This window comes from Triticum aestivum, chromosome 7B (genome assembly GCF_018294505.1).
Source record: "Triticum aestivum cultivar Chinese Spring chromosome 7B, IWGSC CS RefSeq v2.1, whole genome shotgun sequence".
Classification (NCBI taxonomy): Eukaryota; Viridiplantae; Streptophyta; class Magnoliopsida; order Poales; family Poaceae; genus Triticum; species Triticum aestivum.
The window spans coordinates 584,300,596-584,372,684 of NC_057813.1; the positions used below are offsets into that span (position 1 = coordinate 584,300,596).

Below are 72,089 nucleotides of genomic sequence, written 5' to 3' on the forward strand. Positions count from 1 at the left end.
TATGGGAAACACTCTCCTTCAACTGGCAGATCGCGTACGTACCATCCGTCGTCTCCATATCCGTCAGATGGACTCTTGATCAGATGGTTAAGAGCAATCCCCTGTGTGTCCATGCTTTCTGCAACTGGTTCTCTGTTTCAGAATATGTGTCTGCAACTATCCTTTTGTTACAAACAGAACATGGGCTAGATCCCGCAGCACACAGACCGGGGAGACGGCTGCCGGGATTAGGGATGGCGTCGGCAAGCAAGTGCTCCGCTGCCCGTGTCCCTGCTACTCTCTATGTATCTCCCCCCCCCCCCCCCCCCCCCCCCCCCGCATAGATTAATTGGTGTTGGCCTCTAGATCGAGCAGCACCATCCTACCTCTCCGCACATATTCAATTAATGTTGGCTTGTAGATCTAGCAGCACTGTCACATCGTCGCCTGCCTCCATGAGGCACGCCATCATTGGAGCCTCGTCCGCCATCACCCATCATTCCACGTCATCGCCGCCCAGAGTAGCACCGGCGTCCATGGATGTCGCCTCCTCGAGCTTCAGCCGCAGCCGCTGGTGCCATCACAACAGCAGTTCTGCAACATTATCTTTGTTACATAAATTTTTTGCAACTCAATCTCTGTTGCAAAAAAACATGTAAGTGTTTCTGCAACATGATCTTTGCTGCAAAAATTCTGCAATACAACCTCTGTTGCAAATGTTTATGGAATAGGATCTCTGTTGCAAAGATTCTGCAACAAGACCTCTGTTGCTGAAGTAGAGGACAATGCTCGGCCACTTGATTGAGATAGATTTAACGGCTCGCAAGGTGGCAGGTCTTTTTATAAGATTCGCCACACGACGCTTAGCACCCCCCACCAATAATAGTATATTAACGATCTAATTTATGGTCATAGTTGGACTTTGAAAAACGTGAGCACCTTATTCATTGGAATGGAGGGAGTAATAAAAAGTGTTCCCCCCTAATTAGGGATCCACTTAAGCAAAACAGAAGATATCACTATTTTAGATGTAGTCTGCCAGTGGAACACTGGGCTATCCTAATCAAACTAGCTCGCATGAAACGAGTTTTTGACTTGCCTTTCGTCAGATTTTGACCACCTATAATATTTTACATATTCCAGAGTGAAACTCTACAAATAATATGTCAAGTTATTTATAACCAAATAAAAATCATATGCTAGGTTTGTCTCACAATGTCTAAAATGTCACTTTGTTCAAGAATAGGGAAGAAAAGGAGTAATAACATATAAAAACCCTCGGGAGTAGCTCATTATTTATGAATCGCCATATCCTACTTCCCCTTCATCATTTAGTTCACTGTCACCCACCACAACGTCTATTAAAGGAGCAACGTGCAATGGTAGAGGAAGAGAGAATATAATGTACCAAACAAAGGCGGCATATACACTCTTTGCAGAAAACAATGAGAATGGAAGGCGTTGGGAAAGAAGTTAGCACAATAATTATCATTGGATTTTGATTGACTACCTCATGCAGAGATGCAAGCTTCGGTGTGCATCGTTTTTGAGTTCTTGGAAGTCCTACCACCGCAACTATACATGGCATTGTGATTGATTTTCCCTACCTGTATGAGGTGGATCGATAGGACAACAAAGGCCTCATGCGAAACTTGGAACGTCCTACAAGAGCCGACCAAGGAACAAATCAAGCATATAGTTTGTATGTGTAGTTAGTGGGTTCTTTATTTGCAACTCAACACACATAAGTAAAGTGTGGAGTCTAGCCAATTGGTATTTTTATTTCACATTTATATTACTGAGATGAATTATTCAAGACCCGGTCCATCAAGCAAGTCGCCTAGCCTTTGTAAAAATGCCATATTACGGTACGGGCTTTTCATGCATGTGTATGTGTTATGATAGGCTCGTAAATTTGAAGTTCGTACTTCAAGCTTCTTGATATGTAATCTGTACAATCTCACAATTATCTGAATGTGATTAATAGTGTGATTCAAATATTGGGGTGCCACCCAATTAGCCTTTCCACATGTTGTTGATTTGTGTGTTGAATTAGTCAAACCTCAATACATCTATAAGTACAAAATTAGATGGGGCAGACTTTCTGGCGGTTGGTAACGAGCACTAGTTTCATTGCTTATAATATAAGGGCACATCAAGGATCCAAACTATGTACTATTAGGTGGGCACATAGAGTTAGGGTGTAAAAGAAAAAACTGATCTGCATGTGCCCATAAAGTTCAAGCATCTTGAACTATAAGGAGAAAAGCTCAAGTATCTTCAGTGCAAAGTGCAATTTATGAAAGCATATCAACTTGGACCATTTAACATATAAGGTACACCACATTGATGCAAAATAAATTTTAGGCCAACTTTCATGATTCTTTGTTGGCAGATGTAAAAATATCAGACATGGATTCTTAGTTTCTTAGAGCAATTCTTGATTCCCTAAATGTCAACTTGCCCAAAACCACAAATATAGGTTATAAATCATACTCTACCAAATTCTCTACAGCACGCCCTATTCATATATATCTTTTAGAGTTGAGCCTAAGATCAACCTACAACAATATTTGGGAAAAACTATTCCTTGGCCCTAAAAGTTTTCACCATGGGGGAGGGGGACCCTCCCAAGCAACCACCGTTGTTAGCCAACACGTGTCGCCTTTGTGACCTCGCTTCCAACACCATGGACTCCGCGAGCCACCTCGCGCCCCCTCCTCATGATGGCACATCACCACTTGTGTGCCTCTCAATTTGGTAGCGTCGTCGCACTGTCGACAAGAAATTATGGTGTTTCGCTCCGCACAACGTTAGCCATGACGATGTCGCCGTGCAGCACCGCCTCTAGGCCATTGTGCGTCCTTCCACCTAACTCATGCCTCCCCATGTCTACATCCTGCTTCACAGGCGCACGCATGCTCTCGACACAGCCACTAAGGCACTGCAGATGGGGCGATGGAGTGAACGATTAAGATAGTGGTGGAGCAATCGGCCTAGTCCTACCACTGTCGCACCCGTCCCCCTCCAAGCCTCTTGCGGCACATGTCTTTCTATGTCTCTTAGGTGTTTGGCACATCGCCAACAAGGCGAGGACATTTTTATCTTTTTATTTTCAATTCCTTTTTTTTCAATTGTAGTTATAGCTTCACTAATTGATTGTTTATTCTCGTATAGTGCTAGTGATCAAAGAATGGTGTGTATCAATTGTTTATTTATTTTTTGAACAGAAGTTTCTTGTAGGGCCATGATGCCTCACTACAACACAAAGCACATCCAAGGAATCCAAGAAAAAGAAAATCTCAGCTAAGTACCTGACTTCAGCAGGAAGAACCCGATACTAGAAATTAAAATTACAATTGGGTCCAAAACAACTCCTATCCAGATCAAGCCTCGCCATCATCGGGAACGAATCACTTGGGACAACGAGGCCTTTGCAGGAACAAGTACTCACAGTGAACTCCAAACAGAGATGTAATTGCCCCTTGTTTGGCAAACAGGCCAGGAGGAACCAGGTGGATGTCCTTCGACCAGAAAAGGCAACAACACGGCAGTGAAGACCGGCAACTTGATGGCACCCTAGCTCCTCCAATACAATGGTTGGTGATCATCTTCAAACCCATATGCAAGATCATGATTTCCTCCCTTCACCATATCTCTGTCCACCTGTATGCTAGCCTCAAGCTCGAAGAGAAGAGTATGAGGCCTTCTCCGGACCAGGGCTCTACTGGAGCTTATTGGGGGGAATGCCAACGAAGATCCATCCGACAAGAGCAGGAACCACTTGAGCATTTTTCTCAAGCCCTCTCCCACGCTGGAAGTGGTGATGTTTACTACTGCTCTAAGGACCTTAGAGCATCTCCAACCGAGACCATCAAATCATCTCCATATATCCGGACAGCCAGCCTGAATGGTGTCCGAACATGAGAAAGAGAGAAACACTCTTCAACCGAAGCCAACAAATCTGGATGTTTGAAAACCCTCAAATCCGGCTCATATGTGAGGAGGAAATGGGTTGTCTGAAAACCAACCCATCCTACACCAGTTTTTCTTTATTTTCTCTCTATCTCTTCACCTCCTCCAATCATATGCCCAGACAATTCAAAAGATCACGATTGCGTGCATAAAATCCGGGTTTGAAATGGATCGAACATTTTGGTGGCCAGATAGGGACCAAATTAGCCGAGTCTGATTGAAGATGTTTCTGGTCTCTTTTTTCACTACTTTAGTTATCTAAACGTTATTATATTTCTTTACGAAGGTATCAAACAAGCTTTTCCTCGTGCATTTCCGTTGAAATGGTAAAAGCTAGCCACGAATCAACAATTTTTTTTTTATTTTGACTCTTTAGCCACGAATCAACCTTGCCGCGAGAAGTTCGTCACGGCACCAAGCACAGAAATACCGACGTGTGCACGGACCGGTCAGGGCAGTACTCCTGGTACCATTAGTGGGCGCTCTAACGTGTACCGCACCGCAAGCGCACACGTGTCACCCATCCAGAGGCGCACGCTTTCATCTCGCCATGCCACGTGCATGCGAGCGCCTTCGTGTCCAGGAACTAATCCACGAGCGCCACCGCCCCGATTCGATTCGCCGACGCCCGGCCGATCGAGCCGAGTCATGGAGCAGCAGCGGGGATGAGAAGCACGAAACCAAAACCAACACGAAGAGGCGCGCGGTGAGAGCCGACGGTGTCCATGATGATGGGATGGGGGCGAGAGATCCAAGAAAAGCCGTCGACTGCAAGCACGCACGGGCTCTCCCGACGCGTCCACGGCATTGACCCCGCCCCCTTTCCCTTTCCCGCGCCGCCACGTGCCCCCGCACGGCACCGCCCATCGACTTCCTCTCCCCGCCACCCTTTTAGGCGCACAAGCTGCTCGAGTTTCTGCCTCCTCCGCCATCTCCGATTTCTCCTCTTCGTTCCTTATTTACGAGCGCCGAGGCCTCCTGGGACCATTGGTTCTTCTTCTTCCCTCGTCGCCGCCTGCCATCACGGGCCGTGTTGCGCTTGCGCGTTGAAGAGGAATCCGGCAGGCCGTCGTCCTCCTCCATCAATGGGGCACCGCGGGGACACCAAGCCTGTCAGTGGCGGCGGGTTCAGGTATGTCGTGCACTCCTGCGTTTCTTTTTCTTTTCTTTTTTTTTTTTGGGTGAACCGTGGTGTGGAGGTGGTGGATCGCCGCCGTCGCTGTCTCTGCCCGCCGTAGCGGATCATCATGCATGCTGGAAATGGCGAAGAAATCTTAGCATGTCTAGCAAATTTGCTTTGTTCATGTTATGTCATGTTATAACGTTCTAATGACGATGTATCTAAAGGATTTTTAGCTCGCATCGTTATTCTGTGTGAGTAGCATTAATTTGTTTTTCATCGTGGCAGTGAGAACGGCAAGTTTAGCTATGGTTATGCGAGCAGTCTAGGGAAAAGATCTTCCATGGAGGACTTCCACGAGACGAGAATCGATGGCGTCGATGGAGAGACCGTCGGATTGTTCGGTGTTTTCGACGGTAAGAAGATGTGGTCTTGTTCAAGCTTATCATGTTTCTAGAAATAAGCATTTTAGGTTCAGAGTTACCACCAAAATGCCTTATGCAGTAGGGATGGCTAATTACTGATCTGTGATCGCAGGCCATGGTGGAGCTCGAGCCGCGGAGTTTGTCAAGCAGAACCTTTTCAGCAACTTAATCAAGCACCCAAAGTTCTTCACCGATACCAAGTCTGCCATTGGTACTGTTAAACATTTCACTGAATTAGACATCATTCTCTTGACCAGAAGTTCAGAACACATTGCCGAACATATTGTTGCTTAATTGGGCACTGATGTTTCAGTCACTGAAATATTCGTTCCTCTGCAGCTGAAACTTTCACCCATACGGATTCAGAGCTTCTGAAGGCCGATACCACCCACAACCGAGATGCAGGGTCGACGGCCTCCACGGCCATTCTCGTTGGCGATCGCCTGGTCGTGGCAAACGTTGGGGACTCTAGGGCGGTCATTTGTAGAGGCGGTGATGGTAAGCTCCAAGCGACATCATTTTGGGATCATCTTTCCCAGCTCCGCTCCGGTTCCAGTTGTGCATATCTCTGTTGTTGGCCTGAATCGTGACCCTCAGTCTTTTCAACTGTTCAGCTATAGCCGTGTCAAGGGACCATAAGCCTGATCAGACAGATGAGAGGCAGAGGATAGAGGATGCCGGAGGTTTCGTCATGTGGGCAGGTCAGTGTCTTAGACTACTGGTTGCCAGATCGGTCCTGGATCTTGGACTCATTGTTCAGTGGTAATGTAATCTGCAGGTACATGGCGTGTAGGCGGCGTGCTTGCTGTTTCTCGGGCATTTGGTGACAAACTGTTGAAGCAGTACGTGGTTGCCGATCCAGAGATCAAGGTTCGTGAGAAAGATACCACACTAGTGGCTTCTAGCCACTGAAACTACCTTCCAACCTTGTCACAAGACAGAAACATTGTTCCCTGACATGAGATTTGAAACACAACAGGAGGAGGTGGTCGACAGCTCCCTGGAGTTCCTCATCCTGGCGAGCGACGGGCTGTGGGACGTCGTGAGCAACGAGGTAAACACACCACTCATCCTTGTACCAGCTTACCTCGCAGCAACCGAGATGCAGAATTCTGAAGATTTTATCCGTCTGCAGGAAGCCGTGGCCATGGTGAAGCCGATCGTGGACTCGCAGGAGGCGGCCAAGAAGCTCCTCGTGGAGGCGACCCGGAGGGGAAGCGCCGACAACATCACCTGCGTCGTCGTCCGTTTCCTGGACCAGAAGCCCCCGGCGGCGGCCACCAACGGATCCCCAGCCCCTGTCGCACCGGGCAAGTGAACATTCCTCCTCGAAGCGCGTAGGTGTTCACAGGGCAATGTGTTGTGTAAGCAGCGTGTCTGATGATGTAGCCCTTCGCATACGTGTTCGTTTGCTTCACTCCAGTCTACCAATGCCTGTATTGATCATGTATGTTCTCAGCTGTTCTCATTTCAAATTTCAGATCTTGTAAATGTGCTTCTCCGATCTGTTTGCGCGGCGCATGCTAATTCAGCCGAGAAAACCGTCGATAGAAATGAAAATATGAGAAGGATGCTAACGCCAAAAAAATCATATAAACATGTTACCCGAAAAAATATGATATGAGAAGAAAAAATCACAGTGGGGATGAAAGAACTGCTCAGGTTTCTGTTAGAAGTCTGTAGGTTCACAGGGCACTTGACCAGACCACTTGCTCTGTCTTCTAACTCTGATTTCTCTCTAGTGCTATGATACTCTGATTTTGATGAGAGTTCAGGTTGAGGAATTGGATCACTTGAAATTGTTGATGGATGCTTTTGCCTTGGCCTCTGGCCTTAAGTCAACCATAGCAAGTCAAATGTCTGCTCCATCAACCCCGAATCTTGATGATGGCATGAGCATCCTTGCTCATGCTTGTAAAAAAGGTGCAATGACATTCAGGTATCTGGGGATTCCTCTCTGCCTTGCCAAGCTCAAGATAGTTCATGCATATAAACAGTTCAAAGAAGATTAAACGGGGACAGAATGTTTCATGCATATTATTCAAACAGTTCAAAGAAGATTAAACGGGAATGCTCATTTTCTTGGAACAGTTCAAAGAATTCATATTATCAAACAGTTCAAAGAAGAGTGCAATATGCTATGTTGTATTACCTTCACTGCCCACCTTTCTTATGAGTTGCATCAAACTTCAAAAGGAGCAAGTTTGGTAAATACAGGAACTACTGGAAGGCTGCAATCTGTTATGTTGTACTATCTTCACTGCCCACCTTTCTTTATAAGTTCCATCAAACTTCAAAAGGAGTAATCAAAGAGTTTGACAAATATAGAAGGCACTGTCTTTGGGTTGAGAAGGGCATGAGCAAATGCACTAAATCCCTTTGTGGCTGGGACCTTGTTTGTAGACCCAAAGATGAAGGAGGTTTGGGGATCTTGAATTTGGAAATCCTTAATAACTCCTTACTTCTGAAGAACATTCGCAAATTCATTAATAAACAGGATATCCCCTGCGTTAATTTAGTTTGGCAAGTGTACTATCAGAATGGTCCTCCCTCTGCTCAAAAACAACAATTGTTCCTTTTGATGGAGGTACTGCTTGAAATTATTAAACACCTACAAAGATATTGTCAATCAATCTTTGGGTCTGGGCGATACAAATTTCTTCTGGACTGATAGAGCTTTTGGTTTTGCAATCTTGCATTATGAATGACGAAATCACCAGGTTATGTAAAATGTGCTAATGTTACACCATCAGCTGTCAATAACAATTCCCTTATTAGCACAGTAAGAGAAACCAGGTCCTGTGTAGAGACTTTCTACACTTTTTTGGTCAGCTGGTCATGCCAATGGCACCTGCCAAAAAAATCGTGGTGTTGAGCCATTTTGTAGAAATGGAAAAATATTTGAATATAGGGACTTTCTTTCTAATTGTAACACTTTGTTCAACAAATGGGGTTGATCGTAGTATTTAGTACACACTGCTGCAGAACCTGAAAGTTGTCCTTTGGCATAGTTACATTGCAAATTGCTTTGCTCAATATATGGATGAGATGTATTTCCTTCCCAGGGTCATGGATGCATCTAAACAAAATAGCTATTCATAAGGAGATACAAACATGTGTTTGTTCCACTCTTTAACAAATATATGCTTAAACAAAAAAATTCTTGGGAGTTCGGACTCCTACTGAAGATTCAGTCTTCTGTCCTAATTCTTCTAGTATATCTTTAACTTGCGCTTTTATGTTTGCACTCTGGCTTATTTCAGCAAGTGTTCATGTCATGCTTGACTAGGCAAGTGGGACTGGGAACTTACTATTTCTCCGCGTCTTCCAACAACAAAGGCTTGGACTTTAAAATACCGATGAAACAGCAGTACAGCACATCGGAGTTCATTCGAGAAACAAGATAACTGAGCACCATAAGTGGACGGATTATGCAGTTCTCCAAGACGAATGGCACCATCTGCACTCTTTTGCAATCAACAATCTAGTATCTGCTAGACATATCCTAATTGCCAAAGATCTGAAAGATTGCTCGGTCTAAAGAGGCCTATGAGCAGTAACAGCTGTTACGAGAAAAGAGAGTGAATTGGCATGGCAGTAATCGAAAGGACTACTGGGCAGTTAATGGCATCAGTTGGACAATTTTCTCCACCGCTGACTACCAAATGGTTATGGTCCTCATGCTGTCAGCCTAAACATAAAAGTGTTCTTCTAGATGCTTATGAATAACAGACTAAATACTAGAGAATTCCTTCAAAGAAAGAACTTCTTCATTGAGGACTACATGTGTCATGTGTGCAGTGTCCTTAGACCAGAGACCATCTATAATTCTGCTACCATTTGTTCGAAATACATCTGTCTCCGATCAAGTCCTCCTCTCAGAGTTGGTCGGTTTCACAATGTCATTGTTCATTTCAGAATGGACCCTTCTTCCACAAGGAAAGAGATGGCATCAACTTGAAGCCTTGGTGGCTTTCATTAGGTTTTGGGTCCTTCTCTCCTAGGCTGTACATTATCCTTTGTTTTGCTCACTCATTTGAAAATCAATAATCCCTACATTTTTATATACAAGGCCACTATGAAAAACACATCTATCTTGGTGTATTTCTTCTCTATCAACCGTACGGCGTCATAGAGGATGGAGGTTAATTTGTACAATTAGCCTTTCCACATTCATGAGTATGTGATTTACGATTATGTCATGTGCACGTGACTTGAAATGTGGAATGAAAATTTCATGTTTCCAACCAATTAACCTTTGCACATTTATTATTTACTTTTCTTTTCCAACACATACATATTTTTTATAAGACCTAGCAAGTGTCTGTGTACCCTCCCATGTGCCCATGTAATTTGTGAATGCACTTTGCATAATAACTGCAGAGACATGCATCATCGACTTAGAGCATGTTACTCTAGCTCCTGGCTCCACCGACACGACGGGCGAAGCCAGGCCGAATGCTCTAACTCCACTAAGATGAGATCGAGAAAGCTCGGCCTCACTTCTCACACCGGCGCGACCAAGTCATCCAATCAAATTTGTTTAAATAAGTATTGTCTCTAAGACATGTATTTTCATTAGCAAGGCCTCCTAATTCCCCAATCAAATATTAGTTCAATATCACCAAGTATTGATCTCGGACACCAGCTCTTGATTCTGTTGACTCTGCGAACAGCGGCCCTAACTCCACAGATCCAAGATCATGAAAGCCATTCTAGAACCGGCATGACTAGTTCCAAGGCCCAGGACTCCAGGAGGCCGCGTCTTTCTCTACTCTGACCCTATCCACTAGAACACCCACCAGAAAACCAAGAACCAAATAATGCGAACCAGAGCTGCGTATGGGACCAGCTCAATGAGGCCCCTCGATGGGTGTGGGTCAAGAAGAGAATAGCCAACGTTGATGTCGATCGGAATAAACAGGAGAAGGGGGTGGGTGTGCATCCGTGCGGGAGTGGCGTGACTCGTAATGGCCGAGAGATGGTGGAACGGATGAAGAAAATCCTTTGCATAATAGGTAGAGATATTAATTTGATGATCCATGTACACTCGACTTGCATTCTAATAAGGCAAATCATTTTTCAACTCGAACTACTACACGGACACAGACATAAATTTTCGGTGGAATTATTAGTATGTCGTCCTGGGCAAACTGGCTAAAAAACGTATTGTTACCCTACAATCTCCCTTTTCGGTTGTTATTTGGTAAAACCATAATCAATTTGTGATAATTGTTAAATAAAAAATAACAGGAAACTGATATTTTGAGCTATATGAAAAGTTCTAGATATCTTGTGTATGATATGCAGTTTATGGAGGCATCTCAATTGTTGACACTTGTCCATTTTACACATAACGGTTTTCAAATCAATTCCAAATAAAATTTGGATCAACTTCCACGATTCACCTCTAGTCATCAGTCATGGGTTTCTTTAGGTCCCTATGGCAAGTCTGGCAGATTCTCTAAAAGTCATTTCTCTAAAAGTCATTTTACCCTAAAAGCCCGCAACATAGATAATCCCTAAAAACATTGAGTCCACCCTAAAATCACATCCACCTGACCCAATATTTGTGGTCAACTATCCCCTCCCCTACAAAGTGCTAACTAGTACCCCCTCCAGTTCACACAGTGAGTTTGTCACATGTATTAAGTCAGATTTTGATGATTGTTAATGTTTCAAATACTTAGATTGGGAACTATGAATCATATGTTTTATTGTTTCTCAAGAAAAAGATCGCTAGGCTTGTCCCAAGATAAATAAAACATCACTTTTTCATGAAGACATGAAGTAACACATGAGAACCCTTCAAGTAGTAGCTTATTTATAAAATCATTATATCAAATTTGTCTCTTCCTCATTTAGTTCCCTATCACCCACCGCAGTGTCTATAAAGGAGAAACATGCATTGGAGGAGGAAGAGAGTGTGTATCAAACATAGACGTACCATCTTCGAGAGAAAAAATATGGGAATGGGAGGTGTTAGAAAAGATATGAGCACAACCAATATCAGTTGACTTTGTTTACATTGACCAGTGTGTAGATCCAATCTTGCAGTGCCAGCAGGGGCGGAACTACAGTGTCGGGCCGGGGTCTATTGACCCTGATGACCTCAGCCTAAATTTCGGTACATACATATATGAGTTGACTTTGTTTACATTGACCAGCATGCAGATCCAAGGTGGGATGGCATCCCACCAGTCGGCTAGTGCTATTCTGGCCTAGTGTGGAGTACTAACACATGCGACTTTCTAATGATTTGTCATCTGGACGTTGATCGAAACACCGCTTCGTCCAAAGTGAAAACTTTTGCCCTGGCCTTTATTGGTCGGGCTCGGCAACAATGAACTTGCATTCATGATGATGATGGCGCTAGGTTGTTTATTCTTTGTTGAAGGCGTTGCTGCGGAAGAAGTTGACTTAGTCATAGGTGTTAATTTCATATCTTGTAATGGTTTGACAGTGGTTGTTTTTGTCTTGTGCTCTATTTAATAATTAATAAAAATGGTTGGGTGCATCACATTGATGAAGAGGCCGGGGGTCTTAACCTCTTTTTCAGGAAAAAATGTAGATCCAACCTTGCAGTGCCACTGTGCCAGCGAACTTGAATGAAACGCCACGAGGTCCTACATGGCATTTGGCTTACTTTACACTTGTTGATCCTTAGCCAGTGAGAGGTGTATGCATACTTGAAAGGTCCCACAAAAACAGCCAAGAACAAATCTAGCATGTAGTCTGTATGTATGATTAACATGTTCTTTTTGTAGTTTAATACACGCAATTAAAGTTCAGATGCTAGCTATTTGAATATTATGTGATATTAGATTAGTATGTTGAATTAATTGAGCCCCAATACATCTAGAAGCACAATAGTACATCGAGCAAGTTGCCTGTCCATTGTAAGAATTTCATATATAATGTGATCTTAGTGTGTCATAAATTCGTGTTATATATTATATCAACAAGAAAATTTGAAGTTCAGTCATCAAGCCTTTCGGTATGTAGTTTTGTACAATTGCATGCTTATTTGTATGTGATTTAATACGTGAAGTTAAAGGATTTGACCACTAATCAATTAGCCTTTGTAAGGTATTCTAGCCGCCTCAAGGGCGACGAGCTTTCGGGCGCCGTTTTCTGGCGGCCCCCTTCGCTAACGGCCTCTTGGTCGCCAGTGGTGAGGTAGGTCACTAGATCTCCTTTCTTGGAGTAGCCTGAGTTAGGTAGTTTAATGTTGATGTACTGAAAGTAGTTGTTGATGTCGACTTAGAGTTGATCTTGACTAGAACTTGTGATGCTTTTGGGTATATGAATCATTAATTATAATGTTGCTTATGTTTCATGTGTTCTTCTAAACTTTTCCTGCTTGTTCAAGTCGTGTTCTTTTGTCTTGATAGATGAGGTGGTATGTGGTGTACAGAGGGAGGTATCCATGAGTGTACGATTCATGGGAGGCATGAAACGAAAAAGTGTTTGGTTACAACAATAGCTCCTATCAAGGGCGTATGAATAAGCAGGAGACTTTCTACACTTTTTTGGTCAGCTGGTCATGACAATGGCACTTGCCAAAAAAATCGTGGTGTTGAGCCATTTTATAGAAATGGAAAAATATTTGAATATAGGGATTTTCTTTCTAATTGTAACACTCTGTTCAACAAATGGGTTTGATAGTAGTATTTAGTACACAGTGCTGAAGAACCTGAAAGTTGTCCTTTTGCATAGTTACATTGCAAATCGCTTTGCTCAATATATGGATGAGATGTATTCCCTTGCCAGGCTCATGGATGCATCTAAACAAAACATCTATTCATAAGGAGATACAAACATGTACGTGTTCTACTCTTTAACAATGTCGGAGTAATTGGACACGGATACCCTGAAGACGGTGAGACGATATTTCAAGACATCGGGGCTAGCAAAGCCCCTCAGTCTGACTGCCCGGTCGCTTCTGCCGGCCTCTCCGTCCGACTGCTCTGTTCGGACGGCTGCCGGCTACTGACTGCAACGACCAGCCGGCTGCCGACTGCAGTCCGAAGCGACACCGACAAGACCCTGATGAGACGGCCATACCGTGGACAAGACAACTGTACCACGATGATGTACAGTGTCACTTGTCCCTGGGCACTATTCATGAAGTGACCCAGGGGACAAGCATGACATGCACCATGCCTTACCCATGTCACTAGCTAGCTTACATACTAAGCTACCTCACACTATAAAAGAAGACACATTCATCCATCCAGGGGATGGACACTCACGCATACACACAAGCAAGCTAACTAGCAAGAGAGCTAGCTAGCCAGCCACACACTCACACATGCATACTCAGGCACATGCGGCCATACACACATATACGAGGCCAGACGCCTATGGCACTGACCTCAGATACAGCTCCAGGAGCACTCTGTACCAGATATACCAGATGCACTCAGACATGCGGCAGTAGGAGTATTATCTCTCCCGAGAGCTCCGAAGCTGGGTAAACCACCGCGTGCTACTCGCATACCCGCTCCCGGGCCTATCAGCAGCAGTCTTACCCTCACACTAAGCCCTTGTGGCATCTGTCGACTTGCAACCCCCCGTGAGAATACCACGACAGTTGGCGCCCACCGTGGTGTGGTACTTTGCTACCACGCTGCTGCTGGTTTCGCAGTCCGGGCGGGACCATTTTTCGTCCTCACCACCGCGGCGTCGCGCCGTCTCTCCAATAGCGGTCGGGGGCTCGACATCGACTCGCCCCCGGAGTGGCCGCGAGAGGCGGCGCGTCCTCGCCGTCGGCCTCACCATCTTCGTCGTCACCGTGGTGTCGCCGTCGTCTCTCCGGTAGCGCTCGGGGGCTTGACTTCGACCCGCCCCCGGAGCGGCCGTGCGGGACGGCGCGCCTTCATCGTCGGCCCCGCCCTCTTCTTCACCACCACCGCAACGCCGACCGTCCGTCCGCGCGCGTGCCGCGCGCGGGGCCTCGTTTCGGTCGGCCGTGGCCAACCACGTGTCGCTCGCGTTTGCTCCCCTCCGTGCTATGCCTTGCTTGGCCGGAACGCGCACTAGCTTTTCCACATGCCATCTTTGCAAGCTAGCTAGATGTGTCACACAATGGTTAAACCATATCCATACACATCCCAGACATTAGTCAAACCATGGCCGTATATCACATGTATACATGTCAGATATCCCTTGTACATCACCCAGATAATGGCCATACGTAAACCAGACAGTGACGGCCTCGCCGTTGCTGCTCCCTCTCCAGTGCCTCGCGCGCAACCTTCGCCAAGCGGCCGTGCTCTGCTTCACCACCGCGCTGAGCCGCGCGCGGCTGTCCGGCCCGCCTCCGAGCCGTCCCAGCACTCAGCCCCGCTCCGGTCTCCTCCGCGTCAGCTGAGCCATGTCCTCGCGCGCCTCCGCGAACGGCTCCTCACCACCACCGGCGCAGCCGCGCCTCGCCTGCGCCGTCCTTGTGCGCCAGCAGCCCGCTGCCGCGTCCGGCTCCGCCATCTGGCCCGGCCCGCGCGCGCCGAGTCCTCCGCCATCCGGCCCGTCGCCCTCACGGCCGACTCGCTGTCTCGCTGGCTCGCTGTGCCGCGGCCGTCTCGTCATCGCCGTCATCCGCCCTCGCAGCAGCGGCCGCGGAGAGCACTCCCCTCGTTGGGTCGTCTCCGTCCTTGCCCGCGGGCTCCCGTGCCGGCCTCGCTCCTCCGTGCGCCGGCCCGCGAACGGGTGCTCCTCGCCGGCTTCCGCGTCCGCCATCGGCTCCGCCTCGCCACTGCGCCCCGTGCCGGCTGCGCGTGACTCGGCCCGCGGCCGGTCCTCCGCGCGCGGTAGCCGACTCCGCGCCCGCTCCTCTTGCCGGCTTCGCGGCAGCCCCGCGCCGGCTTCCCGCCCCGCGCTGGCCGGCCTCCGCGCGCCCTGGCCGGCTTCCGCGAAAGCCCCTTCCGGCTCGCGCCCCGCCTTGGTCTGCGCCGGCTTCCACGCCACCCGGCCTGCCGGCCCCGTCCGCACCTCGCCTCCTCCCGCGCCGCTCTGCCGGGTTCCCGAGCCGCCCGCCGGGTCGCGCGTCCTGCGCCGGCTCCGCCCCGCACTCGACCGCGTCGCCGTTGCCCCGGCCGCCGGCTCCCACGCCCGCCCTGCTTCGCCCCCAGCCGCGCCGGCGTCCGTCGCCGCGCCTCCGGCCGCTTCCCCGTGCCGGCACCGCCGTGCCTCCCGCGCCTGCTCGCGGCTTCGCCGCCCGCCTTCTCCGCCGCGACCCGGACGGCCGGCTTCGCCGCCCGCCGTCTCCGCCGCCACCCGGCCGGTCCTGGCCCCTGGCCTCTCTGCGCTCCCAGGTCAGCTCGCGTTGCTCGACTGCTGCGGCCGAGTGCTCGTTTTTTTTCAAGAGTAGGCCAAAAGCGTATCATATTTTTATAGAAGAAGAAGAAGGTATAATTACAAGAAGTGTGACACAAATGCGAACATACGGGGCCCACACAGATACACCAACACCAACACCACCCAAACTACATTTAGGCTAACTCCTCATAAACCGTTGTAGTCCACCAACACCACCTACCGCCTGCGACCACTCAGCTATCTCCTTTAGCGTACTAGTAACAAGCTCCAGAGGAGTTTTTTGTTGATCTACCCTACCGAAGACTTTAGCATTCCTTTGTTTCCACAAAGCCCAGAGGACCGCCGTGACTGTGGTATCAAAACCTCGCATGTCCGCCCATAGGAAGCCTCTTCGTGCTCTAACCACCACTCCAGGGTATTCTCATTAGCTAGTGCTTGAGGTGTGCTAATCTGCAGGGTGTCCCATGTCCTATACCAGACCTCCCTAGCATAAGGGCAATGCAGAAGAATATGATCAGCATTATCCTCATCCTGCAAACACGTGTAGCATGCTGAACTCTCCTCCTGAAGCCCATGCCTGGCCCTCCTATCCGATGTCCATATCCTATACTGCATTGCAAGCCAAACAAAGATTTTGCACTTGAGGGGGGCTCAGCTTCTCCAAACACACTTATCCAGGGGTGATTTAGGCCATCCACTGCAAAGACTGGAGTAGACTGACTTGGCTGAGTATTGTCCACTAGATGAACAAGTCCATGTGAAAACATCCTTCTCGGTCTCGCGTCTGTCAACTGTCGCCACCGCATGACAAAGATGCATGCATTGCAATTGCGCCATGAAAGAGATCTCAATTTGACAGTCCTCCATCCATTTGTTGTTGAGCAAAGCCTGCTGCACCGTTCTAGTATTGATCACCCTCGCATGGACCGTCGTAAGCAGGATTGGAGCAATGTCAGCTACTGAATATCCATGTATCCACCGGTCCCTCCAAAACAGAACCCTATCGCCTGCTCCAACTTGAATATGAACCAAACTGTCAAACACCTCCCTCGCCAATCTGTCTTCGATCATTGGTAATCCCTGCCAGGGCCTCGCGGGCTCCGTACGCTTTAGCCATTCCCACCTGACCCTTAGTGCTAAAGATTGCATTTGCAAGTTCTTCACTCCAAGCCCACCATGGCACTTAGGTCGACAGATTTTATCCCATGTGACTAGGCATTGTCCACCGTTAACCTTGTCCTTACCAGCCTAAAAGAAAGATCGCATCCACTTATTGATCTTTTCAATCACCCAGACCGGGGCGTCCACAATCATTAGATGGTGTATCGGCCGAGCAGATATGATAGATTGCACCAGGATCAACCTGCCAGGTCGTTGGATCAGCCCCCTTTGCCAGGCGGGCACGAAATACCTCACTTTATCCAACATGGGCTGCCAATCCGCGCGAGTCAAGATCTTGACAGCAAGCTGCAGGCTAAGATACCTGCATGGGAACTCCGCTAGGTCACATTGGAGCAGTGCAGCCACCCTTTGTCTGTCATCCACATCGCCTCTAATCACAATAGCCGACGACTTCCGATGGTTCACTTTAAGTCCAGATGCTTCACCAAAAGCCTTTAAGGTCTCCTTCACAAAGCTCAAATCCATGACAGTAGATTTGATGAACAAAGCTACGTCATCCACGTAGATCGAGATCCTTTGCATGGCCTTGATCCCATTGAAAGAGCGGCCGAGTGCTCGTTCAAAAGAAAGAAGTGGCCGAATCCAAAAAAGGGGGGGAGCTGTATCCGACTGCTCAAAGCTGGCTGGGAGAAAAGAGAGAAGTGGTCGGGTGCCCAGCCGGCCGCCCGAGAAGTCAGGCCGGGTTCCCAGCCAACTTACTGTAAAAAAAAGATGTCGACTGAATATAGGTCCAGCTGCAAAAAGAAAAGAAAACAAAGAGCATCGCGTCCGGTTGAGAAAGTGGCCAGGTGCTGAGAAAAAAGAAACGTGCCCGTCCGGCTACCAGCAGTCGGCGGACGAAGAGAAAAGAGAAGGAAAAAGATTGTTGCCAGGTGGAGAAAAATCAGGCCGGATGCCCACCTGACTGCTTGTGCACAAGAAGCGTCCGGCTGTCGACAGCCGGCAAAAGAGAAGAAGACAAAGTAGTTGCCGTGAGATCCGGCCCGACTGCTCAGCAGTCGGCCCGAATCTCGGGGGCTACACCCAGCGGGTGCGCTGACACGCCCCCGCGAGAGAGAAGACAAAGTAGTTGCCGGGAGATCCGACCCGACTGCTCAGCAGTCGGCCCAAATCTCGGGGGCTACACCCAGCAGGTGCGCTGACGCGCCCCCGCGACGAAGAAGACAAAGTAGTTGCTGGGAGATCCGGCCCGACTGCTTAGCAGTCAGCCCGAATCTCGGGGGCTACACCCAGCGGGTGCGCTGGCGCGCCCTCGCAAAGATTGCAGACAAGTGAAGAGTTTTGTCCGGCTGCCAGCAGCCGGCCGAAGAGAAAAAGAAGAAAAAGGGTGTTGCAAGACGCCTCGCCGCTTGGCCGGTCGAGCCTGACCGGCCGGGACCCCCCTTCGAGCACCCAGGGGCTCGAAGGTTACACCCAGCGGGTGCGCCGACGCACTCCGCGAGCGCCGAGCCACGCCGGCTGCCTTCGGCAAACTCTGCCTCGGCTACATGAAAATCAATGTGAGCTCCTCACCCGCATATTTTTTCACCGCGAGAGCACAGATAACCTCGAGCGATGCTCGGGGGCTATCTCCGCATTTTATTACAGTTGCATCACTGTTCGCCCCGGCGCCAGCCAGAGTTGGCCCGGGGGCTGGCCGCTTGGCCTAAGACGTTAGTTCCCGTAGACGGCTTAGTAGCGTGCGCGGTACCAAAGGCCCACTCTTAGTCAGAGACCGCAGAGCAGCTGTCCGACTGGCAGGAGTGAACGCTGGAGGCCACCCACGCGAAAAATGTCCGGGAAGAAAAACGCTTTGGGCGACCCGACCATTTTCTTTATGAGTATCTGCTCAGTCAAATTCGCTCCCAGAGTCTGAGTATTGTACACTCCACTCCGCGGACCACTCTCAGCCACACACCGCAGAGCGGCTGTCCGGCTAGCGAGAGCACAAGCCAACGAGTGGAGGGAACATGAAAAAGATTGAAGGGGGCTCGGACGAAACCGAGTCGGCACCCTCCGCATAAAACTTGCAATGCTAAAAGCAAACATTTGATATATCTGCATGGACTAACTTTGTCTTTTTTCATGATCATTTTCATGAACACTCGCCAAAAAACCTCCACCCAACTTTGCCAAGTTGCCCGAAGGCTTGGGGGCTACTGTCGGAGTAATTGGACACGGATACCCCGAAGACGGTGAGACGATATTTCAAGACATCGGGGCTAGCAAAGCCCCTCAGTCCGACTGCCCGGCCGCTTCTACCAGCCTCTCCGTCTGACTGCTCTACCCGGCCGGCTGTCGGCTGCTGACTGCAACGACCAGCCGGCTGCCGACTGCAGCCCGAAGCGACACTGACAAGACCCCGACGAGACGGCCATACCGCGGACAAGACAATTGTACCACGACGCCATCATGTATAGTGTCACTTGTCCCTGGGCACTATTCATGAAGTGACCCAGGAGACAAGCATGACATGCACCATGCCTTACCCATGCCACTAGCTAGCTTACATACTAAGCTACCTCACGCTATAAAAGGAGACACACATCCATCCATCCAGGGGATGGACACTCACGCATACACACAAGCAAGCTAGCTAGCAAGAGAGCTAGCTAGCCAGCCACACACTCACGCATGCATACTCAGGCACATGCGGCCATACACACATATACGAGGCCAGACGCCTATGGCACTGACCTCAGATACAGCTTCAGGAGCACTCTATACCAGATATACCAGATACACTCAGACATGCAGCAGTATGAGTATTATCTCTCCGGAGAGCTCCGAAGCTGGGTAAATCACCGCGTGCTACTCGCATACCCGCTCCCGGGCCTATCAGTAGCAGTCTTACCCTCACACTAAGCCCTTGTGAAATCTGTCGACTCGCAACCCCCCGTGAGAATACCACGACAAACAAATATATGCTTAAACAAAAAAAATTCTTGGGAGTTCGGACTCCTACTGAAGATTCAGTTTTCTGTCCTAGTTCTTCTAGTATATCTTTAACTTGCGCTTTTATGTTTGCTCTCTGGTTTATTTCAGCAAGTGTTCAAGGCATGCTTGACTAGGCAAGTGGGACTGGGAACTTACTATCTCTCTGCGTCTTCCAACAACAAAGTCTTGGACTTTGAAATACCGATGAAACAACAGTACAGCACATCGGAGTTCATTCGAGAAACAAGATAACTGAGCACCATAAGTGGACGGATTATGCAGTTCTCCAAGACGAATGGCACCATCTGCACTCTTTTGCAATCAACAATCTAGTATCTGCTAGACATATCCTAATTGCCAAAGATCTGAAAGATTGCTCGGTCTGAAGAGGCCCATGAGCAGTAATAGCAGTTACGAGAAAAGAGAGTGAATTGGCATGGCAGTAATCGGAAGGACTACTGGGCAGTTAATGGCATCAATTGGACATTTTTCTCCACCGCTGACTACCAAATGGTTATGGTCCTCATACTGTCAGCCTAAACATAAAAGTGTTCTTCTGGATGCTTATGAATAACAGACTAAATACTAGAGAATTCCTTCAAAGAAAGAACTTCTTCATTGAGGACTACATGTGTCATGTGTGCAGTGTCCTTAGACCAGAGACCATCTATAATTCTGCTACCATTTCTTCGATATACATCTGTCTCCGATCAAGTCCTCCTCTCAGAGTTGGTCGGTTTAACAATGTCATTGTTCATTTCATAATGGACCCTTCTTCCACAAGGAAAGAGATGGCATCAACTTGAAGCCTTGGTGGCTTTCATTAGGTCTTTGGGTCCTTCTCTCCTCGGTTGTACGTTATCCTTTGTTTTGCACACTCATTTGAAAATCAATACTCCCTCCATTTTTATATACAAGGCCACTATGAAAAACACATCTATCTTGGTGTATTTCTTCTCTATCAACCGTACGACATCATAGAGGATGGAGGTTAATTTGTACAATTAGCCTTTCCACATTCATGTGTATGTGATTTACGATTATGTCATGTACACGTGACTTGAAATGTGGAATGAAAATTTCATGTTTCCCACCAATTAACCTTTGCACATTTATTATTTACTTTTCTTTTCCAAATGTAAGACACATACATATTTTTTATAAGACCTAGCAAGTGTCTGTGTGTGGTGGCGGTCTGAGAAATAAACCCTCCCACGTGCCCATGTAATTTGTGAATGCACTTTGCATAATAATTGGAGAGACATGCATCATCGATTTAGAGCATGTTACTCTAGCTCCTGGCTCCGCCAACACGATGGGCGAAGCCAGGCCGAATGCCCTAACTCCACTAAGACGAGATCAAGAAAGGTCGACCTCGTCTTCTCACACCGGCGCGACCAAGTCATCCAATCAAATTTGTTTAAAAGTATTGTCTCTAAGACGTATATTTTCATTAGCAAGACCTCCTAATTCCCGAATCAAATATTAGTTCAATATCACTAAGTATTGATCTCGGACACCAGCTCTTGATTCTGTTGACTCTGCGGACACCGGCCCTAACTCCACAGATCCAAGATCATGAAAGCTCGCCCTTGCATTCTAGAACCGGTCTGACTAGTTATGAGGACCAGGACTCCAGGAGGCCGCGTCTTTCTCGACTCTGACCGCTATCCACTAGAACACCCACCAGAAAACCGAGAACCAAATAATGCGAACTAGAGTTGCGTATGCGTCCAGCTTAATGAGGCCCCTCGATGGGTGTTGGTCAAGAATAGGATAGTCAATGTCGATGTCAATCGGAATGAACGGGAGAAGGGAGGTGGGTGTGTTGGGGAACGTAGCATGCAATTTGAAAAAAAATCTTATGATCACGCAAGATCTATCTAGGAGATGCATAGCAAGCAGAGGGGAAGAGTGTGTCCACATACCCTTGTAGACCGAAATCGGAAGCGTTAGGTTAACATGGTTGAAGTAGTCGAACGTCTTCACGATCCAACCGATCTAGCACCAAACGTATGACACCTCCGAGTTCAGCACATGTTCAGCTCGACGACGTCCCTCGAACTCTTGATCCGGCAGAGGGTCGAGGGAGAGTTTCGTCAGCACGATGGTGTGATGATGGTGGTGGTGATGTGATCCACGCAGGGCTTCGCCTAAGCACTATGATGATACTATCGGGGGAGTAAATGGTGGAGGGGGGCACTGCACATGGCTAAGACAATGTTGTGCCTTTGGGGTGCCCCCTGTACCCGTATATAAAGGAGGGGGAAGGAGACCGGCGTCCAGGGGGCGCGCCATGGAGGGGGGAGTCCTACTAGGACTCCAAACCTAGTAGGATTCGCCCCCCCACCTTTTTCCTTTTTTCCGGAGTAGCAAAGGGGGAAAGAGAGAGGGAGTAGGAGAGGGGAAGGGGGCGCCGCCCCCACCCCTTGTCCAGTTCGGATTGGCAAAGGGGGTGCATGCCACCTCCTATGGACGGCCCTCTCTCCTCCACTAAGGCCCATGTTGGCCCATTACTTTCCCGGGGCGGGGGGTCCGGTAACCTCCCGGTACTCCGAAACTTATCTGAAACTTCCTGAAACCATTCCTGTGTCCGAATGTAACCTTCCAATATATCAATTTTTACCTCTCGACCATTTAGAGACTCCTCGTCATGTCCGTCATCTCATCTGGAACTCCGAACAAACTTCGGTCACCAAAACACATAACTCATAATACAAATCGTCATCGAACGTTAAGCGTGCGGACCCTACAGGTTCGAGAACTATGTAGACATGATCGAGACACATCTCCGGTCAATTACCTATAGTGGAACCTAGATGCTCATATTGGTTCCTACATATTCTACGAAGATCTTTACCGGTCAAACCACATAACAACATACATTATTCCCTTTGTCATCGGTATGTTACTTGCCCGAGATTCAATTGTCGGTATCCTCATACCTAGTTCAATCTCGTTACCGGGAAGTCTCTTTACTCGTTCCGTAATGCATCATCCCGTAACTAACTCATTAGTCACATTGCTTGCAAGGCTTATAGTAATGAGCATTACTGAGAGGGCCTAGAGATACATCTCCGATACACGGAGTGACAAATCCTAATCTCGATATATGCCAATCCAACAAACGCCTTCAGAGACACCTGTAGAGCATCTTTATAATCACCCAGTTACGTTGTGATGTTTGATAGCACACAAGTTGTTCCTACGGTATTCAGGAGTTGCATAATCTCATAGTCAGAGGAACATGTATAAGTCATGAAGAAAGTAATAGAAATAAAACTTAATGATCATTATGCTAAGCTAACGGATGGGTCTTGTCCATCACATCATTCTTTAATGATGTGATCCCGTTCATCAAATGACAACACATGTCTATGTTTAGGACACATAACCATCTTTGATTAACGAGCTAGTCAAGTAGAGGCATACTAGGGACACTTTGTTTTCTATGTATTCACACATGTACTGAGTTTCCGGTTAGTACAATTCTAGCATGAATAATAAACATTTATCATGATATAAGGAAATATTAATAACAACTTTATTATTGCCTCTAGGGCATATTTCCTTCAGTCTCCCACTTGCACTAGAGTCAATAATCTGGATTACATAGTAATGATTCTAACACCCATGGAGTCTTGGTGCTGATCATGTTTTGCTCGTGGAAGAGGCTTAGTCAACGGGTCTGCAACATTAAGATCTGTATGTATCTTGCAAATCTCTATGTCTCCCTCCTTGACTTGATCGCGGATGGAGTTGAAGCGTCTCTTGATGTGTTTGGTTCTCTTGTGAAATCTGGATTCCTTTGCCAAGGCAATTGCTCCAGTGTTGTCACAAAAGATTTTTATTGGACCCGATGCACTAGGTATTACACCTAGATCGGATATGAACTCCTTCATCCAGACACCTCCATTTGCTGCTTCCGAAGCAGCTATGTACTCCGCTTCACACGTAGATCCCGCCACGACGCTCTGCTTGGAACTGCACCAACTGACAGTTCCACCATTCAATATAAATATGTATCCGGTTTGTGACTTAGAGTCATCCGGATCAATGTCAAAGCTTGCATCGACATAACCATTTACGACAAGCTCTTTGTCACCTCCATAAACAAGAAACATATCCTTAGACCTTTTCAGGTATTTCAGGATGTTCTTGGTCGTTGTCCAGTGATCCACTCCTAGATTACTTTCGTACCTCCCTACTAAACTTATAGCAAGGCACACATCAGGTCTGGTACACAGCATTGCATACATGATAGAACCTATGGCTGAGGCATAGGGAATGACTTTCATTTTCTCTCTATCTTCTGTAGTGGTCGGGCATTGAGTCTAACTCAACTTCACACCTTGTAATACAGGCAAGAACCCTTTCTTTGACTGATCCATTTTGAACTTCTTCAAAACTTTATCAAGGTATGTGGTTTATGAAAGTCCAATTAAGCGTCCTGATCTATCTCCATAGATCTTGATGCCCAATATATAAGCAGTTTCACCGAGGTCTTTCATTGAAAAATTCTTATTCAAGTATCCTTTTATGATATCCAGAAATTCTATATTATTTCCAATCAATAATATGTCATCCACATATAATATTAGAAATGCTACAGAGCTCACACTCACTTTCTTTTAAATACAAGCTTCTCCAAAAGTCTGTATAAAACCATATGCTTTGAGCACACTATCAAAGCATATATTCCAACTCCGAGAGGCTTGCACCAGTCCATAAATGGATCGGTGGAGCTTGCACACTTTGTTAGCACCTTTTGGATCGGCAAAACCTTCTGGTTGCATCATATACAACTCTTCTTTAAGAAATCCATTAAGGAATGCAGTTTTGACATCCATTTGCCAAATTTCATAATCATAAAACGCGTCAATTGCTAACATGATTCGGATAGACTTAAGCATAGCTACGGGTGAGAAGGTCTCATCGTAGTCAACTCCTTGAACTTGTCGAAAACCTTTCGCAACAAGTCGAGCTTTGTAGACAGTAACATTATCGTCAGCGTCAGTCTTAAGATCCATTTATTTTCTATGGCTTGCCGATCATCGGGCAAGTCCACCAAAGTCCACACTTTGTTCTTATACATGGATCCCATCTCAGATTTCATGGCTTCAAGCCATTTCATGAAATCTGGGCTCATCATCGCTTCCTCATAGTTCGTAGGTTCATCATGGTCTAGTAACATGACTTCCAGAATAGGATTACCGTACCACTCTGGCGCAGACCATACTCTGGTTGACCTACGAGGTTCGGTAGTAACTTGATCTGAAGTTTCATGATCATCATCATTAGCCTCTTCACTAATTGGTGTAGGAATCACTGGAACTGATTTCTGTGATGAACTACTTTCCAATTCGGGAGAAGGTACAATTACCTCATAAAGTTCTACTTTCCTCCCACTCAGTTCTTTTGAGAGAAACATCTTCTCTAGAAAGGATCCATTCTTAGCAACAAAAATCTTGCCTTCAGATCTGTGATAGAAGGTATACGCAACAGTTTCTTTGGGTATCCTATGAAGACGCATTTCTCCGATTTGGGTTTGAGCTTATCAGGTTGAAGCTTTTTCACATAAGCATCGCAGCCCCAAACTTTAAGAAACGACAGCTTAGGTTTCTTGCCAAACCACAGTTCATATGGTGTCGTCTCAACGGATTTAGATGGTGCCCTATTTAACACGAATGCAGCCGTCTCTAAAGCATAACCCAAAACGATAGCAGTAAATCAGTAAGAGACATCATAGATCGCACCATATCTAATAAAGTACGGTTATGATGTTTGGACACACCTTATGCTGTGGTCTTCTAGGTGGCATGAGTTGTGAAACTATTCCACATTGTTTCAAATGAAGCCCAAACTCGTAACTCAAAGATTCACCTCCACGATTAGATCGTAGAAACATTATTTTCTTATTATGATGATTTTTCACTTCACTCTGAAATTCTTTGAACTTTTAAAATATTTGAGACTTATGTTTCATTAAGTAGATATACCCATATCTGCTTAATTCATGTGTGAAGGTTAGAAAATAACGATACCCACCACGAGCCTCTACACTCATCAGACCGCATACATCAGTATGTATTATTTCCAATAAGTCAGTGGCTCGCTCCATTGTTCGGGAGAACGGAGTCTTAGTCATCTTGCCCATGAGGAATGGTTCGCAAGCATCAAGTGATCCATAATCAAGTGATTCCAAAAGCCCATCAGCATGGAGTTTCTTCATGCGCTTTACACCAATATGACCTAAACGGCAGTGCCACAAATAATTTGCACTATCATTACTAACTTTGCATCTTTTGACTTTAATATTGTGAATATGCATATCACTATGATCGAGATTCAATAAAAATAGACCACTCATCAAGGGTGCATGACCATAAAAGATATTACTCATATAATAGAACAACCATTATTATCTGATTTAAATGAATAACCGTCTCGCACCAAACAAGATCCAGATATAATGTTCATGCTCAACACTGGCACCAAATAACAATTATTCAGGTCTAAAACTAATCCCAAAGGTAGATGTAGAGGTAGCGTGCCGACGGCGATCACATTGACCTTGGAACCATTTCCGACGCGCATTGTCACCTCGTCCTTAGCCAATCTTCGTTTAATCCGTAGCCCCTGTTTGGAGTTGCAAATATGAGCAACAGAACCAGTATCAAATACCCAGGCGCTACTACGAGCATTAGTAAGGTACACATCAATAACATGTATATCAAATATACCTTTCACTTTGCCATCCTTCTTATCCGCCAAATATTTGGGGTAGTTCCGCTTCCAGTGACCAGTCCCTTTGCAGTAGAAGCACTCAGTTTCAGGCTTAGGTCCAGACTTGGTCTTCTTCCCGGGAGTAGCAACTTGCTTTCTATTCTTCTTGAAGTTCCCCTTATTTCCTTTGCCCTTTTTCTTGAAACTAGTGGTCTTGTTAACCATCAACACTTGATGCTCCTTCTTGATTTCTACCTCCGCAGCCTTAAGCATTGCCAAGAGCTCAGGAATTGTCTTCTCCATCCCTTGCATATTATAGTTCATCACGAAGCCTTTATAGATTGGTAGCAGTGACTGAAGAACTCTGTCAATGACACTATCATTAGGAAGATTAACTCCCAGCTAAGTCAAGTGGTTATGGTACCCAGAGATTTTGAGTATGTGTTCACTGACAGAACTATTCTCCTCCATCTTGCAACTATAGAACTTGTTGGAGACTTCATAACTCTCAACTCGGGCATTTGCTTGAAATACGGAACATCTCATATGCTTCATGACATTCAAAATGTCTTTGAAGTCCCGATTCTAAGTCGTAAAGCATGGCACACTGAACTATTGAGTAGTCCTCAGCTTTAGTCTGCCAAACATTCATAACGTCCGCAGTTTCTCCTGCAGCAGGCCTTGCACCCAACGGTGCTTCCGGGACGTAATTCTTCTGTGCAGCAATGAGAATAATCCTCAAGTTACGGACCCAGTCTGTGTAATTTCTGCCATCATCTTTCAACTTAGCTTTCTCTAGGAACGCATTAAAGTTCAAGGGAACAGTAGCACGGGCCATTGATCTACAACAACATAGATATGCAAAAACTATCAGCACTAAGTTCATGATAAATTGAAGTTCAATTAATCACACTAGTCGTCAACCCGTGCATTCGCACGGGCTATCCTAGAGAAGTGAGTGTTAATTGGATTTTTTATGTCCTAATCAATTTAAATTCACCAGGTGGACTGCTTGAACATGCTTAACAGTTGGTTATAGTACTGTATCATCTTAACATCTTTATGTGCACTATCATACTTCTCTCAACGTACATAACCATTAGTATTGTGTGAGTGTTAGCAATTGTAGAAGACTATATGATAGTTGAGTATGTGGAGTTTGCTAAATCAAAGCTCTGACATAGACCCTTCCTGAAAATAGGATGAATTGCAATTGTTTGATGACTAAGAATGAAGTTTGCTAGTTTTTCAAGAAAGTTTATGGTCTATGCTTTAACATGTGAATTGCTTGTTACTTGTTTGTGAGAAGTTTTATGAGATGAACTACTGTTATGACATATAATCATGCTAGAAAAGGTGATTGAAATTATCATTGATCAAACTTGTGCACCTGCTAGCATTCACACTTCATAAATTCTTTCTTTTATCATTTGCCTACTCAAGGACGAGTAGGAATTAAGCTTGGGGATGCTGATACGTCTCCAACATATCTATAATTTATGAAGCATTCATGCTATTTTATTATCTGTTTTGAATGTTTATGGGCTTTATTATACAATTTTATATTATTTTTGGGACTAACCTATTAACCGGAGGCCCAACCCATATTGCTGTTTTATTGCCTGTTTCGGTATTTCGAAGAAAAGGAATGTCAACCGGAGTCCAAACGGAATGAAACCTTCGCGAGCGTCATTTTTGTAAAGGACATGATCCGGGAGACTTGGAGTTCAAGCGAGGGAAGGTTCGAGGAGGCCAGGACATAGGAGCACACGCCCACCCCCTGGGCACGCCCCCTGTCTTCTGGGCCCCTCGAGGCTCCCCCGACCGACTTCTTTCGCCTATATAAGTCCACGTACCCTAAAAACATCGAAGATGACAATAGATCGGGAGTTTCGCCGCCGCAAGCCTCTGTAGCCACCAAAAACCTCTCGGGAGCCCGTTCTGGCACCCTGCCGGAGGGGGAACCCATCACCGGTGGCCATCTTCATCATCCCGGCGCTCTCCATGATGAGGAGGGAGTAGTTCACCCTCGGGGCTGAGGGTATGTACCAGTAGCTATGTGTTTGATCTCTCTCTCTCTCTCGTGTTCTCTCTATGGCACGATCTTGATGTATCTCGAGCTTTGCTATTATAGTTGGATCTTATGATGTTTCTCCCCCTCTACTCTCTTGTGATGAATTGAGTTTTCCTCTTGAAGTTATCTTATCGGATTGAGTCTTTAAGGATTTGTGAACACTTGATGTATGTCTTGCCGTGCTTATGTGTGGTGACAATGGGATTTCACGTGATCCACTTGATGTATGTTTCGGTGATCAACTTGCGGGTTCCGCCCATGAACCTATGCATAGGGGTTGGCACACGTTTTCGTCTTGACTCTCCAGTAGAAAATTTGGGGCACTCTTTGAAGTACTTTGTGTTGGTTGAATAGACGAATCTGAGATTGTGTGATGCATTTCGTATAATCATGCCCACGGATACTTGAGGTGACAATGGAGTACCTAGGTGACATTAGGGTTTTGGTTGATTTGTGTCTTAAGGTGCTATTCTAGTATGAACTCTATGATAGATTGAACGGAAAGAATAGCTTCGTGTTATTTTACTACGGACTCTTGAATAGATTGAGCAGAAAGGATAACTTTGAGGTGGTTTCGTACCCTACCATAATCTCTTTGTTTGTTCTCCGCTATTAGTGGCTTTGGAGTGACTCTTTGTTGCATGTTGAGGGATAGTTATATGATCCAAGTATGTTATTATTGTTGAGAGAACTTGCACTAGTGAAAGTATGAACCCTATGCCTTGTTTCCTACCATTGCAATACCGTTTACGCTCACTTTTATCATTAGGTACCTTGCTGTTTTCATAATTTCAGATTACAAATACCCATATCTACTATCCATATTGCACTTGTATCACCATCTCTTCGCTGAACTAGTGCACCTATACAATTTACCATTGTATTGGGTGTGTTGGGGACACAAGAGACTCTTTGTTATTTGGTTGCAGGGTTGCTTGAGAGCGACCATCTTCATCCTACGCCTCCCACGGATTTATAAACCTTAGGTCATCCACTTGAGGGAAATTTGCTACTGTCCTACAAACCTCTGCACTTGGAGGCCCAACAAACGTCTACAAGAAGAAGGTTGTGTAGCAGACATCAACTTGCCATAGGGACCTAAAGAAACCATGACCGATGACTAGAGGTGAATCGTCGAAGTTGATCCAAATTTTATTTGGAATTGATTTGAAAACCGTTATGTGTAAAATGGACAAGTGTCCACAATTGAGATGCCTCCATAAACTGCGTATCATACACAAGATATCTAAACTTTTCATATAGCTCAAAATATCAGTTTCCTGTTATTTTTTATTTAACAATTATCAGAAATTGATTATGGTTTTACCAAATAACAACCAAAAAGGAAGATTGTAGGGTAACAATACGTTTTTAGCCAGTTTGCCCAGGACGACATACTAATAATTCCACCGAAAACTTATGTTTGTGTCCATGTAGTAGTTTGAGTTGAAAAATGATTAGCCTTATTAGAATGCAAGTCGAGTGTACATGGATCACCAAATAAATATCTGTACCTATTATGCGAAGGATTTTCTTCCTCCGTTATACCATCTCTCGGCCATTACGAGTACCGCCACTCCCGCACAGATGCACACCCTGAAGGAAATATGCCCTAGAGGCAATAATAAAGTTGTTATTTATATTTTCTTATATCATGATAAATGTTTATTATTCATGCTAGAATTGTATTAACCGAAAACTCAATACATTTGTGAATACATAGACAAAACAAAGTGCCCCTAGTATGCCTCTACTTGACTAGCTCGTTAACCAAAGATGGTTATGTTTCCTGACCATAGACATGTGTTGTCATTTGATGAACGGGGTCACATCATTAGAGAATGATTTTATGGACAACGCCCATCCGTTAGCTTAGCATAATGATCGTTAAGTTTTATTGATATTGCTTTCTTCATGACTTATACATGTTCCTCTGACTATGAGATTATGCAACTCCCGAATACTGGAGGAACACCTTGTGTGCTATCAAACGTCACAACGTAACTGGGTGATTATAAAGATGCTCTACATGTGTCTCCGAAGGTGTTTGTTGGGTTGGCATAGATCGAGATTAGGATTTGTCACTATGTGTATCGGAGAGGTATCTCTGGGCCCTCTCGGTAATGCTCATCACTATAAGCCTTGCAAGCAATGTGACTAATGAGTTAGTTACGGGGTGATGCATTACGAAACGAGTAAAGAGACTTGCCGGTAACAACATTGAATTTGGTATGAGGATACCGACGATCGAATCTCGGGCAAGTAACATACCGATGACAAAGGGAATAACGTATGTTGTTATGCGGTTTGACCAATAAAGATCTTCATATAATATATAGGAACCATTATGAGCATCCAGGTTCCGCTATTGGTTATTGACCGGAGATGTGTCTTAGTCATGTCTACATAGTTCTCGAACCCGTAGGGTCCGCATGCTTAATGTTCGATGACGATTTGTATTATGAGTTATGTGTTTTGGTGAATGAAGTTTGTTTGGAGTCCCGGATGAGATCACGGACATGACGAGGAGTCTCGAAATGGTCGAGAGGTAAAGATTTATATATTGGAAGGTTACATTCGGACACCGGAATGGTTTCAGATAAGTTTTGGAGTACCGGGAGGTTACCGGAACCCTCCCCCCCAGGAAAGTAATGGGCCAACATGGACCTTAGTGGAGGAGAGAGGGCCAGCCATAGGAGGTGGCGTGCACCCCCTGCCAATCCGAATTGGACAAGGGGTGGGGGTGACACCCCCCTTTCCCTCTCCTACTCCCTCTCTCTTTCCCCCTTTGCTACTCCGAAAATAGGGAAAAGGTGGGGGGGGGGGAATCGTACTAGGTTTGGAGTCCTAGTAAGACTCCCCCCTCCATGGCGCGCCCCCTGGCCGTCGGCCTCCTCCCCCTTCCTTTATATACGGGGGCAAGGGGGCACCCCAAAGGCACAACATTGTCTTAGCCGTGTGCGGTGCTCCCTCCATCGTTTACTCCTCTGATAGTATCATCGTAGTGCTTAGGCGAAGCCCTGCACGGATCACATCACCATCACCGTCATCATGCCGTCATGCTGACGAAACTCTCCCTAGACCCTCTGCTGGATCAAGAGTTCGAGGGACGTCATCGAGCTGAACGTGTGCTGAACTCGGAGGTGTCGTACGTTTGGTGCTAGACCGGTTGGATCGTGAAGACGTTCGACTACATCAACCGCGTTAACCTAACGCTTCCGCTTTCGGTCTACGAGCGTACATGGACACAATCTCCCCCTCTCGTTGCTATGCATCTCCTAGATAGATCTTGCGTGATCATAAGAATTTTTTTTGAAATTGTATGCTACGTTCCCCAACAGTGGTATCAGGTGCGTAGATGATATGCACGAGTAGAACACAAAGAGTTGTAGGCGATAATAGTCATACTTCTTACCACCAATGTCTTACTTTGATTCGGCGGTATTGTTGGATGAAGCGGCCCGGACCAACATTACATGACCATGTTCATGAGACCGGTTCTACCGACGTGCTTTGCACACAGGTGGCTAGCGGGTGTCTGTTTCTCCAAATTTAGTTGAATCGAGTTTGACTACGGCCGGTCCTTGTTGAAGGTTAAAACATCACACTTGACGAAAAAATCGTAGTGGTTTTGATGCTTAGCTAAGAATGGTTCTTGCTAGAAGCCCATAGCAGCCACGTAAAACTTGCAACAACAAAGTAGAGGACGTCTAACTTGTTTTTGAAGGGCATGTTGTGATGTGATATGGTCAATACATGATGTGATATAAGTTATTGTATGAGATGATCATGTTTTGTAATAGTTATCGGCAACTGGCAGGAGCCTTATGGCTGCCGCTTTATTGTATGAAATGCAATCGCCATGTAATTGCTTTACTTTATCACTAAGCGGTAGCGATAGTCGTAGAAGCAATAGTTGGCGAGACGACAACGATGCTATGATGGAGATCAAGGTGTCAAGCCGGTGACAATGAAGATCATGACGGTGCTTTGGAGATGGAGATCAAAGGCACAAGATGATGATGGCCATATCATGTCACATATTTTGATTGCATGTGATGTTTATCTTTTATGCATCTTATTTTGTTTAGTACGGCGATAGCATTATAAGATGATCCCTCACTAAATTTCAAGGTATAAGTGTTCTCCCTGAGTATGCACCATTGCTACAGTTTGTCGTGCCGAGACACCATGTGATGATCGGGTGTGATAAGCTCTATGTTCACATATAACGGGTAAAAGCCAGTTTTGCACGTGCAGAATACTCGGGTTAAACTTGACGAGCCTAGCATATGCATATATGACCTCAAAACACTAAGACTGAAAGGTCAAACGTGAATCATATAGTAGATATGATCAACATAGAGATGTTCACGATTGAAAACTACTCCATCTCACGTGATGATCGGACATGGTTTAGTTGATATGGATCATGTGATCATTTAGATGACTAGAGGGATGTCTATCTAAGTGGGAGTTCTTTAGTAATCTATCTATCTATACCTATACTAATTAGGCACTTCCTAAAAATTCTCACGTTAATCAGTAATTAGGAACCATTAATTTGGTGGGACTTAGTTTTTACGGTGTAGATCAATCCTAGAAATCCCGTGTTAATTACAGATCTGAACATTTTTTTATGGGACAGATCTTAAAAACGGAACATGCTCTCTGCCTGGATCTCTCCCAACCTCTCACAACTAGGTTAAAAGAAAAAAAAAACTCTCACGACTCTACCCTTCCTCTCGATCCACCAAACAAAACAAATCAAGGGTAGGCAGCGGCGAAGGGTAGGCAGCGGCGACCCTCTCCCTGTATATCTCCTCTAGATCGGGAAAACAAACCACCGATCTCACAAATAATAGCCTATCCCCTGATCCCCTTCTCTCCAACTTCTGTTCCCCAACAAGGCAACAATCCATGTTGGTTGACGCAGATGAGGAGGAGGTCCTCTAAATCTTCTCATCTTCAATGTATTGGCCGCACTACAATCGATGATGGATGAAACAAAAATGATGATGGTGCTTGGACGAAGGTTTGAATCAGTTGGGCGGTCGCTATTGTTGCCGGGGCGTTGCAGAGTGAAGGAAGCTGATCATATCCCTTACCGTGTTGGAGTTCGTCGCATGACTCCTACCCTCACAATGCCTGAAGTAATACATTATCCTTAGATCCCTGCTCTATTCTATGGCCAGTCCAATTCATCACAGAATTCAAAAGAAATTGAAGCCTGATAGGGAAGAACGGTATTGTAGATATCCTTCTACCAACACTGCTCATGGGCGATGTCCAGATTATTAAAGATATGTAACTGAGGAAAACCAGCTGCATCTTGAGTCGCAGTGCGTAAGCCCTGCAGCAGCCTTTGGGGTTGTTACATGATTTCATCAAACACTGGCCAACCAGATCACTTTGGGCAATATATGATATTTTGCAGATTATTTGCCTATGTTAGCAACTGGAATTAGTGGACAATACAGAGAGGGTTTGGATCTCTTCTGAACTAATACAGGCTAAATCTCTGATTTTTGGCATGATATATCTAATCAGTCTGCCTTCAACTGTTAATCAAAGGTACGCGGCCTAGAGTTCAACTTCCATCCACCGTGATATATCTAATTAGTCTTGCAGATTATTTCATTCAGTAGGAAATTACCTAATGTCAGGGGAACATCCATATCTTTTGTAATTTACAGACGTACAAGACCTCTAATTTTCTACACAGTTGATTATGCTTATAATAAAATATCAAAGAAGAAATCTATTTGAAAATAATCTATAATTATATATAATAAAATAAGATATTGCTAATATGGGTTAAAAATGAGGATTTGGACTGTAGGTATTTTAACTATTCTTTCCTGAACTGGAGAAGACGGAAAACTTGTCCACTAATCAGTAGGTGCAACACGGAGGGACTGGCCAAAAGTTGAGCTTTGGCTGCCGGTAGGGCGATGGACAGGTTGTAGGCGGTACTTGCATCATATCTTCAATGTGTACTTACTGGTTTCTCTTCTATCAGTTTGTAAGCATTTTCACAACTGTACAATACAGATATATTTCATGCAAGAGGGCAGAATACTTTGCTTATTATTCTCTTAAATTGGTTCTAGATTAAAAGGATATAAAACAATGTGTATCTACTACAAAAAAAAGATACACCATTGTAATAGTTGGTAGGAAATCTATGCGTATCTGTTTGTTTGTTTCTTTGTTATTTGTTTGCTAAGAGTGAATACCAGTTTATGAATCACCTTTGTACTGTTATTTTGATGAAACACTAAACATGTTTATTCATTGACATTACCGGCCTAATAATTACTTTTTTCTCGGCAAATACACATGGGCTTTCTCTTCCTCCTGGCTATGCCATGGATGGCCTGATTTTAACCAAAATTCTTTAGCAGTTTTTGTGAGCTAGATGTTTTGATATGCATATCCTGCACTGAAGTTATGTCTTGCTCTTTCCGGTTGAAGGCATAGAAGCAGAAATCGAAGAAAGTAGACAGAAAATTAAGGTAGAAAGAGAGATATTTCTACTCTACTTATTCTCTATGGTTTAAAAAGAAATTCACATGTACAAATATTATATCATGTTTCCGTTTTCATTTATGATTTTCAGATGGCACATCAACTTTTCGGAGCTCACATGGTCTATTTGTAGCACAGTTTTCTCAGAAAGTTGTATGCTAGCTCCAATTTTCTTCCCTTTGTAACGTATTCTTGAGTCTTGTTTCTTTAGTTGTGATGAAGAATTTCATAGCAGATTAACAGCAGAAGGTACCCTTTTTGACACTCAAAGTATTTCCTCCGAGATGCATTTATCCTTATTACAACCATGATCAACATATTTGAAGGACTCTCTCCCAATCTCATGACTATCTCTTTCCTCTAGATCAGCCAAACAAAATAAATCTTATGTTCTCCGAAAGGATAGGCAGCGGTGCCCCTCTCACAGTCACCAGCAGGTTAGCAAAGCAAAAAGAATAAAAATATTCTGATCTCACAAACGATAGGTAGAACCATGGGTGAGCAGACATGTTTATAAGCGAGTCATTGGTTCACGAGGTGAATCGCTGAGGATACGTAATCATCCATTTATGAGGACATTTGATCTTCTGTCCAAAGAATACACACTGGTGGCAGCTCCATAACTACTTGCCAGAATATACGTTGACATGCCTGGCTGCATCCCGTACATGCCTCCACATCCAGAAAAATAAGGTAATTGAATCAACTGGTTTGATCTACTATATGTGCAATACATGGGAATTAGTTTCTTCAGCTAATTTCTTCCTAAAATATGCATATTGTACATCAGATTGAGGCTGGGTGGCTATAGCATTGAATAGCATCGACGACACTGATGGCCATCATCAATCAAACAGACACGGATGTATTAGAAGGTCAATTAAAGCAACCCATGTTGCAGTGCCCTAGGGGCAGGCCGCTTTGGACGTATGGGGCATGGAGATAACCTGGGATTATTCAAGGCAGTGCTGCCGGACATGTTTTCCCGCAAGCCAGCCCTGCTTCCGTCTAGTTCAATAGACCAGGAGCCTCGGGAGCTTCATACATACATGATGTGGTATGCAACCATCTGTTGTGCATAAATAAGATCTGTAATGTACATAGCAGTTTCTACTCCACAATACCAGCCCAGCTGCAGGTGTATATAAATTGCAAGAAGTAAGAGTCGGTTGACCCATGGATGGTACACTACGTCAGGTACATTCATCGCTACAGGAATGTTTTGCATTGTATTCCAACGAGACTTGGTTGTTGGGAACATAAAAAATTTGGAGTAAAACATGATCTAAAAGTGAAAATAAACACAATTTATGGTGTTTGACTGTTGTATAATATAAACATCATAACAGAATGGAAATTCTCATGCATATTAGCATGTTATGGTGAACTTTTTCCTATGCATGTTGAATAATGAGTTGGCATGGTTGGAGTTTCAATCGGACACTGAGAAAGATATGGGCTTATAGTGTTGCCTCCCAGTGTATTCACCTTTGGGTGATGTCAACAATAATAGTCCATGCTAACTTACATCCAATTGGATATATATATATATCAGGATCTTCCCAACACGAGGTGCTTGCCAAAGGATAAAATGAAAAAGGGAAAGGTGAAGATCACCTTGACTCTTGCATAAAGTAAAAGACATAAAGTAAAAGATAGGCCCTTAGCAGAGGGAAGCAGAGGTTGTCATGCGCTTTTATGGTTGGATGCACAAAATCTTAATGCAAAAAACGTCACTTTATATTGCCACTTGTATATGGACCTGTATTATGCAGTCCGTCGCTTTTATTGCTTCCATAACAAGATCGTATAAAGCTTATTTTCTTCACACTAATAGATCATATATATTTAGAGAGCAATTTTTATTGCTTGCACCGATGACAACTTACTTGAAGGATCTTACTCAATCCATAGGTAGGTATGGTGGACTCTCATGGCAAAACTGGGTTTAAGGATGATTGGAAGCACAAGTAGTATCTCTACTTGGTGCAAGGAATTTGGCTAGCATGAGGGGGAAAGGCAAGCTCAACATGTTTGAATGATCCATGACAATATACTTTAACTGAGATGTGAGAAAACATAACCCATTACGTTGTCTTCCTTGTCCAACATCAACTCTTTAGCATGTCATACTTAATGGGTGATCACAATCATAGAAGATGTCTAAGATAGTATATTTATATGTGGAATCTCTCTTTCTTCAATATTCGTTCATGAATTGTTCAAATGACCAATACAATGCTTGCTAACCTTCAATAAATTTACAACCTCTACTTCTTAGATGTGAAGTCATTACTCCCCATGAGATAAGCAAATGAAACATACATAATTTCAGATTTATGATCAACTCATTCAACAATTTACTCATAGGATATAAGTGAAGCACACGAGTAAATGACAAACTACTCCAAAAAGGTATAAGTGAAGATCATTGAGTAGCTAAATGATTATGTAGCTATATGAAGACTCTCTCTATCATTTAAGAATTTCAGATCTTGGTATTGTATTCAAACAAGCAAAACAAAATAAAATGGCATTGCAAGGATAGCACGACTCATGTGAAGAAGCAAAAACTTAGGCTCAACCGATACTAACCGATAGTTGTCGAAAAAGAAAGGTGGGATGCCTAACGGGGCATCCCCAAGCTTAGATGCTTGAGACTTCTTGAAATATTATATTGGGTGCCTTGGGCATCCCCAAGCTTGAACTTTTGTGTCTCCTTAATCCTCTCATATCATGGTTTCTCTCTTTCTCAAAATCTTCATCCACACCAAACTCAACAAGAACTCGTGAGATAGGTTAGTATAAACCAATGCAAAACCTTATAATTTTCTACTGTAAAAAAATCACTAAAATTATTATTCAACATTGCATAGTAAATGCCTCTGCATATTTAATACTCCTATCCTCAAATAGAACCATTAAACAAGCAAACATGCGCAAACAATGCAAACATAACAGCAATCTGCCAAAACAGTATAGTCTGTAAAGAATGCAAGATTCATCATACTTCCCTAACTCCAAAAATTATGAGAAAAATACTATGCTGTAGACGATTTATCAGATCTCAATATGCAAAAAGTTTCAACATTATACCATTCTCTGACTTTTCTAGGGAATTTTTGCAACAGCGGTAAACTTTCTGTTTTCAAACAGCAACATGTATACTTGAAAAATAAGCATGGTAAAGGCTATCCTTGACATTTTTATTGAAAATAAAGATGCACAACATTATTCTAAATAACAGCAAGCAAATACTAACAAGAGAAAATGACGCCCCAAGCAAAACACATATCATGTGGTGAATAAAAATATAGCTCCAAGTAAAGTTACCGATGGACGAAGACGAAAGAGAGGATGCCTTCCGGTGCATCCCCAAGCTTAGGCTCTTGGTTGTCCTTGAATATTACCTTGGGGTGCATTGGGAATCCCCAAGATTGGGCTCTTGCCACTCCTTATTCCATAGTCCATCGAATCTTTACCCAAAACTTGAAAACTTCACAACACAAAACTCAACAGAAAACTCTTAAGCTTCGTTAGTATAAGAAAATAAAACCACCACTTACGTACTGTAATGAACTCATTCTAAATTCATATTGGTGTAATATATACTGTACTCCAACTTATCTATGGTTCATACCCTCCGATACTACTCATAGATTGATCAAAATAAGCAAACAACACATAGAAAACAGAATCTGTCAAAAACAGAACAGTCTGTAGTAATCTGTATCAAACGTATACTTCTGGAACTCCAAAAATCCTACCAAATTAGGAAGTCCTAAGAAATTTGTGTACCAATCCAGAGCAAAAAGAATCAGATCAGAATCTGTCGGATGTTGGGTTCCGGCAGACTCTTAAGGTTCGAACTCTGGGGTGCGCACGAAGATCTTCCCCCTACCAATCCGCGTCTGATCGCCTCGCGAGAATCTAAGCTAAACGATGAACGACACGAGGGACACAAGGTTTATACTGGTTCGGGCCACCGTTGTGGTGTAATACCCTACTCCCGTGTGTGGTGTGGTGGATTGCCTCAGGGGCAGATGATGAACAGTACAAAGGAAGAACTGCCTCGCAAGAGGTGTTCTTGAGCTGATGCGGTGTTCTACTTGGGGGGATTTTCCCGTCTCTAGGTGATATTCTCCATGCCTTCTACTGAGGTGACTAGTCCTATTTATAGGGGCCCTGGTCCTCTTCCCAAATATTGAGCGGGAAGGGCGCCAACAACGGCCATTTTGAAGGGAAACATCTAGTACAAGTTATCCTGACTAAAGTTGGTCTTCGGCTGCCAAAGGCACTAGTGATGACGCCGTCTTGGGTTCCACGGTGACCTCCTTCCTGCTGCTCTGCTGGTCTTGGTCTCGTTGTACTGGAATGGTAACCTTTGCCTGATGCCTCGGTACTCCACGCCTGTGCTTGCCCCCTTTGCACCAAAGAGGAAACAAGGACACTGCGTAGGCCAGCGCCTGCCTGGTCTCGATCGTCACGGCTTGCGTCACGAGCACCTCGCGAGGTACCCTTGCCTTGATATCTCCGCCTCCTCGCGAGCCTGTGTGGCGAGGACGCTCCTGAGGAAGCCTTGCATTGTCCGCCCCGCGAGGCTTGGCCCCTCACGAGGGTCTTGAGTTTTGCGCTGATGAAGATGGGCCGTACTGGGCCACCGCTCGAGCCACGCCACAGGCCGCAGGCAGGCAAGTCTGGGTACCCCCATTCCTACAACACCGACAGTATCCCCCGGACCCAAGGCGCGCTCGGACTTGGTTTAGCAGAGAAGCAAAGGGGCAAGTGCAGAGCGCCTGCAGGCCCCAACAGCCTGCGGCCTTGGGCGCCGCGTGGCGGTTGATTGGACGTGGGCGCCTCCGCTTCCCCATGCTGCCTCGGCAACTGCCCGACTTGAAAAGTCCCTGCATGCAAAAATGAGTCATGATTACCTGCGATCGTGGAGGCCGACGGTTGGCCTCCTCCGGACTATAAGTACGGATGGGCGAGAGCCCCCGCTGTCCATCTCTTTCTGCTTCACTCTTTCTTCCTCTCCCTTGCTCCACTTCACGCCAATGGCGCCGATTTGCCGGTTCTCAACGGAAGAGAAAGGGAAGGCCCCCCGAGAGGGTCCCAACCCGCTTCTGCCGAAGAAGCTGCCGGTCCCCGGCCACCGCGACACGGTCGCGTGGCAGGAGACGTCGAGGCCTTTGTACGAGCGGCCGCCGCCTGGGTTTCCGCTGCCCTTGTACGCCCAGGCTGAGAGCCCTAGAGAAGAAGACGCCAACGAGTCACGGCGGTGCGCGTCATTGCCCCTGGGGTCCATGCCGAGGGCACCTCTCACGAGCTTGTGCTTCACGCCGCCATGCCTCCAAGCTCTTGGATTCGCCTTCCTCCCTCCTTCGCTTTCGAGATGCCGTCGAGGGGGCCTCTTGAGCTCTGGCTGCAGCATGCTGACTGCAGTACCCTTGCGACCGGACCGGAGGTCGAGGTTGTCGCTCCGGGCAAGGTCTACATGACCCGGGGCTGGGGCGAGATTGCCCGCGTCTGCCGAATAGGGGGTGCCCTCGTAATTCATCTTGAATACGATGGTGCCTCCTTGATGTTCTTCAAGGTCTTCGACGCGGAAGGACGCCGACTGGAGTGCTACCCCAAGGAAGGCGGCCGGGGCGTCGAAGTGGCGAGTGCTATGTCTTGAGCTTGCGTTGGTTTTCCTCGAAGAGGAGAGGGTGATGCAGCAAAGTGTAGCATAAGTATTTCCCTCAGTTTTGAGAACCAAAGTATCAATCCAGTAGAAGGCTCCTCAAAAGTCCCACGCACCTACACAAACAAACTGAGAACTCGCAACCAACACAATAAAGGGGTTGTCAATCCCTTCACGGCCACTTGCGAAAGTGAGATCTAATAAAGATAGTATGATAAGATAAGTATATTTTTGGTATTTTATAATATAGATGCAAAAAGTAAAGATGCAAATAAAAGTAGATTGAAAGAAAATATGATAAGAGATAGACCTGGGGTCCATAGGTTTCACTAGAGGCTTCTCTCAAGATAGCATAAGTATTACACTGGGTGAACAAATTACTGTCGAGCAATTGATAGAAAAGCGCATAGTTATGAGATTATCTAGGCATGATCATGTATATAGGCATCACATCTATAACAAGTAGACCGACTCATGCCTTCATCTACTACTATTACTCCACACATCGACCGACTCCTGCCTGCATCTAGAGTATTAAGTTCATAAGAACAGAGTAACACATTAAGCCAGATGACATGATGTAGAGGGATAAACACATGCAATATGATATAAACCCCATCTTGTTATCCTCGATGGCAATAATACAATACGTGCCTTCCAACCCTTTCTGTCACTGGGTAAGGACACCGCAAGATTGAACCCAAAGCTAAGCACTTCTCCCATGGCAAGAAAGACCAATCTAGTAGGTCAAACCAAACTGATAATTCGAAGAGACTTGCAAAGATAACTCAATCATACATAAAAGAATTCAGAGAAGATTCAAATATTATTCATAGATAAACTTGATCATAAACCCACAATTCATCGGATCTCGACAAACACACCGCAAAAATAGTTTACATCGAATAGATCTCCACAAGAGAGGGGGGGGAACTTTGTATTGAGATCCAAAAAGAGAGAAGAAGCCATCTAGCTAATAACTATGGACCCGTAGGTTTGTGGTAAACTACTCACAACTCATCGGAGGGGCAAGGATGTTGATGTAGAGGCCCTCTGTGGTTGATTCCCCCTCTGGCAGAGTGCCGGCAAAGGCTCCAAGATGGGATCTCGCAGATACAGAAGGTTACGGCGGTGGAAATTGTGTTTCATGGTGCTCCTGGATGTTTTCGGGGTACGTAGGTATATATAGGAGGAAGAAGTACGTCGGTGGCCGCCTGAGGGGCCCACGAGACAGGGGGGCACGCCCTAAAGGGGGCGCGGCCCCCTATCTCGTGTGGCCCTCGGGAGCTTCTTGACTTGCACTCCAAGCTCTCCGGATCATGTTCGTTCCAAAAATCACGCTCCCGAAGGTTTCATACCGTTTGGACTCCGTTTGATATTCCTTTTCTTCGAAATACTGAAATAGGCAAAAAAACAGCAATATGGGTTGGGCCTCCGGTTAGTAGGTTAGTCCCAAAAATGATATAAATGTGTAAAATAAAGCCCATAAACATCCAAAAGGGGTAATATAATAGCATGGAACAATAAAAAATTATAGATACGTTGGAGACGTATCAAGCATCCCCAAGCTTAATTCCTGCTCGTCCTCGAGTAGGTAAATGATAAAAAAAAGAAATTTTTTATGTGGAATGCTACCTAGCATAATTCATAATGTTATTTTCTTTATCGTGGCATGAATGTTTAGATCCAAATGAATACAAAAATAAAAGTTCATATTGACATAAAAATAGTAATACTTCAAGCATACTAATCAAAGTAATCATGTCTTCTCAAAATAACATGGCTAAAGAAAGTTATCCCTACAAAATCATATAGTCTGGTTGTTGCTCTATCTTCATCACACAAAGTATTTAATCATGCACAACCCCGATGGCAATCCAAACAATTGTTTCATACTTCAATAGTCTCAAACTTTTTCAACTTTCACGCAATACATGAGCGTGAGCCATGGACATAGCACTATATGTGGAATAGAATGGTGGTTGTGGAGAAGATAGTCTCACATCAACTAGGCGTATCAACGGGATATGGAGATGCCCATTAATATATATCAACGTGAGTGAGTAGGGATTGCCATGCAACAGATGCACTAGAGCTATAAATATATGAAAGCTCAACAAAAGAAACTAAGTGGGGTGCATCCAACTTGCTTGCTCACGAAGACCTAGGGCATTTTGAGGAAGCCCATCATTGGAATATACAAGCCAAGTTCTATAATGAAAAATTCCCACTAGTATATGAAAGTGACAACATATGAGACTCTCTAACATGAAGATCATGGTGCTATTTTTGAAGCACAAGTGTGGAAAAAGAGATAGTAGCATTGTCCCTTCTCTCTTTTTCTCTCATTTTATTTTTTTCTCTTTTTTTCTTTTTTTTTCTTTGGCCTTCTTTTTTTCTTGGCCTTTCTATTTTTTCTTTCTTTTTTCTTTTTGTAAAGTCCGAAGCCTCATCCCGACTTGTGGGGGAATCATAGTCTTCATCATCCCTTCCTCACTAGGACAATGCTCTAATAATGAAGATCATCACACTTTTATGGATTTACAACTCAAAGCTAGAACAAGGTATGACTCTACATGAATGCCTCCGGCGGTGTACCGGGATATGCAATGAATCAAGAGCGACATGTATGAAAATTATGAAGGTGGCCTTGCCACAAATACAATGTCAACTACATGATCATGCAAAAAGCAATATGACAAAAGTAATGCATGTCATATGAACGGAACGGTGGGAAGTTGCATGGCAATATATCTCGGAATATCTATGGAAATGCCATAATAGGTAGGTATGGTGGCTGTTTTGAGGAAGGTAAATGGTGGGTATATGGTACCGGAGAAAGTTGCACGATACAAGAGAGGCTAGCAATGGTGGAAGGGTGAAAGAGTGCGTATAATCCATGGACTCAACATTAATCAAAAGAACTCATATACTTGTTGCAAAAATTTAGAAGTCATCAAAAACCAAAGTACTACACGCATGCTTCTAGGGGGATAGATTGGTAGGAAAAGACCATCGCTCGTCCCCGACTGCCACTCATAAGGAAGACAATCAATAAATAAAATTGTGCTCCAACTTCATCACAAAGCGGTTCACCATAAGTGCATGCTACGGGAATCACAAGCTTCAACTCAAGCATTCTTTAAATTCATAATCACCCAACTAGCATGACTTTAATATCACTACCTTCAGATCTCAAAACAATTATCAAGTATCAAATTGATCATAGCATCCAATTCACTTTCTATGATAGTTTTTATTATACCCAACTTGGATGCTCATCATTCTAGGACCAACTTTATAATAATAGCAAATACCATGCTGTTCTAAAAGACTCTCAAAATAATATAAGTGAAACATGAGAGACTAGCAATTTCTTCAAAATTAAGACACCACCGTGCTCTAAAAGATATAAGTGAAGCACTAGAGCAAAAACTATCAAGCTCAAAAGATATAAGTGAAGCACATAGAGTGTTCTAGCAAATTCTAATCAAATAGGCTTCTCCCAAAAGGTGTGTACAGCAAGTATGATTGTGTTAAACTAAAAAGCAAAGACTAATATAATACACAACGCTCCAAGCAAAACACATATCATGTGGCGAATAAAAATATAGCTCCAAGTAAAGTTACCAATGAACAAAGACGAAAGAGGGGATGCCTTCCCGGGGCATCCCCAAGCTTAGGCTTTTGGCTATTCTTGAATATCTTGGAGTGCCATAAGCATCCCCAAGCTTAGTCTCTTGCCACTCCTTATTCCATAGTCCATAAAAGCTTTACCCAAAACTTGAAAACTTCACAACACAAAACTCAACTGGAAATCTTATAAGCTCCGTTAGTGAAACAAAACAAAACCACCACATAAGGTACTGCCATGAACTCATTCTTTATTTAATTTGGTGTTAAACCTACTGTATTCCAACTTCTTTATGTTTCATAGACTAATTACTAGCCATAGATGCATCAAAATAAGCAAACAACACACGAAAAACAGAATCTGTCAAAAACAGAACAGTCTGTAGCAATCTGTAACTAACGCAAATTTCTGGAACTCTAAAAATCCTACCAAAATAGGAAGTCCTGGAAAATTTTCTTATTGAATATCAGCAAAAAGAATCAACGCAAAATCACGTTCCTGTGATTTAACAAAATTATATTCGTGCGTGCAAAGTTTCTGTTTTTCAGCAGAATCAAATCAACTACAATCGTAGGTTATCCTATAGGTTCTACTTGGCACAAACACTAACTAAAAGATAAAAACACATCTAACCATAAGATATATGCAAGATTTATTACTAAACAGGAGCAAAAAATAAAAACATAAAGAAAAATTGGGTTGCCTCCCAACTAGCGCTATCGTTTAACGCTCCTAGCTAGGCATAAAAAGCAATGATAGATCTAACGAGTGCCATCTTTGGCACTAAATTCGTAAGTAGCACGCATGATAGATTCATAAGGTAATTTGACTTTCTTTCTTGGAAAGTGCTCCATGCCTTTCTTTAATGGAAATTGGAATCTAATATTCCCTTCCTTCATATCAATAATCGCACCAATTGTTTTAAGGAAAGGTCTACCAAGAATAATAGGGCAAGAAAGATTGCAATCTATATCAAGAACGATAAAATCTACGGGCACCAAATTTCTATTTGCAACAATAAGAACATCATTGATCCTTCCCATAGGCTTTTTAATGGTGGAATCCGCAAGGTGCAAATTTAAATAACAATCATCAAGATCATGGAAACCTAGAATATCACATAAAGTTTTCGGAATCATGGAAGCACTAGCACCCAAATCACACAAAGCAAAACACTCATAATCTTTAATTCTAATCTTTATAGTTGGTTCCCACTCATCATTAAGTTTTCTAGGTATAGAAACTTCCAAATTAAGTTTTTCATCATAAGATTGCATCAAGGCATCAATGATATGTTTGGTAAAAGCTTTATTTTGCCTATAAGCATGAGGAGAATTAACAATGGATTGCAACAAGAAAATACACCCTTTTAAAGAACAATTATCATAATCAAATTCCTTGAAATCCGAGATAGTGGGTTCAACATTATTAGAAGTTGAAGATTCTCCAATCTCACTTTTACCAAATTTAACATCAAGATCTAAAGACTCCGAATTTTTGGGACGCCTTCTAGGCAAAGTTGATTCATCATCACTCCCATAATCATCAAAATTCATATTGCAAAACATAGATCTAATCGGAGACGCATCAATAACTTTAAGATCCTCATCATTATTTTCACGGAAACTAGAAGAACACGCTTTTATAAAGCTTTCTTTTTTAGCATGCAATCTAGCGGTTCTTTACTTGCACTCGTCAATGGAAATTCTCATTACTTTAAGAGACTCATTGATATCATGCTTAGGAGAAGACGATCCAAGTTTAAGAGAATTAACATCAAGCGAAAGTCTATCAACGTTCCTAGCCAAATCATCAACTTTGAGCAATTTTTCTTCAAGCAAAGCATTAAAATTCTTTTGAGAAATCATAAATTCTTTCACACTATTCTCAAAATCAGAGGGCATCTTATTAAAATTACCATAAGAATTATTGTAGGAATTTCCATAATTATTAGAGGGATTACTAGGGAACGGTCTAGCATTAAAATTTCCTCTATAAGCATTATTTCCAAAACTATTCCTACCAACAAAATTCACATCCATAGATTCATTATTATTCTCAATCAAGGAAGACAAAGGCATATCATTGGGATCAAGAGGAGTATTTTTAGTAGAAAACATCTTCATAAGTTCATCCATCTTTCCACTCAAAACATTGATTTCTTCTATAGCATGCACTTTTTTACTAGAAGATCTTTCGGTGTGCCATTGAGAATAATTAGCCATAATATTATCAAGCAATTTTGTAGCATCTCCTAACGTAATTTCGATAAACTGCCTCCCATAGCCGAATCTAAGAGATTCCTAGAAGCAAAGTTCAAACCGGCATAAAAATTTTGTATGATCATCCATAAATTCAAACCATGAGTAAGGCAATTGCGAAGCATCAATTTCATTATTTCCCAAGATTGGGAAACATGCTCATGATCAAGTTGTTTAAAATTCATAATATCGTTCCTAAGAGTTATGATCTTAGCGGGAGGAAAATACTTAGAGATAAAAGCATCTTTGCACTTGTTCCAAGAATCAATACTATTTTTAGGCAAAGACAAAAACCAAACTTTAGCATGATCTCTAAGTGAAAACGGAAATAACTTCTATTTGACAATATTGTTATCCGTATCTTTCTTCTTTTGCATATCACACAAATCAACAAAATTGTTTAGATGAGTAGCGGCATCTTCACTAGGAAGGCCGGCAAATTGATCTTTCATAACAAGATTCAGCAAAGCGGTATTGATTTCACAAGACTCAATATCATTAAGAGGAGCAATCGGAGTACTAAGGAAATCATTATTATTGGTATTCGAGAAATCACACAATTTGGTATTATCTTGCGCCATGGCAACAAGTAATCCAACACACAAGCAAGCAGAAAAACGGCAAGAGAAAATAGAGGAGGAGATTGGGAAAGAGAGGGCGAATAAAACGGCAAGGGTGAAGTGGGGGAGAGGAAAACGAGAGGCGGATGGGAAATAATGTAAATGCGAGGGAGATGGGTTTGTGATGGGTACTTGGTATGTCTTGACTTGAGCGAAGACCTCCCCGGCAACGGCGCCAGAAATCCTTCTTGCTACGTCTTGAGCTTGCCTTGGTTTTCCTCAAAGAGGAGAGGGTGATGCAGCAAAGTGTAGCGTAAGTATTTCCATCAGTTTTGAGTACCAAGGTATCAATCCAGTAGGAGGCTCCTCAAAAGTCCCATGCACCTACACAAACAAACTGAGAACTCGCAACCAACGCAATAAAGGGGTTGTCAATCCCTTCACGGCCACTTGCGAAAGTGGGATCTAATAAAGATAGTATGATAAGATCAATATATTTTTGGTATTTTATAATATAGATGCAAATAAATGTAGATTGAAAGCAAATATGATAAGAGATAGACCCGGGGGCCATAGGTTTCACTAGAGGCTTCTCTCAAGATAGCATAAGTATTACGGTGGGTGAACAAATTACTGTCGAGCAATTGATAGAAAAGCGCATAGTTATGAGATTATCTAGGCATGATCATGTATATAGGCATCACGTCCATAACAAGTAGACCGACTCCTGCCTGCATCTGCTACTATTACTCCACACATCGACCGACTCTTGCCTGCATCTGGAGTAAAGTTCATAAGAACAGAGTAACGCATTAAGCAAGATGACATGACGTAGAGGGATAAACACATGCAATATGATATAAACCCCATCTTGTTATCCTCGATGGCAACAATACAATACATGCCTTGCAACCCTTTCTGTCACTTGGTAAGGACACCGCAAGATTGAACCCAAAGCTAAGCACTTCTCCCATGGCAAGAAAGATGAATCTAGTAGGCCAAACCAAACTGATAATTCGAGGAGACTTGCAAAGATAACTCAATCATACATAAAAGAATTCAGAGAAGATTCAAATATTATTCATAGATAAACTTGATCATAAACCCACAATTCATCAGATCTTGACAAACACACCGCAAAAAGAGTTTACATCGAATAGATCTCCACAAGAGAGGGGGAGAACTTTGTATTGAGATCCAAAAAGAGAGAAGAATCCATCTAGATAATAACTATGGACCTGTAGGTCTGTGGTAAACTACTCACAACTCATCGGAGGGGCAAGGATGTTGATGTAGAGGCCCTCCATTGTTGATTCCCCCTCCGGCAGAGTGCCGACGAAGGCTCCAAGATGGGATCTCGCGGATACAGAAGGTTAAGGCGGTGGAAATTGTGTTTCATGGTGCTCCTGGATGTTTTCGGGGTACGTAGGTATATATAGGAGGAAGAAGTACGTCGGTGGCCGCCTGAGGGGCCCACAAGACAGGGGGGCACGCCTTAAAGGGGGCGCGGCCCCCTATCTCGTGTGGCCCTCGGGAGCTTCTTGACTTGCACTCCAAGCTCTCCGGATCATGTTCATTCCAAAAATCACGCTCCCGAAGGTTTCATTCCGTTTGGACTCCGTTTGATATTCCTTTTCTTCGAAATACTGAAAATAGGCAAAAAACAGCAATATGGGTTGGGCCTCCGGTTAGTAGGTTAGTCCCAAAAATGATATAAATGTGTAAAATAAAGCCCATAAACATCCAAAAGGGGTAATATAATAGCATGGAACAATAAAAAATTATAGATACGTTGGAGACGTATCAGCGAGGGCCAAGCCTGCTAACCGCTTCCCCAGCAGCTCCTCTAGTAGCAGCGGAGAAGCCGGAGGGTCCAGCGACTCTCCTGAGCTTCTCGTGACTCCGCAGACGAGCGACGACAGCTACGAGCCCCCGAGCTCGCGTCACGCTTGGAGGAGGGCAGCTGCATCGGCCGCCGACGCCGCTGATCTGGATGGGGTTGGCGTCGGCGCTTGGCAGCCCACTGTTGATGATGGTGTCTCCTATGGAGGCGCGCATAGTTAGCGTTCCTTAGGATTGGCACCTTTTGTTCCCTGCGAGGAATCAAAGAAACACCCCGCGGGGATATGTAAAGCGTCTGCCATGTCTTTTGTGAATATTATCCTTACTATGGAGCGATGTGAGACGTTTTTCCTGTCTCAGCTCGGCTCCCCCTTTCTATCCTCACAAGGGCTTGATGTTCTACGCTGACAGGTCCCGGTCCCCAGGCACGCTTTAGCCATCGCTGGTATGCCAGGTTGCGATGCCATGGTCAAGGCCAAGAGGTGAGCAGCCCAAGGTCCAGTAAGAGACCCCGAGGCACGATGCTCAGGAGGTCCCCTTTAGCGCTCAAGCAAGCTCCGCTGGGCAAGAAAGGAAGGCAACATCACCGTGACAGAGCCACACTAGACGAGGGTTTAGCGCCGCGTTGATTTAGCTTTTGCAGGGGCGTGACTTATCTCGTGAGCTTGGAGTCGTTCTTTGGCAAGGTGCCGGGCCTGCGAGCCGGCAGCTGGGGTGTCGCTGGGTCAGGTCCTCGTGAGCTTCTCCCCTCTTCCCCGCACTTTCCTTCATGCTCTACGTCCTCAGGTCCCGGCCCTCGAGCGAGCTCAGCCGCCGCTGGTATGATAGGTCGCGATGCCGTGGGTCAAGGCCAGGGGGTGAGGGCTGGAGAGCCAGTAAGATCCCCTAAGTCGCGATGCTCAGGCGCCCCCCTTTTAACGCGCGAGCAGATCGCATGGGAGAGAGAGAGAGGGAGCTCACGATGCCCCACACGCTATTCCTTAGGTGGATCATGTACACCAACACGAGGAAAACAAGGACTGCCATTACGGTTGCCAGCCAGCCATTGGTTGCTCCGAGGGAGTGATTGAGGCACTGAGGGCCTGGTGAGGTAGCGCCTTGCGGGGCTGCCGCGGCCAGAGCTCAACCACTCAGATTTATCGATGTTGCGGGGACGGACCCATGCGCAAGTGCCATGCCAGAGTGAGCGGCTCCAAAGGTAGGTGTCAATCGAGCAGGCGATTATCAAAAGCAGGTTAAGCATAAAGAAGCAAATCAGCTTAGATAGATGCAGAGAAAGGTACACGCCACTGGGTCAGGCCCGAGCGGCTTGGGGATGATGCAGCCCTAGGGGCGCCCCCAACAAGGTAAGATGAAGACATAAGCAAAATGGATACATGCCGCGGGGACAGACCCACGCGACCTGTGAATGATGCAGCCCTGAGGGTGCTCCTAGCTGAAATGAAACTTGAGAGAAGTCACCTGATACCATTGCAGGGCGAGTGTTGGAGTAGCTGACGGTGCGTGGTGAAGAAGCCAACCCTCACGAGCCTTCGGAGCTTCGAGCCTCGGGAGGCTCAGGAGGTCCGGGCGGCTCGGCGAGGTCCATCTCCATTTCCTCCACGAGTGTGTGATGCTTGGCCACCTGAGCTTCCAGAATGCTCCCCATTAGGTGCCGGTGAGCAACAGCTGCGTTCGGCAGGCCAAAGGGCATGCGAGCGTAGCTGTGAGGTGGACCCTCGCAACACCCCACGCGCGAAGGCCAGAAGCACTCTTGGGACGTGACTCGATTGAGCCCTGGGTAGTCGATGCAGACGCGCAACCCGCCATCCTCGCCTGGATAGGGAGCTACGCTAGGCAGGCGGCGGTTGCCTTGCATGACTCTCGATTCCTGCGACTCCTGAGCGACCTTGGTGATGAACTCCTGAGGGTTGGGCCCTCCTTGCCTTATGCCTTCCTGAGGGAAACGTGTCGTGAAGCACGCCTCCAAGTGGTGCCTGAGCGCCTCCCTCGTGATCTTGGCAAAGTCAGTGGCTCCCCAGGAGAGAGCCCCCGAGCCTTGCCCGAGGAGGGTGTCGGGCGCGCCTTCCTATGCGACGGAGGGTGGCGCCCCTTGGATGGGCGCAGGTCCTGATATGGCGCCTCCGGAGGTGCCTGCCTCTTGAGGCCTTGAGCCAGGTGATGTCTTCTTCTTCTTGGGAGCTTCTTCAGGAAGGTTTCCACTCTTGCTGTCTGGGTCCTCGATTGACGTGGCTTGGAAGGTGCGCTCAAGGGAGCACACTACATCCTTCTCTTCACAGGAGACCGTGATGACTCCACCACTTCCTGGCATCTTGAGGGCGTTGTAGCCATGGTGAGTCACTGCCATAAACTTGGCCAGGGCGGGATATTCGAGGATGGCATTGTATGGCAGGCGAATGTGGGTGACGTCGAAGTCAATGAGCTTGGTACGGTAGTTCTTGTGCTGTCCGAAGGTGACAGGGAGGCGGACCTGCCCTATCGAGACAGTGGAACCATCAGTGACTCCTGAGAAAGGCTTGGTTGGTTGAAGCTGATTGTATGTCACTTGGAGATTGTTGAACATCTCGACGGATAGGACGTTGAGCCCTGCTCCGCCATCGATGAGGGTCCTGGTAACTTGCACATTGCTGATGACTGGGGAACAGAGCATTGGGAGGACACCGGCCGCTGCCGCGCACTTGAACTGATCTGTTGAGCTGAATGTGATGGCGCACGCGGACCACCTGAGAGGGCGCGTGGCCTCAAGCTTGGGTAGGACTGCATTCACCTTGCGAGCAAACTGCTTGAAGACGCGCTGAGAGGCTGGGGCTTGGGCACCGCCCAAGATGCAAGCGATTGCACGCAGCTCCTGGAAGCCCCCAGCCCCCTCGTCCTGATGATGGTCGTCATTCCTTCTTGGTGGTGGTGGCACAGGAGGAAGTCCCGCGTTGCCCTGTGGGCGATCTTCACGAGGTTGTTCCCTCCAAGCCCCCTCACGAGGCTGGTCCTGCCAGCGGTCCTCATGAGGCCGGTCACGCCACCCTCGGCGAGGGCCTCGGTCGTCCCATCGTCCTCTACCTCTTCCTCCGCCTCAGCCGTAGCCCCGATCGTTGCGCTCGAGGCGTGGACCGACACGGCCTTCTCGCACGGCCCTGAGCTCTTGGCATTCGTTGGTGTTGTGGGTGTGGAGATCGTGGTACACACAGTACCGGCTGCCTTTGGACGACTCCAGCTGGTCCTTGTCGCGCTTCATGTCCGGCTCTGCTGCGAGCACAGCTGCTCCCTTGCGCTTCACATCCCTGGCCTTGGCTTTCTTCTCTTCTGGATCAGCAACTGGGATCTCAAGAAGGGAGAGGCGTCCCTCCTCAGCCCTTGCGCACTTGGTCGCCAGGTTGAACAACTCTAGAGACGTGCATAGATCTTCGTGGATTGCCAGTTCCTCCTTCATCTTGACGTCGCGGACACCGTCGAAGAACGCTGAGATGATGGCCTCCTCTGTCACCTTGGGAATCTTGAGGCGAGTGTTGTTGAAGCGCTGGATGTACTTCTGCAAGGTCTCTCTGGGTTGCTGCTTGATGCGGCGCAGTTCACCCACGGCCGGTGGACGGTCCCGAGTACCCTGAAAGTCAGCGATGAAGCGAGTGCGCATCTTGTCCCAGGAGGAGATCGTGCCAGGAGGCAGGTTCAGGAGCCAGGTGCGGGCACCGTCCTTGAGTTCCATGGGAAACCAGTTCGCCATGACCTTTTCATCCCCGTTGGCGGCTTCGATGCCCAGCTCATAGAGCTGGAGGAACTCCGCGGGGTCGGCAGTGCCGTCGTAGCGAGGGGGCAGGTCAGGTTTGAACTTGCCCTGCCAGGCGACATTGCGTAGCTCGGTGGTGAAGGCGCGACAGCCTGCGGTGGCCACCGGAGCTCTCTGCTGATGCGGGGCTTGCTCATGGGGATTCCCGCGCGCCGCTGCCTGGAGCAGCGCGGGGTCTTGACGTGCTATCGCAGGGATGCGGTCATGGCGTGCCGGTGCCGGGAGTACGCGAGCACCTTCTTGGGGACGAGGGATTTCTTGGCAGCTCCTTTCTTGTCGTGCGGGCACCGGACGCGGTGGATCTCGTCCTGGGGCCGCGCGACTTGGAGCCAGGGCGCCTTCTTGGGGAGGAGGTGGCGGAGGCACCTCCTAGGCTGCACCACCCGCGCAGGACGGAGGGTGAGGCAGCGAGAGGGACGGTGCAGGGGAGCCCCCTGCGGTGCTTATGAGCTCGGTGATGCGAGCGAGCCACTCCTCGTAGAGGTCATCGATGAGACAGTAGTGCAGGAGCTCACGCGCCAGGAGCAATGTGGCATGCACGTCCGTGGGGGCGCGATGGGCGTGGGACGACGAACTAGATGGAGTCAGCGACGGGGTGGCGGTGCGGCCTTCCCGCCGCACCGAAGGATGCAGCAACGAGGCCTGTTGCTCGTTCCCCGCCAGGCCGGTGGCGGCGTTGGCGGCAGGCGACGGGGAATGACGGGGACGCCCGCCAACAGGAGCCGTCTGGGTGACGCGGGCGGCGAGAGCAGCCCGATGCTCAGCGCGAGCCCGGCGAGCGTCATCCATGGACATGACGGGTGATCGAACGCGGAACAGCGGAAGAAAGATTCCGGCGCACCCCTACCTGGCGTGCCAAATGTCGGATGTTGGGTTCTGGTAGACCCTTAAGGTTCAAACTCTGGGGTGCGCGCGAAGATCTTCCCCCTACCAATCCGCGTCTGATCGCCTCGCGAGAATCTAAGCTAAACGATGAACAACATGAGGGACACAAGGTTTATACTGGTTCGGGCCACCGTTGTGGTGTAATACCCTACTCCAATGTGTGGTGTGGTGGATTGCCTCAAGGGCAGATGATGAACAATACAAAGGAAGAACTGCCTCGTGAGAGGTGTTCTTGAGCTGATGCGGTGTTCTACTTGGGGGGGATTTTCCCGTCTCTAGGTGATATTCTCCATGCCTTCTACTGTGGTGACTAGCCCTATTTATAGGGGCCCTGGTCCTCTTCCCAAATATTGAGCGGGAAGGGCGCCAACAACGGCCATTTTGAAGGGGAACATCTAGTACAAGTTATCCTGACTAAAGTTGGTCTTCGGCTGCCAAAGGCACTGGTGATGACGCCGTCTTGGGCTCCATGGTGACCTCCTTCATGCCGCTCTGCTGGTCTTGGCCTCGTTGCACTGGAATGGTAACATTTGCCTGATGCCTCGGTACTCCACGCCTGTGCTTGCCCCCTTTGCACCAAAGAGGAAACAAGCACACTGCGCAGGCCAGCGCCCGCCTGGCGCCCGCCTGGTCTCGATCGTCACGGCTTGCGTCACGAGCACCTCGCGAGGTACCCTTCCCTTGATCTCTCCGCCTCCTCCGAGCCTGTCTGGTGAGGCCGCTCCTGAGGAAGCCTTGCGTCGTCCACCCCGCGAGGCTTGGCCCCTCGCGAGGGTCTTGAGTTTTGCGCTGATGAAGATGCGTCGTACTGGGCCACCACTCGAGCCACGCCGCAGGCCGCAGGCAGGCAAGACTGGGGACCCCCGTTCCCAGAACACCGACAGAATCGCGTTCCTGTGAATTATCAAAACTAATTTACAGCAGGATCAACACAACTATCACTGTAAGCTATCCTAAAGGTCTTACTTGGCACTTTATTGAAACAAAAGCTATAAAACATGATTACTACAGTAGCATAATCATGTGAACACACAAAAATAGTAAGGGTAAATATTGGATTGTCTCCCAACAAGAACTTTTCTTTAATGCCTTTTAGCTAGGCATGATGATTTCAATGATGCTCACATAAGAGATAAGAATTGAAACATAACGGTAGCATCATGAAGCATATGACTAGCACATTTAAGTCTAACCCTCTTCATATGCATAGGGATTTTGTGACCAAACAACTTATGGGCACAATAATCAACTGGTATAGGAAGGCAAAACAAGCATAGCTTCAAGATTTTCAACGCATAGGGAGGAAACTTAATATTTTTGCAATTCCTACAAGCATATGTTCCTCCCTCATAATAATTTTCAGTAGCATCATGAATGAATTCAACAATATAACCAGCACCTAAAGCATTCTTTTCATGATCTACAAGCATAGAAAATTTACTACTCTCCACATAAGCACAATTCTTCTCATTCAGAATAGTGGGAGTATCATAGAGACTTGAATACTATAAATTGTCTCCACATTAAAAGTGTAATGTTCAAAAAAAGGGTAATCATAATCATGACAAGTTTTGTAATATAATCACCACTACTTTTTGTAGCATAAGTTTCATCACAATAATCATCATAAGTAGCAACTTCGTTCTCATCATAATCGATTGAAACCTCTTCCAAGATAGTGGAATCATCACTAAATAAAGTTGACACTCTTCCAAATCCACTTTCATATTCATCACAATAAGATTCAACATCCTCCAAAATAGTGAGATAACTACTTCCTAAAGTTGACACTCTTCCAAACCCACTTTCATCAATGTAATCATAATAGGTAAGAGGCATGATATCATCATAATAACTTTGCATAACAAAACTTGGGATGCTAAAAATATCATCTTCATTAAACGTAGCATCCCCAAGCTTGGGACAAACATTAATTTCAGCAAATATATTCTCAAATATTTCATCATTATCAAACATAGCTTCCCCAAGCTTGGGCCTTTTCATATCATAAGCATAATCACTCTCATCATTAATAGTATGGATAGCGCCAATAGTATAGCAATTATCATCATCACAATGAGTAGTAGGAGCAACATCATTTGGGAGGGATACCTTTTTACTTTTGTTGCCCCTTCTTTTTCCTTTTCTTTTTCACATTAAGTGAGGGTTCAACCTTCTTCTTTGAGCTCCTTATAGATGAGATTGGTTGAATAGGAAGCTCCTCCTCGTTACCTGATTCATCATAAGAAATAATAGGAGGAGATTGGGAAGTCTCTTCCCTTTCATTAGTATTCTCTTCATCTTCTATTTGCTTTCTTTTCTTTAGGTAATTGGCAATATAAGGATTTTCAATGCAATTCACCGCACAATACAAATAGATCTTTTCTAGATAAAAATCAAGAAATATATCAAGATTAAATTTTGGAATACCCTCAGTTATACGTTTTTCTTCATACCCCAAAAGAAGACTAAGCTCTTTATGATGCTCAAGGGTAATCAAGTTATCACAATTTTTGGACACGATTTGATCATGAAACAATTTCCATTGGAGATTTAAATGACCATGTTCATTGCAAAGTTCACAAGGAGCGCGAAAAATATTGAATCTTTCAGCACAATCATCAAGACTTTCTTGCAATAATTTAGTTTCTAAATGCTTATGCCTCTTGCAATATCTATCTTCCCTATTTGGTGTGTACTTGAAAACCCAATCTACTCCACAAAAATCAACATGCTTATAAGAGACATTTTCATCATAACTAGTGCAATCATCATTAGTACTATGGATATTCAAAGAGTTCATACTAACAACATTGCAATCATGCTCATCATTCAAAGATTTAGTACCAAGCATTTTAATGCAGTCTTCTTCTAGCACTTGAGCACAATTTTCCTTTCCATCAAACTCATGAAAGATATTAAAAAGATGAAGCGTATGAGACAAACTCAATTCCATTTTTTGTAATTTTCTTTTATAAACTAAACTAGTGATAAAACAAGAAACAAAAAGATTCGATTGCAAGATCTAAAGATATACCTTCAAGCACTCACCTCCCTGGCAATGGCGCCAGAAAAGAGCTTAGTTGACGGGGTGTGAGTGCCCCTTACCTAGCCTCCCCGGCAATGGCGCTAGAAAAGAGCTTGATGTCTACTACACAACCTTCTTTCTGTAGACGTTTGTTGGGCCTCCAAGTGCAGAGGTTTGTAGGACAGTAGCAAATTTCCCTCGAGTGGATGACCTAAGGTTTATCAATCCGTGGGAGGCGTAGGATGAAGATGGTCTCTCTCAAGCAACCCTGCAACCAAATAACAAAGAGTCTCTTGTGTCCCCAACACACCCAATACAATGGTAAATTGTATAGGTGCACTAGTTCGGCGAAGAGATGGTGATACAAGTGCAATATGGATAGTAGATATGGGTATTTGTAATCTGAAATTATAAAAACAGCATGGTAACTAATGATAAAAGTGAGCGTAAACGCTATTGCAATGGTAGGAAACAAGGCATAGGGTTCATACTTTCACTAGTGCAATTTCTCTCAACAATAATAACATACTTGGATCATATAACTATCCCTCAACATGCAACAAAGAGTCACTCCAAAGCCACTAATAGCAGAGAACAAAAAAAGAGATTATGGTAGGGTACGAAACCACCTCAAAGTTATCCTTTCTGCTCGATCTATTCAAGAGTCCGTAGTAAAATAACACAAAGTTATTCTTTCCGTTCAATCTATCATAGAGTTCATACTAGAATAACACCTTAAGACACAAATCAACCAATACCCTAATGTCACCTAGATACTCCATTGTCACCTCAAGTATCTGTGGGCATGATTATACGATATGCATCACACAATCTCAGATTCATCTATTCAACCAACACAAAGTACTTCAAAGAGTGCCCCAAAGTTTCTACCGGAGAGTCAATACGAAAAACATGTGCCAACCCCTATGCATAGGTTCATGGGCGGAACCCGCAAGTTGATCACCAAAACATACATCAAGTGGATCACGTGATATCCCATTGTCACCAGAGATAAGCACGGTAAGACATACATCAAGTGTTCTCAAATCCTTAAAGACTCAATCCAATAAGATAACTTCAAGAGGAAAATTCAATTCATCACAATAGAGTAGAAGGGGAGAAACATCATAAGATCCAACCATAATAGCAAAACTCGTGATACATCAAGATCGTGCCATAGAGAGAACACGAGAGAGAGATAGAGAGAGAGAGAGAGAGATCAAACACATAGCTACTGGTACATACCCTCAGCCCCGAGGGTGAACTACTCCCTCCTCGTCATGGAGAGCGCCGGGACGATGAAGATGGCCACCGGTGATGGGTTCCCCCTCCGGCAGGGTGCCAGAATGGGCTCCCGAGAGGTTTTTGGTGGCTACAGAGGCTTGCGGCGGCGGAATTCCCGATCTATTGTTGTCTTCAATGTTTTTAGGGTATGTGGACTTATATAGGCAAAAGAAGTCAGTCAGGGGAGCCTCGAGGGGCCCAGGAGACAGGGGGTGCGCCCAGGGGGTGGGCGTGCCCAGGGAGTGGGCGCGCCCTCCTATCTCCTGGCCTCCTCGAACCTTCCCTGGCTTGAACTCCAAGTCTCCCGGATCATATCCTTTCCAAAAATCACGCTCTCGAAGGTTTCATTCCGTTTGGACTCCGTTTGATATTCGTTTTCTTCGAAATACTGAAACAGGCAATAAACCAGCAATATGGGTTGGGCCTCCAGTTAATAGGTTAGTCCCAAAAATAATATGAAAGTGTATAATAAAGCCCATAAACATTCAAAACAGATAATAAAATAGCATGAATGCTTCATAAATTATAGATACATTGGAGACGTATCACAAGTCTGGCAGATTCTCTAAAAGTCATTTTACCCTAAAAGCCCGCAACATAGATAATCCCTAAAAACATTGAGTCCACCCTAAAATCACATCCACCTGACCCAATATTTGTGGTCAACTATCCCCTCCCCTACAAAGTGCTAACTAGTACCCCCTCCAGTTCACACAATGAGTTTGTCACATGTATTAAGTCAGATTTTGATGATTGTTAATGTTTCAAATACTTAGATTGGAAACTACAAATCATATGTTTTATTGTTTCTCAAGAAAAAGATCGCTAGGATTGTCACATGATAAATAAAACATCACTTTTTCATGAATACATGAAGTAACACATGAGAACCCTTCGAGTAGTAGCTTATTTATAAAATCATTATATCAGATATGTCTCTTCCTCATTTAGTTCCCTATCACCCACCGCAGTGTCTATAAAGGAGAAACATGCATTGGAGGAGGAAGAGAGTGTGTATCAAACATAGACGTACCATCTTCGAGAGATAAAATATGGGAATGGGAGGTGTCAGAAAAGAAATGGGCACAACCAATATCAGTTGACTTTGTTTACATTGACTGGTATGTAGATCCAACCTTGCAGTGCCAGCAGGTGCTGAACTACAGTGTCGGGTCGGGGTCAATTGACCTTGATGACCTCAGCCTAAATGTCGGTACATACATATATGAGTTGACTTTGTTTGCATTGACCAGCATGTAGATCCAAGGTGGGATGGCATCCCACCAGTCGGCTAGTGCTATTCTGGCCTAGTGTGGAGTACTAACACATGCAACTTTCTAATGATCTGTCATCAGGATGTTGATCGAAACACCGCTTCGTCTGAAGTGAAAACTTTTGCCGTGGCCTTTATTGGTCAGGCTTAGCAACGATGAACTTGTTTTCATGATGATGATGGCGCTAGATTGTTTATTCTTTGTTGAAGGTGTTGCTGCAGAAGAAGTTCACTTAGTCATAGGTGTTAATTTCGTATCTTGTAATGGTTTGACAGTGGTTGTTTTTGTCTTGTGCTCTATTTAATAATTAATAAAAATGGTTGTGTGCATCACATTGATGAAGAGGCCGGGGGTCTTAACCTCCTTTTCAGGAAAAAATGTAGATTCAACCTTGCAGTGCCATTGTGCCAGCGAACTTGAATGAAACGCCACGAGGTCCTACTTGGCATTTGGCGTACTTTACACTTGTTGATCCTTAGGCAGAGAGAGGTGTATGCATACTTGAAAGGTCCCACAAAAACAGCCAAGGAACAAAGCTAGCATGTAGTTTGTATGTGTGATTAACAGGTCCTTTTTGTTGTTTAATACACGCAATTAGAGTTCAGATGCTATCTATTTGAATATTATGTGATATTAGATTACTGTGTCAAATTAATCTAGCCCTAATACATCTAGAAGCACAATAGTATATCGAGCAAGTCGCATGTCCATTGTAAGAATGTCATATATATTGTGATCTTTTTGTGTCATAAATTTGTGTTATATATTATATCAACAAGAAAATTCGAAGTTCAGTCAGCAAGCCTTTAGGTATGTAGTTTTTGTACAATTGCATGCTTATTTGTATGTGATTTAACACGTGAAGTTAAAGGATTGGACCACTAATCAATTAGCCTTTCTAAGGTAATCTAGCCGCCTCAAGGGCGACGAGCTTTCGGGCGTCGTTTTCCGGTGCCCCCCCCCCCCCTCGCTAACGTCCTCTTGGTCGCTAGTGGTGAGGTGGGTCACTAGATCTCATGCATGCGAACCTGTGTAGCTATAGGGTTAGAGCCCTATTAGTTTAGGTTTTCGTCATTCGATGTCTTGGCTTCGACGACGGCAACTGTGCCGTAGAATAAAAAGCTCCAGATCTTTGTCCGACAAGGCTTCTTGCTCTATGGTCGATGATATATTTGGGAACTAGTCTATTCAAGCTGGGATGACAAGGCGGCAACAGCATCCCTATTGTGGACTTGTATCCTCGAGAAAAATTGCAACGGCTTTTGCTCCAGCGCAGAGTTTAGGAGGTAGTCCAGGAGCGGATAAAAATAGTATTGGTATGTGTCGGGAGCATCTGGAAGGCAGTGGATCATGTGTTGGGTTCATGGTTGTCGATTGACGGTATTGATGAGGATACAGACCTGGGGTAGGGTCATAGGCATGACCTATACGTCCTACCCAAGGTCACTACCCTAGAAGATAAGTAGTCCAAGAGGCAGCAAGAGACCCCCAGTCGAAGATGTCGAGTGCAATCCACTCGACAGTCATGTCACTCGGGAGACCTCCTCCCTACTATCACTCGACAATCCAGAGAATCACTCGACCTACCAAAGACCAGGAGTCACTCGGCATTACAACGGGCAGGCGTTCACTCTGTAGTCTTTAAGGTCATTAATAGCACTTAAGGCTGGCGTTACCAGTAATGCCCCCACTTTATGTACATTAAGTCCCTTGTAATGGAGGGCGGTGGGGGTCCTGGCGTACTCTATATAAGCCACCCCCGCCTCTGGCACAAGGGTTAGCACCCCCTGTAACATCACACACATATAATCCAATCGACCGCCTCCGGGCACCGAGACGTAGGGTTGTTACTTCCACCGAGAAGGGCCTGAACTCGTAAACCTCGTGTGTACACCTTCACCATAGCTGAGATCTTGCCTCTCCATACCTACCCCCCCCCCTTTCTACTATCAGTCTTAGAACCATGACAGTTGGCGCCCACCATGGGGCAGGTGTCTTAGCGACCTGTTGGTGAAGTTGCAAGTTTTTCCGATCATCATCATCATGGTTTACAGCGACGGATTGGCTGAGGGCCGCGAGATCCGTCTCGGCGCGCTCATTTTCGTCGCCGACGACTCTGCGTGGCTTCAAGAAGCTCCCCTTGACATTGAGGCGCTCCCCGTCCGAGGGGCGACGCACTTTCGCGCGTGTGTTCGTGGTGTCCTTCTCCGGCAGTCGTCGACTCAGTATCGGTCGACTCCGATGGTGTCTTCCCTCCCCGATGTTCATCGCTGGAAGCGATCCGGTCGATCGCGGCTTTAGCGGTGGGTGAAACACATGGTGGCTCGGCGTTCGGCCACCCATCAAGTCGGGGCAACCGAGACCGACGAAACTCTCCATGGCTTGTTTGATCTGTCGACTGGCTCCGCGGAGACCGCATCCGAGTGTGATAGCAGCGACCCTGCGGCTAAAGTCTTGATGGTCGATGGACCGCGTGGTCCGCCTGGCTTCCGTCATAAAGATGGCGAAGATGGTGGCGGCGATCCGTCGTGCTTCCATGAGGAATACCATCCCGAACCGCTTTCTTCGCAGCAGAGGGAAGAACTTCGTCGCCGCAACATGGATGCACTCCACACGCCCATCGTTGGAGAAACCCCCAAGGCTCGGGCCTTGGAAGAGGTGCGCCTGGCTAATTTGGTTGAGCGCACTCGACTGGAGAACCTTCAGCGCGCTCTCGACGAGCGTGCTCGGGAGCGGGTCCCTGAGTCTAGTCGACGGCAGCTTTTCCCGCCTCCGCCTAAGGTATATCGTACTCCGATTCAGAACCTCATAGCTGCGGCCCCAATAGCAGAGTCGATCCAACCTTCCCAGTCAGAGGCTGGCAGAGGGTTGGTGCAGATCCGGGCCTTGCTCCGGGCAGCAGGAGAGCAGAACACAGCAGTGTCTTGGTCGCGGAATAGGATTCACAGCAGATCCGTAGTAGCGGATACAATTCAGTCGGCCCATAGCCCAAGATCGCCCCTGCAGCGTGAGGGTCGTGGACAGTATGATCATCGGCTCGATCGCGACAATCGTCGTCGAGTGCCCACGCCTCCTCCGAGGAGTGCGTCATATGTGCCTTGGCAGAACAATGACAGACGTCGTCACAGTGGCGAGTGCAGAGCACCGGTCGACCCAAGAGAGCCAGGCTTCGATGCGAGATCCATCCTCGTTCAAGGTCTAGTCAACCGGAATAGAGCACATAGAGAAGACCCTGGCAGAGATCGTCCAAGTGGCAGTAGAGTGCATGTTTTCGGTCCAGAGTGTTTCAGCAGAGCCATCAGGGCGGTAGTGATTCCTCCCAACTTCAGGTTGGCGACCGGAGTTAGTAAGTTCACCGGAGAATCCAAGCCTGAAACTTGGCTTGAGGATTACTGAGTGGTTGTGCAGATTGGTGGTGGAAACGATGAAGTAGCAATGAAACATCTTCCTCTTATGTTGGAAGGGTCAGCCCGGGCGTGGTTGACTCAGTTAGCTCCGGGCAGTATATACAGTTGGGAAGAGCTGGCTCGAGTGTTCGTCAAAACTTTTGAGGGCACTTGCAAACGACCAGCAGGATTGACCGAGTTGCAGCATTGTGTGCAAAAGCCGAGTAAGACTTTGAGAGATTTCATTCAGAGGTGGACCACTTTGCATCACACTGTTGAAAATGTATCAGAGCATCAAGCAGTGTGTGCCTTCAAGGAAGGCGTCAAATACCGAGAGTTGGTCCTGAAGTTTGGTCAGACTGGTGATATGACTCTGACGTGAATGATGGAAATAGCCACCCGGTACGCTAACGGAGAAGAAGAGGATCGACTCCGTAGCGGAAAGAGTAAGCCAGTCGGCCAAGAGACCGGTGGAGGTAATTCCAATCGGAAACAGAAGCGTAAGGCCGAGCCGGCGGCACCCGGTGAGATTGCAGCAGTGGCTCAAGGAAAGTTTAAGGGAAAACCTAAAGGGCCCTGGCCCCCCAAGAAGGTAAAGGTTCAAGCAGTGCATGATGTGTTGGATTTGCCATGTCACATCCACACGAAGAAGGATGAAGAGGGTAATCTGATCTACCCTAAGCATACCACTCGACAATGTCGACTCCTGATCCAGTAGTTCCGAGAAAAACAGCCCGGTGAGAAGGAGAAAGAGTCGGACAAAGATGAGGATGAAGAGGAAGATGATGGTTATCCCAAAGTCAATTCCACCCTCATGATTTTTGCTGATGTTGAGAGCAAGAGTCGGTTGAAAGTTATCAATAGAGAAGTGAATATGGTCGCTCCGGCGACGACGACCACATACCTGAAATGGTCTTAGACAGCCATCACATTCGACCAGTCTGACCATCCTGCTCGTGTAGCCACTCCCGGGAGGCAAGCATTGGTGGTCGACCCCGTGGTCGGAGGCACTAGACTGACTAAAGTGCTGATGGACGGTGGTAGCGGTCTGAATATCCTTTATGTTGAAACCTTGAAGGGGATGGGTATTCCGATGTCCAAACTTAGCGAGAGCAATATGAGTTTCCTTGGTGTTATCCCTGGAAAGAAAGCCGAATCACTCGGCCAGATCGCTCTCAATGTGGTTTTTGGTGATTCCAAGCATTACCGTAAGGAAAAGTTGACATTTGAAGTCGTGGATTTCCAGAGTGCTTATCATGCCATTCTGGGTAGGCCTGCCTACACACGTTTTATGGCTCGACCATGTTACGTGTACCTCAAGTTGAAGATGCCTGGCCCCAAAGGTGTGATCACAGTTATTGGCAATCGGCAGAAAGCAGAGGAATGCTTCCAGAAAGGTTCCAAAATTGCCGATGTGCAGATGGCATCAGTTGAACTCCAAGAGTATCAGAAGAATGCAGATCCGAGTGATTTGCTCCGAGCCAAGAAGCCTGCCACAGATTCTGCATTTCAGTCGTCTGGTGAAACAAAGCCGATTCATATTCACCCGACCGGTCCTAATGCCGTGCCGACTCATATATCAACGACACTCGACAGCAAATAGGAAGAAGCGCTCATCCAGTTCCTACGTGAGAACTGGGACATCTTTGCATGGAAACCCTCTGACATGCCGGGTGTACCCAGAGGACTGGCCAAGCACCGTTTGCGTGTCGACCCCAAGGTAAAACCCGTCAAAGAGCATCTTCGGCGGTCCGCCGTGCAGAAGAGGAAAGCGATTGGCGAGGAAGTGGCTTGGCTGCTAGCAGCAGAGTTCATCCGTGAGATCTACCACTCTGAGTGGCTTGCCAATGTAGTCATGGTCCCTAAGAAGGACGATTCACTTTGTATGTGCATTGATTTCAAGCATATCAATCAGGCCTGCCCGAAAGATCACTTCCCTCTCCCCCGCATCGATCAGATTGCTGACTCGACTGCGGGGTGTGAGCGCTTGTCTTTTTAGATGCATATTCCGGGTATAATCATATCCGACTGTATGGTCCCGATGAAATAAAAACAGCCTTCATCACCCCATTCGGGTGCTTTTGCTATGTCACCATGCCATTTGGTCTTAAAAATGCCGGAGCCACATTCATGAGAATGATTCAGAAGTGTCTGCTCACTCAAATCAGTCAGAATGTTGAAGCATACATGGATGACATTGTGGTCAAGTCTCGCAAAGGTTCCGACCTATTGACTAACCTCACAGAAACCTTTGCCAACCTAAGAAGGTACGATATCAAGCTTAATCCATCAAAGTGCACATTCGGAGTTCTAGGAGGAAAGTTACTCGGTTTTCTCATTTCCGAATGAGGGATCGACGCCAATCCAGAAAAAGTTGATACCATCCTCCGAATGAAATGCCCTGTGCAGGTGCATGACATTCAGAAGCTGACTGGTTGTTTGGCCACCTTGAGTCGATTCATTTCTCGTCTCAGTGAAAAGGCCTTGCCTATTTACCGACTGATGAAGAAATCTGAAAAGTTTGAGTGGACTGAGGAAGCTGATGCAGCGTTTGCGGAGCTCAAAACCCTGCTTTCCACCCAGCCGGTGCTCGCTGCGCCAATCAGCAAAGAGCCTTTACTGCTTTACATTGCAGCCACCGGACAAGTTGTCAGTACAGTACTCACGGTCGAGCGATTAGAGGAAGGAAAAGCTTACAAGGTTCAGCGCCCAGTTTATTATCTTTCTGAAGTTTTGACTCCATCCAAGCAACGATATCCACATTATCAGAAGCTTGTCTATGGAATATACATGACCATGAAGAAGGTTGCACATTATTTCTCTAATCACTCCATTACATTCGTCAGCGATGCACCACTATCTGAAATTCTGGATAACAGAGATGCAACTGGTCGAGTGGCAAAATGGGCGATTGAACTCCTTCCATTGGATATCAAGTTTGAGGCAAAGAAAGCTATCAGGTCCCAAGCAATCGCAGATTTCCTTGCAGAGTGGATTGAGCAGCAATTTCTGACTCAAGTTCACTCGGAGCATTGGACTATGTTCTTTGATGGCTCCAAGATGCTCAATGGTTCAGGTGTTGGGGTAGTATTGGTTTTCCCCCGTGGAGACAAGCTTAGCTATGTTCTCTAGATTCATTTTGATTCCTCAAATAATGAAGCCGAATATGAAGCACTTTTATACATGACCATCGAATATGAAGCACTTTTATATGGCGACTCAGATTTGGTGGTTAATCAAGTGATGAAGGAATGGGATGTCAGGAGCCCGGCCATGACTGGTTACTGCAATGCAGTAAGAAAGCTGGAAAAGAAGTTTGAGGGATTGGAGCTTCACCATATACCCCGACTGAAAAATCAAGATGCAGATGAGTTGGCAAAGATAGGTTCAAAGAGAGAGGTCATTCCCCGCAATGTGTTTTTTGGAACATATTCATTCACCTTCAGTTCAGGAAGATCCTTTCACTGAAGAGTCACCACAGCCCAAGAGCGCCACAGATCCGACTGAAGTCGAAATCCCAGCCGTTGTCGACTTAGTCATGGAGGTTTTGGTCATCACTCCCGACTGGACGGTGTCGTACATTGCGTACATTCTTAGGAAAGAACTTCCAGAGGATGAAGAAGAGGCTTGACAGATCGTCTGGCGATCTAAAGCCTTTACCGTGATAAAAGGTCAGTTGTTCAGAGAAAGTGTAACTGGGGTCTGCCAGAAGTGCATCACGCCAGAAGAAGGTCGAATGATCCTCAATGATGTTCACTCGGGGACCTGTGGTCACCATGCGTCCTCTTGGACCATTGTGGCCAAAACATACCGAGCCGGATTTTACTGGCCACGTGCCAATGAGATGGAAAAAGAAATAGTGGACAAGTGTGAAGACTGTCAGTTTTACTCCAACATGTCCCATAAACCTGTGTCAGCTCTGAAGACAATTCCACTCGTCTAGCCTTTTGCTGTCTGGGGATTGGACATGGTTGGACCTCTGATGACTGGCAGGAGTGGATTTACCCATGTGCTGGTGACAGTCGACAAGTTTACCAAATGGATCGAAGCCAAGCCCATTAAAAACCTTGAAGCCAGTACAGCTGTGAGTTTCATCAGGGAATTGATATTCAGATATGGTGTTCCACACAGCATCATCATGGATAACGGATCAAACTTCGACTCTGATGAATTCAGAGCCTTTTGTGCTTCCCAAGGCATGAGGGTCGATTACGCTTCGGTCGCTCATCCTCAGTCGAATGGGCAGGCTGAGCGAGCAAATGGATTGATTCTCAAAGGACTAAAACCCCGGTTGATGCGTGACCTCAAGCATGCAACAGGGGCTTGGGTCGATGAACTCCCATCAGTACTTTGGGGATTGAGGAAAACTCATAATCGGTCGACTGGACGGACTCCATTCTTCTTAGTCTACGGAGCCGAAGCCGTACTACCGAGTGATTTGCTCCATAACACGCCCCGAGTCGAACTCTTCTCAGAAGAGGAAGCAGAGCAGGCTCAGCAAGATGCAGTTGATCTACTGGAAGAAGAAAGAGAGATGGACTTGATCCGGTTGACCATTTATCAGCAAGACTTGCGTCGATTCCATGCCAGAAACGTAAGGGGTCGGGCATTTCAGGAAGGAGACCTAGTTTTTCGAGTGGACCAGCAGAAACCACACAAGCTCGCTCCTGCTTGGGAAGGCCCTTTCGTCATCACCAAAGTGCTCCACAATGGAGCATATCGTCTTTTCAACATCGAGCACAATAAAGATGAGTCACGCGCTTGGAATGCGGAACTGCTCCGCCCTTTTTACTCTTAAAGTATTTAGACTCATGAAATGTAATAAGAAGTACCTTTTAGTTTGATTATCAAAATACATGATTTTACATTCTTCCGAATGATTGTTGTTCATTTTTTACATGTTCTAAAATCCCCCAGTGGGTGCCTTAGCTGCGAATCCGTTTCGCCTAAGTTGAAGAGAAAATCCTACCGAGTGGTGAGTCTGCCTCTCACTCGGGAGCTTAGTTGCAGTTCAGTACTCACCTAAGTGATAAAAAATCCTACCAAGTGGTGAGTCTGCCTCTCACTCGGGGGCTTAGCTGCAGTCCAGTACTCGCCTAAGTGATTAAAAATCCTACCGAGTGGTGAGTCTGCCTCTCACTCGGGGGCTTAGCTGCAGTCCAGTACTCGCCTAAGTGATAAAAATCCTACCGAGTGGTGAGCCAGCCTCTCACTTGGAGGCTTAGTTGCAGTCCAGTACTCGCCTAAGTTGAAAAAGTCCTACCAAACGGTACGGGTCAGCCACGACCCCCCCTCCCCCGGGCTGCACCGTCAAGAAGAAGGACGAGATTGTGGGAACAATCTTCCCGCTCGAGGACTTAGCTGCAGTCCAATACTTGCCTAAGTTTGTAAAATCCTACCGAGTGGTGAGCAATCCTCCCACTCAGGGGCTTAGCTGCAGTCCAGTACTCGCCTAAGTTTGTAAAATCCTACCGAGTGGTGAGCAATCCTCCCACTCGGGGGCTTAGCTGCAGTCCAGTACTCGCCTAAGTTTGTAAAATCCTACCGAGTGGTGACCAATCCACCCACTCGGAGGCTTAGCTGCAGTCCAGTCACTACAAAAAAAGACACATCCATGACATTTTGGGCCGAACGAAAAAAAAATTGTCATACATATGACACTTCTATGACGATAATTGTGACAAAACCCGGTATCATCATAGATGTGGTGGGCTCCTACTTCTATGACAAAAAATCATGACAGAAAATGGGCTTTTTGTCTTGGGCGGGCCGGAGACGCAGCTGCATGACATTCTTTGGGCCGTCCATGACGGAAAAAACCATGGTAGAAGCAAGGGGGAGGAAAATTTCGGGGAGTTGCCGGTTACGGTGGGAGGTCAGGGGCCGAGCGATGCGCGTTTCTCTCATACACGTGCGAGGCATTGGCTCTAACTGAACCGGAGCAAGGCGTTGGGCTCTAACTGAACTGCGCTGCAGGCTACGCATTACTGAACCGAGCGATCGATCGATGGCTGTTAACTGAACCCGATGGAGCGATTCCTTTGCTACTACTGCTAACTGAAGCGGATCGATTGGATGAACAGTGAGCGTTGAGGGGGGGTTGGATGAACAGTGAGCGGTGGCGTTGCCTATGGATGAACAGGACCCCGTGGTGTGGAGGGATGGATGAACAGTAGACGATGGAGGGGTGGCCGTGGAGGGGTGGTTGAACAGGACCCCGTGGTGTGGAGGGCTGGATGAACAGTAGACGGTGGAGGGGTGCCCGTGGAGGGGTGGTTGAACAGCAGCCGGTGGAGTAGCGTGCGGGTGGAGGCTGGATGAACAGGAGCCCGTGGAGGCTGGAGGAGGTCGATGGTGGAGATGAACAGTATCCCGTGGAGTCCCGTTTTGCGGTACGCCACACCCCTCCCGATGAACAGGACCCTCGTTTCGACTGTAGCACTCCAACACAAGTCTGTTTCGTCCGTTTTGCGGTATGCCACACCCCTCCTGATCAACAGGACCCCTGTTTCGACCGTAGGAGGTCCGTTTCCTCCGTTTTGCGATACGCCACACCCCTCCCAATCAACAGGACCCTCGTTTCAACCGTAGGAGGTCTGTTTCCTCCGTTTTGCGGTACGCCACACTCCTCCCGATCAACAGGAACCTGTTTCGAACGTAGGAGGTCTGTTTCCTCCGTTGTGCGGTACGCTAGGCCTCGTTTCCATCGCCTGTTCCGTCCAAGCCGGTTGGATCCCACGCGTTCCGTTGCCTCCCGATGAACACGACGCATTTCGTTGCCTCCCCATGAACACGACGACGACGCTGTTTCTCCGTTCCGACCCAGCCATGTACACAAGCCCTGGTCGTACGTATGCACGAGTAGGCATTCGAGACCCTGCCCGTATGTATGTACGTGGCCGTATTTTCTTTCTTGCACCCTCGTCGTTGTACGTACGTATACATGCTACGTGTGCGCCTCTACTACGACACGTGTCCGCCTCTACAACAACCAGTATGTATGTACACGTTCGCGACCAGAATGACAGCGCTATGTACGCTTCGACCAGGTGGGTCCCGACTGTCAGGCACTTCCTTGCCTGCGAAGATGTAGCTGGTGGGTCCCAACAGTCAGGGGGGCGAATCGTTTTTTTTTTGCCCGGACGCACTTCCTTGCGTGCGAAGATGTAGCTGGTGGGTCCCAGCAGTCAGGGGGCGAATCATTTTTTTTGCCCGGACGCACTTCCTTGCGTGCGAAGGTGTCGCTGGTGGGTCCCAGCGGTCAGGGGGGCGAATCATTTTGTTTTTTTGCCCGGACGCACTTCCTTGCGCGCGAAGATGTAGCTGGTGGGTCGCAGCAGTCAGGGGGAAACATTTTTTCACGAAATATAGTGGCCCGTCCGGTGGGTCCCAGCTGTCAGGTGGAGGAATCATTATTTTCCGCGTAATAAGGAGGCACTTCCTGCCTGCGGCCGTGGACCCAGCTGTCAGCCTCTCCACGTACAGTCCACGTCCGATGGAAGTCGTTACTTGACCATGTTGACCACGCCGCGCCGAGAGCACCAGGGCGGTGGACGATGGCGAGGCCTAGGAAGGGGACGATGGGGAGCCGGGGAAGACGAGGCAGTGGAAGCCCGCGCGGAGAGGAGTACGAGGGTTCACTGGTTCGGCTGCGGTGTGAGGCTGCCATCACCGCAGGGCCTGGCCAGCGGTGGGAATAGTAGGGGGCGGTGAGGCCTCCGCGGCAGCACAACCGGCCATGGGAGGCAGGAGCATGCGGCACGACCGGCGCTGCTTTGGGCGGCTAGAGCAAGAAGACCAGAGGTAGAAGAAGCACTACGGCCGTTGGATGGACATCGTACGGTCACTGGGGCTAGAATCGTTCATATTGACTAAACTTGACAAAGGCCCCCGTCCAAGTCAACTTAGTAGGCCCACAAGTCAGCCTCCCACCATGGTGGGTCCCAGCTAGCAAGGGGAGTATTCATTTTTTTGTGCGTAATAAGGAGGCACTTCCGGTGGGTCCGAGCTGATAGCGCGGGGAACGTTTTTTTCGTGAAATACGCTGGCCCGTCCGGTGGGTCCCTACTGTCAGGTGGAGGAATAATTATTTTGCGCATAATAAGGAGGCACTTCCTTGCGGCCGCCTGGACCCAGCTGTCAGCCTCTCCACGTACAGTACTCTTCCGATGGAAGTCGGCCGTTGACCACGTTGACCACGCCGCGCTGAGAGCACCAGGGCGGTGGTCTGGACGATGGCGAGGCCTAGGAAGGGGACGACACGGAGCCGGGGAAGACGCAGCAGTGGTAGCCCACGCAGAGAGGAGTACGAGGGTTCACTGGTTCGACTGCGGCGTGAGGCTGCCATCGCCGCAGAATAACAGGGGGTGTGGGTGAGTAGAGGGATACCCTGGGCCAGCGATGGGAGTAGTAGGGGGTGGTGAGGCCTCCGCGGCATCACAGCCGGCCATGAGAGGCAAGAGCACGCGGCACGACCGGCGCTGCTTTGGGCGGCTGGAGCAAGAAGACCAGAGGTTGAAGAAGCACTATGGCCGTTGGATGGACATTGTACGGTCACTGGAGCTAGAATAGTTCATATTGACTAAGTTGACAAAGCCCTCCGTCCACGTCAACTTAGTTGGCCCACAAGTCATCCTCCCACTATGGTGGGTCCCATCTAGCAGGGTGGGTATTCATTTTTTTGTGCGTAATAAGGAGGCCCTTCCTTGCGTGCGAAGATATAGCTGGTGGGTCCGACATGTCAGTGGGGGGAACATTTTTTCGCGAAATACAGAGGCCCTTCCGGTGGGTCCCAGCTGTCAGGTGGAGGAGTCATTATTTTGCACGTACAGTCCACGTCCGATGGATGTCGTTCATTGACCACATTGACCAGGCCGCGCCGGGAGCACCATGGGGGTGGACGACGGCGAGGCCTAGGAAGGGAACAACACGGGACCGGGGAAGACTCGCAATGGTTGCCCACGCGGTGGGGAATATGAGGGTTTACTGGTCCGGCTGCCGTCGCCGGAAAATAACAGGAGGTGTGGGTGAGTAGAGGAATGGTCTGGCCAGCAATGAAGTAGGGTGGGGCGATGCAGCCTGTGCGGCAGCACAGCCGGCCACAGGATGCGGGAGCAGGCAGTCCCACCGGAGCTGGTTTGGGCGGCTGGAGCAAGAAGATCAGATATTGAAGAAGCAGCACGGCCATTGGATTTACATCCAACGGTCACTGCTGCTAGAATCA

The 72,089-nt window shown here is 46.4% G+C and overlaps 2 protein-coding genes across 2 annotated transcripts; both read left to right on the forward strand.

Annotated features, from left to right (window-relative positions):
* Positions 1 to 4,675: 4,675 nt before the first annotated feature.
* LOC123159099 (probable protein phosphatase 2C 59) lies at positions 4,676 to 6,945 on the forward strand. Its single transcript, XM_044576907.1, has 8 exons — positions 4,676 to 5,086; positions 5,363 to 5,490; positions 5,612 to 5,710; positions 5,839 to 5,997; positions 6,114 to 6,200; positions 6,278 to 6,369; positions 6,479 to 6,553; positions 6,635 to 6,945. Exons 1-8 carry the CDS (start codon positions 4,680 to 4,682, stop codon positions 6,815 to 6,817), a joined length of 1,230 nt encoding a protein of 409 aa, XP_044432842.1. The 5' UTR covers positions 4,676 to 4,679; the 3' UTR covers positions 6,818 to 6,945.
* Positions 6,946 to 14,262: 7,317 nt separating this feature from the next.
* Positions 14,263 to 21,014, forward strand: LOC123161938 (skin secretory protein xP2). The gene is made up of 2 exons (XM_044579748.1): positions 14,263 to 15,815; positions 20,026 to 21,014. Exons 1-2 carry the CDS (start codon positions 14,879 to 14,881, stop codon positions 20,049 to 20,051), a joined length of 963 nt encoding a protein of 320 aa, XP_044435683.1. The 5' UTR covers positions 14,263 to 14,878; the 3' UTR covers positions 20,052 to 21,014.
* The last annotated feature ends 51,075 nt before the right edge of the window (positions 21,015 to 72,089 follow it).

Bases quoted from the DNA above. Each gene is read 5' to 3' on its own strand.
- LOC123159099 (XM_044576907.1), top strand. From the start codon at position 4,680: ATGATGATGGGATGGGGGCGAGAGATCCAAGAAAAGCCGTCGACTGCA. The intron at 5,087-5,362 runs GTATGTCGTGCA...TCATCGTGGCAG, and splicing joins GTCAGTGGCGGCGGGTTCAG to TGAGAACGGCAAGTTTAGCT. The intron at 6,370-6,478 runs GTTCGTGAGAAA...GAAACACAACAG, and splicing joins TTGCCGATCCAGAGATCAAG to GAGGAGGTGGTCGACAGCTC.
- LOC123161938 (XM_044579748.1), top strand. From the start codon at position 14,879: ATGTCCTCGCGCGCCTCCGCGAACGGCTCCTCACCACCACCGGCGCAG. The intron at 15,816-20,025 runs GTCAGCTCGCGT...GGTTTATTTCAG, and splicing joins TGGCCTCTCTGCGCTCCCAG to CAAGTGTTCAAGGCATGCTT.